This window comes from Bidens hawaiensis, unplaced genomic scaffold (genome assembly GCF_021521415.1).
Source record: "Bidens hawaiensis isolate Kalapana, Puna unplaced genomic scaffold, B.hawaiensis_p1.1 tig00016457_1, whole genome shotgun sequence".
Lineage (NCBI taxonomy): Eukaryota > Viridiplantae > Streptophyta > Magnoliopsida > Asterales > Asteraceae > Bidens > Bidens hawaiensis.
In genome coordinates, this window is record NW_027492506.1 from 352,602 (window position 1) to 407,537 (window position 54,936).

A 54,936-nucleotide genomic window follows, 5' to 3' on the forward strand; every position below is an offset into this window, starting at 1 on the left:
TTCGAACCTTTTATTTTGAAATGAAACCGGGTTCGCTCGCTGAAATATAATGGGTTCGCTCGTTAATTCGATACTATAGGTTATATGTAAAACCGAAAATGACCGGGTTCGGTCGAACCCGGTGGTCAACATGTGGCTCCGCCACTGGGGCCACCCACTTTCTCCCTCTCACATGCATATATACATATTATATATATATATATATATATATACACACATTTATAATAAATTTTAATAAGGTTTGTTTTATAAAAAGTTAGGGGTTTTGAGAAAATTTTAGAATATGATGTGACTATTATGTGACGTTTATGGATGTTTGTTGTTGTGGGTGCTCTTACTACAAACAATGTCTTAATAGCAACATAAAAGTACTAATGGGTTTGACCCTAATTGTCTAGTGATCGTCTACAAAGATCACAAATTGCTTTAACAATTATGTTTTTATTCAAATTAGATTAAGCCATCACGGTAGTCTCATATTTGACCAAGGTGGGATTTGATGAAGTGGGCATCGGGTGGGGGAAGACGGCATATGGAGGGGCTGCAAAAGGCGGAGTAGTAGGCATTATCCCGGGTGTTTGCAGTTTCTACATGCCTTACACAAACAATAAAGGAGTCTAAAGAAAGAACAATGAAGCTCTCATGGACAACAAGTCACCCGCTCATCCGAAACTATAATTTCGCTCTATCGATTACGTAAGATGCTTTAATGGTTGTTCTTTTATTACGTGTGGTACGTACGGTTCTAATCGAGTTGTATTGTAATCTGTATGGTTTTGTTCTAATGAATAAGTCAAAATGTTCTCTCTCGAGAGTTACTTAAAAAATTTGTAAACTAAACCATGTACTCTAGGCTAATTAGTCTACAAACTCCTAAGAGAGAATGTGAAAATGGTTTGTGTTTCTGTTAATAATTTAATACAACTCATCACTTGTTTATATTTGTTAATATAGTGATGCGTACTAAAGGATCTTTAGCTTAGCGGTACAAGGATCTTAGTTAGGCCTTTGTCTTTCAAAGGGGTGAGAGTTCATGTCCTTCCTGTAATCGTAAAAAAAATTATGCCACATCCACGTCTAGTGAGGCATGCACTCCTAGGATTAGCCATGTAGGAGGAAATAGGTCATGCGGTTATGTTGTTGACACGTAGCTAGTAGTGTGTTAGCTTCTTTAAGTCATTGGTTAAAGTAGTGGTTTAAGTAGTTTTAGTGGTTGGTTATGTATTTGTCTTGTAAGACTATAAAAATTCAACAAAGATTTCAATAATAGGAATGAATAAGAATTAAGTCTATAAATCCCATGCATCTCTCTTCATCTTCTAGTTTTCAAAATTAGTACAAGAGCCACTTAATCTACGGACAGTTTGATGAAATTGACGTCGGGTTCCGCCAGGGTTGTACAAAACCTTATCGAGACACAAGACCCATTTCAGTTAATACGCTCCTAATTTTAAACCATACTGACCAAGCTTGAGCTCAGATTTTTTTTTTTTTTGGCTTAACTGAAATTTTTAGGGGCAATCGGGATTTTGGGTGCAATAACTCTAAATTTTTTTTAAGGGGATAGGTTCGCCTCGTAATGCTAGCACTACTATCACCTAAACATACTTAATGTGGAATTCTCCTTTCATCATCACCTAATAGAGCATCTAATTTCACTACATTTTCTCTTATAGACACTTTTATCCCAATCATCCATACCTTAAACCTTAGTCCTTAGCTATATGTTCCAACTCGTTTATCTATCGGTTGATATTTGCGTCCTTATTAAGTTTAATGATGGGCCCGGTTAGGGGTTACCTCCTCAAACCCTTAGCCCAATGGGCCTAATTAGTAGACAATAATAATAATGTAATAAGCATAATACGTTATGTAATATATATAAAAGGTCGTACTGGGTTTGACGTACCCTACGCCTACATTTTTCAAACATGACAAATCATACCACACTACTAGCTAGAAAACTGAACAACTGTGACCGCCTTTTTTGTCGCAAAAGGCGATTTGCAGCCAATTTACAACAGGATATGCAATTGCAAAGACCTTCGTCACTAATTCTAGTTTGCAACTGCATTTGCGACCGGTGTTAATCTACAACCATTTGCTACAAAATATAGTGTCGCAGAATATGCATTGGTCAAAAAGGGTTGTGTTCATAGTAGGTACGGATTAATGGTTCGCGATCAAAATAGGTACGGTTATGATCAAAATTGGTTCGGGTTAAATTATATGAAAACGTTAAATATAGTATATCGTGAAAATATTATGCAGCCAAAGATAAACGAGTTGTGGAGAAAAATTTATACGAAGCTTGACCATGAGATTCGAGTATATAGAAATTGTTAAGAGAGGATTCAAATGATCTCTCAACATTCTCTTTGGAAAACCTACTTGGAAATTCGTAAATTTACGAATGAAGCAATTTGATGACTCTCAATATGAACAAGCATTTCAGTTTACAGTCAATGGGTCAGGAATATTACTACTAAAACAATGAATCTGGAAGCATAAGAATGAACAAACTGTTAGAATATTCTAGAAAACACAATCAAGGCAAGAGATCACGTAATTAAAGGGCAATGTCTTCTATATTTAGTATTTCCTTGTTTAGATTATATTTCTATTATTTAAACAATCTCTTGTATGAATTATTTTAATATAGAAAAAATAACAATCTTCCTCCTATCTCTGATTACCTTGTATCATGGTATCAGACCAAAATCCTGAAAATTCATAAACTCTAGCCAACCTCTATTGAAATCTGCAACCAAACATGGCAGATGAAAACACCATTCTGACCAAAATACCCGATGAATTAACCTTGCAAATCGCTGCGCTACTAAGAAACGGTCTTGGTGGACAACCAACAACAACCAATTCCGAGAATCTCTCTCTCGGAATCAAACTCGAAGGCGATAATTATGCATTATGGGCTACCCTAATGAAGAAGGCTATTGGAGGTAGGGGGAGAAGCCCTCACATTACCGGAGAACCATCACCTCCCTCAAAGGATGATACAGCGTTTGCAAAGTGGGAACAGGATGACCAATGTGTTTTTACATGGTTGATCCAGAATATTGATGCGAGTCTGGTGAATAATGTCTCGCAATATCCGACTGCAAAGACTCTTTGGGATGGTCTTGCAGTTACATATGGTTCGGAAACTGATTCCCTTCAGGTGTTTGACCTGCACAAAAGGGCTAATTCATTGAGGCAAGGAGGAGACACTCTAGAAGATTGCTGGAACAAACTGCAAAAAATCTGGATGACCATAGACAGAAGAGACCCGAACCCGATGAAATACGCAGAAGATATTCAAATATACAATAATAAAATTCAAGAACAGAGACTCTATCAATTGTTAACAACCATCGATGACAAGCTGGAACCAATCAAGCGAGACATCCTAAAAAAGGATCCCCTCCCTTCGGTTGAAGCCGCATATGCGACGATACGGCGAGAAGTAGCGAGACTCAATATTCTAAAACCTGCCACCACTGAAATCAACAGGCCATCTGAGATCGGCCTGGGTTTGGTCGGACAGGAATCAACCGGAAAACCGAAAACTCGTTACGAGCCACAGCGAGGTAAAGATAAAGAAGATAAATCAAAGTTATATTGTACCCATTGCAATATGAAGAGACATGCCAAGGAGAATTGCTTCAAGATCGTCAGTTATCCAGAATGGTGGGAGAAGCCAGGGCAGCAAAGCAAGGCGGCTGCTGTCATCGGAAGCCGCAACTCCAACGGCGCATCCGACAGATCGCCGGCGTCGGAACAAGAGGGCGGTGCTTCAGGATTTGGCGGCGTGACTCTGGCGAACGAACAAACAGATGCAGGTAAAGGGTTTTGGAGAAGTTACACTCCAGACCCTTCAATTATTAACCCCAAGTAATTTAGTCACAATTGTTTTGATTATGACAAGCAGGCTCCTAGCAATTTTAATCTAAAATCTAAGGTAAATCAAACTAGTGTCTCATCAAATACTAGTTCAAAACAATTAAATTCATGGATTTTTGATTGTGGGGCTACGGATACTATGACATATGATCATAGAGATATTTTAAACATGTCTCCGTCATCTAAAACTTATATCGAAACCGCTAGTGGAGAACGAGTTAAGGTCGAAGGAGGAGGTTCGATTGAATTTTCTAAGAAAATGAAGCTAAACAAGTGTCTCTACATTCCAAAATTATCCTCAAAACTATTGTCTGTGAGCCATGTGACAAAAGAACTAAATTGCGTGGTACTAATGTATCTAACATTTTGCATTTTGCAGGACATTCTTACGAAGGAGATAATTGGGCGTGGTACTGAGAGAGGAGGTCTTTACTATGTTGATGAGGTGACTCACAAGGGACATGACATGCTTGCTCACGGAACGGCTGATAGACAGCTGTGGTTATGGCATCGTCGTCTTGGCCATCCGTCATTTGGGTATCTTAAGTCGTTATTTCCGAGTCTTTTTTTGAATAAATCCACTGATATGAAGTGTGAAACTTGTATTCTTGCTAAAAATCATCGAGTCTCTTTTGAACAAAGTAATACTCGGGTTAAGTCTGTGTTCTCTTTGATACATTCTGATGTTTGGGGTCCAGCTCCAATTTCTAATAAAAATCGATTTAAGTATTTTGTATTGTTTGTTGATGATTTTTCTCGAATGACTTGGGTATATTTTATGAAACATAAATCAGAGGTCCCTGAGAAATTCTTTATGTTTTATAAAATGATTCAAACCCAATTCAACAAAAAAATACAAATCCTTCTCTCTGATAATGGTGGAGAATTTGTAAATCAGTCGATGAAATTTTTTTTCAAGAAAATGGCCTTATTCATCAAACCATGTGTCCCAACACACCTCAACAAAATGGTGTTGCTGAACGAAAAAATCGAGTTTTACTTGAAAAATGTCGTGCTATGATAATTGAATCTCAAACCCCTAAGTATTTCTGGCCTGAAGCAATAGCAACATCTGTATATCTCCTTAATCGTCTTCCAACGCAAATTCTAAACCATAAAACTCCTTTACAAACACTAGCAAGTCAAGTTCCTATTCCTTCATTCTTAACCTTATTACCTCGTGTCTTTGGGTGTACCGTGTTTGTACATATTCCCAAGTCTGATAGGAATAAACTTGAACCTTGCGCAGAAAAGTGTGTGTTTGTAGGATATGCCACTCATCAAAAGGGATATCGATGTTATAATCCAGTCACTCGTCGCATCTGTGTTACTATGGATTGTGACTTCCTAGAGTCCGAATTCTATTTCTCCGACCAATCTAGCGTTTAGGGGGAGAGAGTGAGTGAATCACTAGATTGGCTAAATACTCTGAGTTGTTCCGATGATGTTCCAACAGAGCAGGTAGATGGAGCCACCGAGTCCCTCACAACTAACATAGAAAGGGCTGACGAACCAATATACACAACCAATGAATCTACTTCGGATAATGTCCAACAAGAGGTAAATATTTCATTTGACGATTCAAATCCTATTAATAGCCATGATGCCAGCCCAGTTCCAGAAACTGAACCAGAAGAACCACAGTCTCGTGTGCTACCTCCAAGGAAAAATAGAGGTGTGCCAGCAGATCGATACTCACTAGAACATGTATCTCGATCCTCGAGGTACCCGGTAAATATAGACAGGGGGAGAGTTTCTGATGTTGCGAAAGCTTTCTCGGCTTCACTTTTTTTGGAAAATATTCCAAAAACAGCTCAAGAAGCAAGCAAGAAGAACGAATGGCAAGAGGCTATGAATACAGAATGAAAGCTCTTATAAAAAATGACACGTGGGAGAAGTGCGTGTTACCTGCAGGAAAGAAACCGGTTGGGTGCAGGTGGGTGTTTACAGTCAAGTATAAAGCTGATGGCACAATTGAACGATATAAAGCAAGGTTGGTCGCTAAAGGATATACCCAAACATACGGCATCGACTACTCTGAAACTTTTTCTCTGGTTGCCAAAATTGATACTATCAAGGTGCTATTTTCAGTTGCAGCAAACAAAGATTGGCCACTTCATCAATTCGATGTTAAAAATGCTTTTCTACATGGAAATCTAGAAGAAGAGGTATATATGGAAGCACCGCCCGGGTTTTCTGATGGGTTTGGAAAAAATGAGGTGTGTAAACTAAAAAAGGCGTTATATGGGCTTAAACAATCTCCACGAGCGTGGTTTGGGAGATTTACTATGGCTATGAAACGATATGGGTACAAACAAAGTAATGCTGATCATACCCTATTCTTAAAGAGAAGGGGAGATCTAGTTACATGCCTGATAATTTATGTTGACGACATAATCATAACAGGAAGTGATGAAGAAGAAATTATTTTACTTCGAAAGAATCTTTTTAAAGAATTTGAAATGAAAGACCTTGGAGGGCTAAAGTATTTTCTAGGGATTGAGGTCCTTCGGTCAAAAGAAGGAATTTTTATTTCTCAACGAAAATATATACTTGACCTGTTAACAGAAACAGGTATGGTGGATTGCAAACCAAGTGACACTCCAATGATAGTAAATCATAAACTCAAGATTACTGAAGGAGCTGAGCTAGCAGATCGTGAAAGGTACCAAAGACTGGTAGGAAAGTTAATTTACTTGGCTCATACCAGACCTGACATTGCCTATGTTGTTGGAGTGGTAAGTCAATTCATGCACCAGCCTCAATCAGAGCACATGGAAGCAGTTATGAGAATTATAAGATACCTTAAGAGAACTCCAGGAAGAGGTATAGTATTCAAGAACAATGGACATCTGGATGTTAAAACTTTTACTGATGCGGATTGGGCTAGAAATCCGAATGATAGAAGATCTATTGCAGGATTTTTTACCTTAGTTGGAGGAAACTTAGTCACTTGGAGAAGCAAGAAACAGAAGGTTGTGTCTCTATCAAGTGCAGAATCAGAATTCAGGGGTATCGTTAAAGGGATCACAGAAATTCTTTGGCTTAAAAAACTAATGAACGAAATTGGCTTTCCTCTAAGGTTTCCAACTCAATTAATGTGTGATAACATGGCTGCAATTAAAATTTCAGAAAATCCTGTCCAGCATGATAGAACGAAACATGTTGAAATAGATACACTTTGTAAAAGAGAAAATTGAAGATGGCACCGTGGAACTTCCTTTCATAAGGTCAGAAGAGCAGTTAGCTGATATTCTTACAAAAGCAGTTGCAGCAAAAGGGTTTGAAGCAGTTTTATGCAAGTTGGGTATTGGAGATCCCACTACACAACTTGAGGAGGAGTGTTAGAATATTATAGAAAACACAATCAAGGCAAGAGATCACGTAATTAAAGGGTAATGTCTTCCATATTTAGTATTTCCTTGTTTAGATTATATTTCTATTATTTAAACAATCTTTTGTATGAATTATTTTAATATAGAAAAAATAACAATCTTCCTCCTATCTCTGATTACCTTGTATCACAAACAATATGTTTTAAAAGGAAGGCGGAGAGGAACATCACTCTCACAATGAGTACAATGTTATCATTGTCATAAAAGAAAGGACTTCTTTCATCCATAAAGAAGATGAGGAAGACTCGACAATTATGGCGTTTAACACGTGCGTAAGAAGTCATTTTAGTCTAAAAATGGTATATATAGTTGTTGAACTAACCACGTAATACTTTGACCATTTGTAGTGGGGCGCCATTCCCACCTATAACGCGCGTTGGAGTTTTTGGAGGTGGGGGAGCTTCCCCACAACGGTTGTGTTGAAGGTTCGTGATTGTATACGTTAGATCATAAAATTGGCCATTTGGCGGATCAGTTCTTGTATACGTCGAATTCAAAGGAAAAATACAAGTATTTTGAGAATTTGTTGAAAGCTGTAGTTATTTTTGGACAGTGATGGTCAAAATTGGCCATTTGAAGAAAATTTTATTTATAGTATTAAAAGCATGATAAGACTACAAGTAATTAATCAACCCCACGCAACTAGCTCTTTTCTTTTGACTCCAAAAATGTGTTCTTAAATTTAGACGTTTTACTCTACTATAAATTTACCGCCATACCAAATTTAAGAACCATCAAAATAACAATTTAATTAACTAGACATGGCAAAATGTGGCACCCCCTTGACCTTCACTGTCCGGAGACTTGCACAGGAGCTCATCGTTCCGGCAAAACCCACACCTCGAGAACTAAAGCCTCTCTCCGACATTGATGATCAAGAAATTATTCGGAGGCAGACGCCGTTCATAATGGTTTATCATAGGCATCCAAATAAGAGAAATGGCAACCCGGCGAGTGTGATAAGGGAAGCTCTTGCTAAACTTCTGGTGTTCTACTATCCGTTTGCTGGCCGGCTAAAGGAAGGACCAGCGGGGAAGCTGATGGTGGACTGCTCGGGCGAGGGTGTGTTGTTTATCGAGGCCGAGGCAGATGTTTCACTGAATCAACTTGGAAATGAACTTCAACCACAGTTCCCGTGTATGGATGACCTCCTTTATGACGTTCCTGGCTCTAGTGGCATCATAAATTCACCATTGCTACTGATTCAGGCAATTAACTAATCATTACAAAGTCATAAAAATGAACATTACTGTATTTTTTAATACATATATATATACTTTCTAATTATTTAAGAAAATAAATCTTTTATGAAAAACATCGAATGTGCACAAAAAAACAGCTACTTTCATTTGTTATATTTGATTTTGTATAAAGATTGCCACAACTACTTAAACTGACACATGTGACATGTTCACTAATTTTGATTAATAGGTGACACGAATGTTATGCGGGGGTTTCATCTTTGCCATACGACTCAACCACATCATGAGTGACGCAACAGGACTCATACAATTCCTGTCAGGATTAGGTGAAATAGCACGAGGTGCGGCATCACCCTCAACATTGCCCGTGTGGCAAAGAGAGTTGCTTCATTTAACTGACGGATCGCCCACGACCTTAACTCATCGCAAGTATGGTCAAGTGGTAGATACCAAGGGTAAAATCATCCCACTAGATGACATGGTACAAGAGTCATTATTCTTTACTACCACCGATATTTTAGCTTTTCGTAGGCTTGTTCCAATACACTTACGAAGTTGTTCCACCTTTGAGTTGCTAACAACTTGCCTCTGGCGTTGTCGTACCATCGCTCTCCAACCAGATCCACAAGAGGTAATGCCGGTCATATGGCCCATAAATGCACGTAACATGATCAAGCCTCCCCTCCCGGTTGGATACTATGGAAATGTTTTGGCCTACTCTCGAGATCTATGTAACAAACCATTAGGTAACGTGTTGGAGCTCGTGATGAAAGCCAAATATGATGTCAGTAATATTAGATCTGTTTCCGACCTAATCTCATTCAAACGACCTCCTCAATTAACAACTATTCGAGATTTCGGTGTCTCAGATCATAGACGTGTGGGATTTGATGTGGTGGACTTTGGGTGGGGTAAGCCGGCATATGGAGGGGCTCCTAAAGGCGGAATAAACTTTATCCGAGGTCTCACTTGCTTCTATGTTCTTGATACAAACAGGAAAGGAGAGTCTGGAATCATGATACTCATAGCTTTGCCGAGTGGATCGATGGACAGATTTGTCAAAGAGATTAATAGCATGTTAGCACAAGGAAAGAACGAGTTGCTTCTCACTCTTTTAAAACTATAATTTCTATGTTGGTCATGACTATGCAAAATGCTTTAAGGCTTGCTCGTTTAGTAGGATTTTTAATATATACGTTTATATGCTTAATTAATTAAGTGGATTATAATTATTACTTCTTAATTTGTTATCCATATTATCGATAAATTATTGCAAATTAGTTTCTCTCTACATGTACTGATCGATATGGGCGATTTCATCGTACACATTTGCGATTTCTTTTTACTGAATTGTAATTTCTTCCTACTTGTCTTCTAATCACCTGCACAGCTCATATTCAGGACACAAGATGTTTTATATAAGCTAGAATGGTGAAAATATATATTTACTTAAAACATGATGTTGTAGCATACACATGTACACGAGACATACAACAAAACATACATACATACATACACGAGACCAACAAAACTCTCTAAATGTATATGATTCGTTATATTACAACCCTAACCACCTTAAATATGCGTGATGTATTCAATGACTAACACATGTGTTCTGGCATCAACAATTGCATATAACCTACATATGCATGTAGCATCAACAAAGTATATACGACCAACGCTAAAAACACATAACCTAAACATGCGTTTTAACATCAACAAGTGTGTGTATGGATTAAAAAGAGTTGATCGATGCCTATGCTTCAAAAATGCTTGAAGAGCTTCACGCCTCCTCGTTTAAATATTTTAATTAGAATATTGTGCTAAAATACTTTAATTTGATTTATTATATCACAATTATCTAAATTATATATGAGTTATTAGCTTTGTATTTTCGAACCCTTTTTTCTACACGTCCCAAGCCCTGGATTTTTTTTGTTTTTCAATTATCGGTGATTATATAAGTGACAGAACCCACATAAAATGTTTATACCCATTACGATAACCCAAACAAATGCACTCATGAATAGTTTTTTCTTATGCAATTATGATGAAGTAGCCTTTCAGTTGTTTCTTATGCAATTCCCTTAGCTCACGAAACCTTAATATTTACATACGCTCACGAAACCTATTACGAGATGTATACATATGTGCGCTCACATGATCCAATGTCTCACCGTGAACACACCGCAGATTGTGCACTGACTACAAAGTATTTAGAGAGCATTGCTAACAAACCACCAACAATGATCTGATAGCTCTTCCGACAAATCACGCGCAAATAACAATATACCGAATTTGTAATAGAAGAAAGTTGTCATATTTAGGGTTGAATTGAAATCCCCGACGGTTATCGTGAGCGTCTCTCATGCTTCCTTTGTTAAATCATTCTCTACTCAATTGTTAGCTAAAGAAGTGAGCTGGAGTATTAAGAGAACCAAATCGGGAAATTATGAATTGTGTTGTTCAACCCTAAGCCGAAACAATCAAACAAACTCGCTAATAATAATCATGATTACAAAAATAAACACTCCTCTTGACAACTTCAATTCTTTAAATACATCACTTTTGAAGAATCATCTCTAATCTCTACTTATACATCATATAATGAGAAATGTACACTCCATTCCAAGTAGTATCCACTTGATTATCAATCCTAAAAGAGCAACGGTAACAAAAACAAACCTACACAAACTAACCTAAGGGCTAAGAACTTCAAGATTGCCCATAATTCGTCCCGAAGAAACAACAGAATCAATGAGTAACTCACTATTGCTTTCACCAGCTGAAAAGACCGCGTCTTTTTTCATTCTTTACCAAATATCCATCGGTAGAATCTGACCCACTGGCATCATCATGTGACCCGCTATCAGGAAGAAGTTTGATTCTATTGGCGTTCTTGATCATCCAATCCGTGAATTCAGGCGAAGCTGCCAACTCGGCAACTGATTCTCGGGTCGATTCCTCGGTGAATTCCTCCCAGTCTTTCTTTGAAAACTTCTTACTGTTTGGGGTCTTGTGAAACGTCGAGTAAAAGTCGTGTTGACTTCCTGCTGACCCGCTATCCCCATATGTGTTCACCATCCCTACACCAATCAAAACGAAAATTATCCACTTTAACAATGTGATGATAACTTTAGCCAATTTTAAAAACAGATTCATTTTTGTAGAGAATAAATAAAAACCGTTTTTCATGGGATGGATTGAGAAAATCATTTGATGTCACCAACTCTTTGTGATGATAAAAAATTAACAAAGTGATTTCTGGTGTAAAGATGTTATAGTAACAATCTTGCAGCCCATAATTAGTATCATATATTTTTTGTAATGGGTCAACTTGAATTATGTTTAACCTCTAAAAGCCAAAGAGTAAAGTTAGAAGAAAAAATAAAATAGGACAAAAATCACGTTTTCTTTTTAATTTGCAAAACCTCTTATATAATTTATTTAAAGAATATTAAATTATTACTGAAAACCTAGAACTAAGGTAACAATACTTGACACGCTAATTGTTCACATAAAAAAATTCAACTGTCTTGGGTCAACTCAACTGACCCAACCCGTACAAAACCACTATTTTGACCCATGACCCAACCCAACCCAACCCAACCCAACCCATTTTGCCACTGAGACTGCTGCATAATGACAATACAAGTAGATTTAATTTAACAAGCTGTGCGGAAATAAAAAGTTGCAATTTTTTAACCGGAATGTACCTTTGACAGGTGAGTCAGACGAGGGGAATGAATTTCTTGGGCCATTCCACAGGCTTCCCATTTTTTTGGGGCGGCTAAGGAATTCAGCCCGCCCAGCCTTTGGTGTTCTTTGACCATTGAATTGCCACTTGTTTGACTTCTTAGAATACGATCGAGACCTACATAATATCATACCAAATTATTGGTCAAATAATAAAATCTTGAAATCCAGAATAATGAAATAATCAACTACCAACAAACATTTCAATGATCATTAGTATCTTCAGAACAATTTAATCCGGTAACGGGTCAAAATCGTTTCAGTCAAACGAAAAGCTTTTAGTGCAGAACGGTCCTCAAAAAACTTCTTTACTTTTTTACCCTTTCAGTTATTAATAATTGTTATATTGAATGTGATTACAAAACAATATAGAACTTACCGATAATCACGCCACTTGATGGAAGTAATCATGTAATATAAGACTAAACTTGAACCAACTGCTGCCATTGATAAAGGAGTGTCGTTCGAGCTCTGAAAAATAACATGAAAATTGAAAAGTTGAAAATATTATAGTTTTATGACGTATGCATATCGAAATTCGAAAAGGAATCAGAAAAAATGTGACAAGTTAAATAATTATTGACCATAACTTACCAGAAAAATGCATGTAAATGCAATAACGCGCATGGACCATTTAATAAATTGGGCTACACCAACATCGACATCTCCATCTTCTGTAATTACATATTTTCGCACCAGCCAATATCCAAGACCCGCTCCTAGTAGAATTATTGTAAGTAGCACAAATACTGAAACCTGCAAAATTAGATGGCACAGTTAGGCCCCAAATGTTCAGTGAACCGTTCGGCGGGAAGTTAATGTATTACATAAATGAACGGGCATGAACAACATTTTCTGTCATCTAGTTAAACGAGCAAACATGAACGCTCGTTTACTCAAATTAGATTAAGTTTGTTCATTACTTCATTTACGTTTGTTTATGTCCGTTAGTTTACGGTTGTTTTAAGTTCGTTCAATTAACTATTCATCTTAATTTTTAGGGTCCTTACACCTTATTCTGGTTTTCTGAAAATAAAATATCACGCATTAGAATTTAGCCTCGTTTTATTAAATACTTAGACAAAACTTTCACGTTTACTTAGAATTATTGTCCGTTTAATTATTTCCGCTTATGTTTGTTCATCTATTTTCAGTTATGTTTGTTCAATTTGTTTGTTTGCATTCATGAGCCGTTCACTTATACTTCAACAGCGAACATAAACGAACACACTAATTTTCTTAACGAATGGACACGAACAAGAAAGCTCCGTTCGTTTAACTTCTCGTGTTAGATCGTTTGTTTGGTTAAAGTTAAACAAACAAACATGAGCATGCCCCCGTTCATGTTCGTTCGGTTGGTTCACATGCCTAGGCACAGTTACTATCACCAAAACGTAGACCTTCCAGTATATTAAGAGTTTATTTCTTATCTGGTTATATCACGATGTGATTTGTTTAATAGATAACTCAATACAAATTTGATAAGGCCGTTTTGTTTCCAAGTAAGATATTAATATTAAAAGAGAGGGACAGAATAAAGTTGGCAAAAAAGGTGAGTCGGGCAAGTTTGTTAACGAGTCAAGATGGTAACTTTTTGTACGGATCAAAATGGGTTGGGTCGACCCAAAACACTTTTTGTCCAAAATTTGAGCATTTTGTCAAGAAAGTACTTACCGGGTTCTGCATTTCTTGACTGAATCCAAAATTTGAGAGGATTGAGTTGACAAACACAGCAACATAATGAACCAGAAAAGATCCTGCACCAACCTGTAAAATACAAAAAATAAAAGTTAAAACAAACAAAAATGTAACAGAAACTATGCTATTAATGATTAATCATATTACATATTCAAGATGTTTTATATCATTAAAAAAAGCATGTTCTAACACTTACCAGTGATGTATACACACTGAAATAAAAGGCACTTTTCCTGCCAGTAGGTAATAACTTCATCCCCTGTTCAATAGCAAATACAGTTAGAAATACAATATTTAAATAAGTCAACAACAGGTCAAAAGAAAGATGAGCACATACCTGATAAAGCAGTATGAGGATAACAGCTAACACTCCAATAGCCATAGAACTGGTATAGTAAAACGGGACCCACTCGCTAACAGCGGGTGCCAAGAATAATAAAGCAATTCCCACCAAAAGCAAGACATACCGCCATCCCTGTGACACTGCACGTCAAAAATTCATAAAAACGTGTCAAAAAATACAGAAAGTACATAAAAACAACAAAAATACGACTTCTTGAAACAATACTCGATTCTTTCACAATAAAGCAACAAGTTTCTTGTGAAATTTCCAAAACAAAAGAAAAACAGGAATTGCACAAAAATAAATACAAATGTCAACAAAAAATGAACAAACGTCTAACCTTCATCAAGAGTGACGGTTACAGAACCCGGCAGCCCGCCAACAAACTTGACATCGACAAATCTTTGCTCATAAGGTGACATGGTGGAACTCCATAGCCCTTTATGAACAGATCCCCAATCATCCTTTTCACACTGGCATAACCTCAGTGAAGCGTTCCTGCAAGCGGGTCAAATATGGGTTACAGTGTGAAAAATAAAGATACACAAGACAACTACTAAAGTTCAAAGGTAGCACTTTCAACCATGTACTTCTAAACAGGTCAAGAAACAAAAATTAACAAAAGGAGATAACGGCGTACGGGTGTGCATGAAACCGAAAGAATCGGACCCAAACAAAAACCGATGGTTTGGTTTTATCTTCTGGTAGAAACCAAACTTTTGGTTAGCTTTTCCTTTTGCGTGTAATAAAAACTGAAAACCAAAACTGAACCAAGTTTATGGATTTTCATTTTGAATTTTAATAAAATTATAAGAATTTTATATACATTGTTAGTTGTTACCCAAGTGTATGACAATCAATTAATTATTAATTAACAAATAGATTAAGTCTCAAAGTTTTAGACCAACATTCATTAATTTTTGCCAAAAAAAAATCCGGCCCAAGTATTTCAAGCCCAAATTATACAAATCGAAGCCGAACGATTTTGAAAAACTCAAATCCAAATTTTCGGTTTGTGGTTCGGTTAAAGCCAAAAACCGACCCAAACCTGAACATGCACATCCCTGGATAACAGGTTCAATCTGGTTACAAGTTGCCCGTAGTGCATTTTTCAAAGCATACGCACTCTTAGATCACCTATTACAAAATGTATCTTATTATTGTTATAATATAGTCTTTGTAGTCATAATTAACATTTAGATTTAAAAAAACACGGGCAAAGAAAGCGTGTCCAGGTCAACCCAACTGACCCACCAATTTTGACCTGTTACACAACCGCCCAACCTGCCTATGTTGCCACCTAACAACTACCTACAAAATCATAAATACGGAACCTAAAATCATCTTAACTTACTGGTGAAAACAAACTTGAATCTTGTTATGCCATTTATCAGGGATCACCACTGACGGGACCAGCAAAACCTTATATGCCTTGGCATAACTCTGAATTTTCATTCTTGAAACGCCATGTATGGGAACACGTGCACAAGATTGAACATCTTTAGATCCTTGAGAAGAGCTGTGTGTGGGAGTGGGGGTGACATCTATAGTTGGATGCCCCAAATCAATGCCTGTGTTAAATCACATAATAAGAACAATCAGTATTTGAATACTTTCAAAGTTCAAATCTAGGTGCCAAGCTATAAAATTACCCAATACAATACCAAATTCTAATTTCAAGTTATAGGAAGCTAAGTGGCAGATGTAATCAAGTAACTAACCAAATCAGAACCCAGATATGGTTAGATCAATACAGCCCTAAAGTTGGCATCTTTATATGAAAGTAGTACTTAAATCAAAGTTTAGTCAGATCACAAGCAACTCAAGGCATAATAAAATAATCAATACATGTTTACATCTACAAACACTATATTTAACAACCGTTTGAGGCTGATAGAACCCGGAAATCTGAAGTACTGAAATTAAGATAAGTAGCCGCATTCGAGATAGGCTTGATCTCCAAACAAATGTAACAAACCCTAATTTTGAAAAATAAACATTCGACATCTGAATATACAATAAACGATCTACTAATACTACTTCTAGTTGACAGTTATTGGCTTAACTTCCCACTACACGTTATTCTCGTTAATATTTGGGTGCGTATCAGAGGTCAAGTAACCAATAAAAACTCATGTTCCCAAGCTAAACTTAATGTTCACTTCTTGCAAATTGTTCCGTTTTGAAAGGGCGAATCAAAGTTTTTAAAAAGAGTAACACATAGAAAGAGTTAACTGGTTTATCAATTTTAAAAGCCACCAAGAAACCCTAAACCCTAAAACCTTTATAATCAAATTAACTACTTTCATCAAACTTTAATCAACCAATCACTAAAATTAACACGTTCCTGCAAATTCGCTAAAGTGAGGATAACCTAGAACTAAATCAAAATGAAATTTTACCATCAAAAAACTAACTTACCGAAACAAAATTACAAAATACCAACAATAAACAACACCTACACCTAGTTCCCAAATAAAAACCCTAATTCAACAACGTTACAAGCAAAATCACTTACAAAATCAACCAATCACATGCCACAGGTAATACCTATCTCACTCCTTTTAACCAAAGTACAACACTTTATGCAAATTTGATCATCTAAACCTAAATTAAACAGCATACGAGTTCTCAAATTTGCGTAAATAATAAGTTAAACAAGGATATGAAGTGCGTACCTTGAAGTGAAGTATGTATGTGATCGGAGCAAACTGAAACAGCAAAGAGTCCGTAGAGGATTAATAATAATAATATGAGTAGTGTAGAAGCGAATCTAGTCGCCATAATCGTTTTTCCCCGGAGAAAATAAGGGGAGCCAAATGGTTCTTTGAATTCGCCCAAATTTATTATTATTATGCATCGTGTGTGTGTGTGTGTTTTTCTTTATTATTTAATTTAAGTCCTCATTTAACATAACTTATAAATAACGCTAATATAAAATAATGAATTTGAACTTACCTGTATTTATTAAACTAGTATTGAGAAAGCTAGTATATAACCGTATTCATAATTTAGGTCAATTAGAAAGTAACCTACTAGTTAAATAAGACAAGCATCGTTTATAAAGCCAAGCAGGCATTTAGCCCACCTAAATAAAAATTTGGTGTTATAGGCTTAAAGGCAACAGACTCAGGTTTGATCCCAACATATGCGAAAGTCCCGATTTAAACAATAAATAATTTAACATCCATCCCCAAATACCTGTAAAAGGGAATAGAAAGTTGATTTTGAAACGAACCTAAAAGCAATCGACTAATGTGTATATATAAAGCATTTTTAGTTTGTGATGAAAATTAAAGAAAAAAAAATGTACAAACTAGTAACAAAGTTTTATAAAGAAATGAATTCTTAGTAAAAACACATATGATAGCTATTTGACAAGATCATTATTTGGTATATATTATTGTGGTTTTAGAACCATGTGAGTTCTTTTATGTTTTATTTGAATGACTATATAATTTTGTTCAAATCCTTTAATTACGCTTAACGTTTAGACTTTAGCTTGAGATTTTACGCTTAACGTTTAGACTTTAGCTTGAGATTTGACATCCTCGAATGTCAAAAAATGAGACTATAAGAAAGTGACACTATATAAATTAGTATCCCAAGCAAAAAGGTTTTAAAGGTGACTAATTTGAAGGACCAGTGCGTTACACTGGGTTAATAAAAGTCTAATAATTGCATGACTTTGAAGAGTAATTGAATAATATCTAATTTTTATGACATATGAATATAACACGTATTTAAAAATTACAAACATAAAATTGCTTGTACTTTGAATTAGTATGTTGCAAAAAATCAAAAAGTTGCTAGTAACTTATTATTACTTTAAGAAGAAAAAAAATAAAATAAAATATGATACAAACAAAATGACATATGTACATATGGTACAAATGAAACAATTACAAAACCAACATAATAGAATATTGACTTTGTGAGGCAAAGTACTTTTTCAGAATTAGTATATGCTAAGTTGTTAAACCTTATACATACAAACATAATTGGTACTTGGTAGATGAGATCACAAGAATATAGAGTTATGAAATCTTAGTTACTAAGTAAAGTATTGAGAGACTAAACCTACATAACCTTATACATTAAGGGTCAAACCGGTAACTTCATAAAAAACAAGATATAAACATAAAACCAGATTCAACAAACCCGACCCGACCCATTACACATCCACCAACTTCATCTAGGGTTTCAGCTGCCACGTTTCCTGTTATAAACAATAAACAGCCAAATTGAAACCCTAAAACCAATGGACACCAACGTGAAGAAGCAAACCCACATTATTCTTATCATCCAACCAATTATCCACCGCCACCGTACACATCCTCCCACACCTCCACCCCACCGACCTCGCCGCCGTCGCATTAACCTGCAAAACCCTTCACCTCGCCGTCAAATCCATCACCGACGCCAGATCATCCGACGCTTCAAGAAACCACGAAAAAAACCCAATTCCATTCATAAACAACGTAGACAATCATCCATACGCCTACTTTAGCTACACACCAACCCAATTCATACCTGGCCGACGACCCGACCCGGACCCGGATTTGGTTCAGTCTCGGACGAGTGAAGATGGGTTTGAATGTGATTGTGAAAGTGTGAAGCTTTCTGGGGTGATTTGGGAATGCGGGTCGGGTTGTCGGAACCGGGTGGGTTATCCGGGTGTGAATGTTGGGTTGAAGATTGTTAGGAGTTCAAAGAAAGGTTGGGGTTTGCACGCTGATGAGTTTGTTTGTGAGTATGCAGGTAAGGTGTTTGATGAAATGGCTGTGTGGAATTAAGTGTTTTAGATTGTCCTAATTCTTGGCAGGATGTTTTAAGTGTTTGATCCTTGCTGTAAATATGGACAGATAGTGATTACATGTTGGCTTTAGGTGGGCATTTTGTGAAGGAAATGATGTCCACAAAGAACCAACATACATCATATGTTTATACATTTGTATATAGGTGTGTGACTGTGTGTGTGCATGGGATATAGGGGTTGGTTTTGGGGTCAAACTGAACAAGAAACTGAATTTTAGAAGTTCTAAGAAGTTCTGGGTGTTCAAAAAAGTTTAGTAGTTCTGATAAAGTTTAGAAGTTCTTTTTTGAGTTTTTGATAAGTTTGGTTTCGGTTTTCACACTGAGTTTGGTTTTTCAAGTTTGATGCAAAAGGCTTGAATGTTTCAAAAGAAAATAATGACTTAAAATAATGAATTTGAGCATAACTTTTTACTTTTTAATTAGTTATTAGTTGATTGTTAGTTACAGATTTAGGTAAAAAAGTTTTGGTATGCACCATTTATTAGTTTTGTATAAATTGCTTAACATTCAAGAATAAAAATTATAGTTTGTAAATTCAATAATAAATGTCGGTTTTTTGAGTTTTATGGTGAGGTCTGTTATGAATGCCGGTTTGGTTTTTTCAGTACAAACGAACCAAAACCTAACCAGAACTTCGATTTTGTGTTCGGTTTGGTTAATTCGGTTTGATTATGTTGATCTTGACTGTCCTAATTCTTGGCAGGCCACTTAAGTATGTGCTGCTTGCTGTAAATATGGACAAACATAAAAATAATATGTTGGCTTTAGGTGGACATTTTATTAAGGAATAGATGTCCATAAAGGATCAACACACATTATCCATTATACATTCTATAAAATCCATTATAATAATACTTCATAATACTTCTTTTTTGATCATCTTGATTCACTTTGCATTGACAGGTGAACTCTTAACGACGAAAGAAGCAAGAAAATGCCAGTTAACATATGATAAACTCGCATCTAGTGGCAAACATACATCTGCGCTTCTAGTTGTGAGGGAGCATCTTCCATCTGGTAATGCATGTTTGAGGATTAACATTGATGCAACTAAATATGGGAATGTTGCAAGATTTATTAATCATTCGTGTGATGGTGGGAATCTTGAAACGGTTTTGGTAAGAAAGTCGGGTGCTTTGATTCCTCGAGTATGCTTTTTTGCTTCCCGGGATATATTAAAAGATGAAGAGCTTACTTTTAGTTATGGTGATGTTGGTTTGAATCTAACGGGTTCCAAGTGTTTTTGTGGTAGCAGTTGTTGCTCTGGAATCATGCCTTCTGAACAAACATGATTGCAGATTTGCAGGTTGTATTTTATTTCAATAGAGTCAAAATGAAAATTGTACGTAGACATTTAGAAGAGGAAATGTAAAATGGGTGGAAAGTCGTATTTTATTTCAATCGAGTCAAAATGAAAATTGTACGTAGACATTTAGAAGAGGAAATGTAAAATGGGTGGAAAGTCACACAATCATTTACGTCTAATATGGGAAAAGTGAATATGGGGTTGCGAGACATCTAACCTTCAATGCTTGATTGGTTCATTATATGGACTAGTATTTACATGTTAATTATATTTATTAATGCATTAATTTTATAATAAATCATGGCACTATACGTTTGTTTTAATGTTCTCTATGTCTTTATATATAATAATATGTTAAATATTATAATTGAGTTCGGTAGTTAATGCGATCACAATAGTAAAAAGACAATTTTATGAGAAAATACTAATCATGCTAGCTTACGTATTGTGATTGAATTTATCCATTAATTTTAAAGTGACATTTTTAAAGTGATGTCTCAACCACAATGCGTAAGTTAGCATGTTTAGCCTTTTCTCATAATGATTCTTTTTATTTTTGTGATTGCATTTATTATTTAACTTAATAATAATGCTTACATTTTATTATATATAAAAACGTGCAGAACAATAAAACAAATATAAAGTGCCATAATTTGTTATAGGATTAATGCATTATTATAAAGATAAGTGGCATGTAAATACAAGTACATAAAATGAACCGAACAATGCCTAACATATTCATACTCGCTTTCCTCATCTGCAATTATGATTGTTATTGTTTTTACTATTATTATTTGATTCATTATTTAAAGAAATCAAATTAGGGGTGTTCCTTTTTTGGTTGAAAATTGAATATACCGATTTCGATGAGTAAAACCGGTTCCAACTGAATAAATTTGTTGGTGGTCAATATGAAGTGGTTCCAACTAAGCATAATAATCATTTTTCAAAAGCTTAAAGCTAGGCTAGAAGCTAAATATGAAGTGGTGAGCTTCATTAAAATGAAGCAAATCATCAATGAGTAAGTCTAACTTGTAAGCATAGACGTATGAATCATTTTTTAAACTTTTAAAGAAATCAAGCAGTGAAAAGTGTCACTCTAATATTCATGCGAAAGTGAATGATCAAATCTAACAAATTTGTTATTTGTTGCCCATGCATTTACATGGAAATTAGAATGTTTGCTAGCATTGCTTGATTTTTGTAAGCTTTTAAGAAATGATTCATACACACACTTAAATTGATTCATAGTCGATATGTTGCTTTGTTTAATATGATGTCTACTTGTTTAGCATCTAGCTTTTTTCGATTTATACGACTGAGAAATGATTCCTATGTTTGGAGTGTTGAATGCTTTTGTGCACTTAAGGTTTCATATTTAGTTTGATGAAACATAAAAACTTATAATCGGTCTAGTTCTATTCAATGTTTTTAAGTAAAGATGCCAAAATATACAAGTTGAATTGGTCAAACACCACTTTTAACATAGCTTTGGACAAGTTGAGTTGGTGTTTATTTTTAATATTAATATCTTTTTCACAATTTTAAACAGTTATGGCTATAATATTGTTGAATACTGCATTAAAATACAGATTCATGTTGATAATATATTAGCGATTTAATTCAATTTCTTATATATGTGAATGTTAAAGTCATAAGTAATTCTTCAAGTATTTTATAGAAACAAGTTATCTGGATTGAAGCATTTGATTGGCAAAAGCCAAGGGGTCCCCGCTTTCTTCCTCGTCATCGTCCTCTTCATCATGACACGGTTGACATAGTTGCAGAGGATTAAAGCTCTGCTGTGAAAGAGTGGCAGCACTATGATGGTCATCTGCAAGATTATTCAAACCGGAATCAAAGCTGTTGATGTTAAGAATGTTGTTATTTGAAGCAGATGAAGCATTTGAGTAAGCCGGCTGCAGTAGTGACAGGTGGTGCACCGGTTCCGGCTGCTGTTGTGAACCCTGGAGCGCATTTGCCACTAGGAGCCTGTTGTTTATCAGCTGGTTCTGGACCATGGCTAGCTCCGTTTGCAATGATGCTACCTGTTATAAGACATGATCGTGAGTTTTTTAATTGTAACGTCCAGCTCAAATGACGTCTTACTGTTGAAAGTTAAATTTTGATGTATTGCCTGTTAAGAAGTTTACTCGTTGGTCTGAGTAAAGGTCAAGCACGTTTTATGTAGAGGCTCACAAGTCTAGTTCTTGGCCCAAACTAATTCGGGTTGAGTCAACAAAAGTCAAAGCTGGATTCTGGCTAAACTGGGCTGGGATGGAACTGGTTTTTGAGAGAAAAGGTTTGGGTTTGACCAGTTTGAGACTGGGTTTTAATCGGTTTGGGTTGGGTCAACATAAGTCAAATTCAGGTTTTGGCTGGTCTAGACCGGTTTGAAACCATGTTTTAACTGCTTAGGTTAGGTCATCAAAATAAACCGGGTGCCCTCTAAATCGGTATGGGTTGGAACCGGTTTCTTAGAGGGAAAGGATGGGTTTTAAAGAAGTGGGTTTTAACTGGCTCGGGTCAGGTTTGACCTGGATCAAACCAGTTTCAGTTTATAAGGTTGGAACCCGATTCTTTCAGACGGTTCTCGCAAAACTCCGTTTCTGGTTTATAAACCATCTCTGGTTCTGGTTTATATCATTTATGTTTACTTTTAATACATAGAGGCTCTTTAAGTGTTTATTAAATAGTTAAATTTGTGTATAAATTATTATTATGCATGGGTGAGCATGACAATATGACATTCTGTTATATACTTTATTTTGCCACTTCGAGCATGAACATCAACCAATCTTGTACCTGTTGCTGCAAAGCCAAGACAGTTGAAACACACCCATAAACTGGATCAGACAACCGAGCCTGGGCTTCATAAGATATGGTCACAACAGCATGTTGTCGTCGATTAACAGGTATATGCATTAACAGTTTCGACACATTGCTAGCTCCAAACACTTTGTGCACCGCAGCAAACCGGGCTGCACCCTGGTCAGACCCAAAGTAAGGTGCAAAGATGCAACCAGTTACACACTTTCTTCTTAAGAACTTGCACGCCCCACATGGCGAGTTAGGAACCGAGCCTGGTTCTGATGTTGGTGCCTCAAATGATGACCCATTGGCCCTCTTTCCGAGCCCTGTACCCTTCCGACGGGTGTCTGATGACTCGGCCATGCAAAGTGTAATGAGGTTTAGAGACACTTAAGGAGAGATTAAGGGGTGTAGTTATATGAGTGATGGGAAGATAGGGAGCACATAAATCTTGTGAAAAGGTTGGGTAGAGTTTTTGGTGTGAGAAGCTACAAAAGAGTGTTTTTTTATTATGTTAATTCCATACTAAACTTCTATTAAATTATTCTAGGCAGTTAATATTTTCCAGTACATAAATTTGGTTTTGTTTATATCTGGCCTATTAAAAAAATTGTTGGAAAACTGTAAAATGATAAATAAAAAGGCCTTTTAATAACTATAAAAAACGTAGTATAATTTGAAATGAGATCCTTGTAAGGGCATCTCGACATCTTAAAATGCTTCTGGTTGATATTAATTTAAAAATAATTCGATTTTGGAGTAAAGAATAGGTAACTGGTTATACAATTGTCTTATGTATACATTTAAAGTAAAAATGTAATTTTACGACCCTATAAAAACGATAAATAATTTGTTTTTGGAGTTGTGTTGTTCCTAGACATGCTTGATGGTTGTCCCAGATGAGATGACACAAGATTTATGCTGCCCCTGGGATGTGGGAATGCTACCAAACACACCTACTTTTGAAACCGAGTCAGTCATGAATGTAGCACAACAAATCTCAAGAGGTTAAAACGTACACTCGTTTAACATTCCACACTGAACTCATGAATACTAGTCTGTTTCATGGAATATATATTTTATAAATGTATTAGAAAGACTTGAATTTTATTCATGACCGCTGTTTCACTTGAAAGGCTATGAGTTTACTACACCTTGAAGGCCGTCTGTCTATTCGTGTGGGCGTTTTCATTATTTCATCTCGAGCATATGAAACGTGGCAAATAAATTCTTTTGTAAAAGTAATAATATAAAGTTTTTGGTACATTTCAATTTGAAAAATCAACAAATAAGAACAACATTAGGATATACATGAGAATAACCAATAAGTATATGGGTATACATGAGAACATGCAAATAACAAACTTATATACATGAAAACATATAACAAGTTATCAAAAATCCACTCGGCTACAATGGATAGCCTATGAGCTGCTCGCTGAACTTATAAGGACTTGTTTTTAAATCACAAATGAGCTTGTGAATAGTTTTTTCAAACTTCAGCTCAAACTCGAGCTCGACTGCGTAGCATTTTATTTATTAATTATAGTATATTTTTTATTTATAACAAAAAAAAAATTATTTAACATAGACATTTATTACTTAATTATATTATTAAATTTTTATATATAATAGTTATGTAAATATATATTTTAGTAATAAATAGAAACCAGTAAATAAACTCACACTCATTTAGACTAGTCTACTCAAGCTCGGTAAATGAAGCTTGAACTCGCTTATCAAAAAAGACATGTCCAAACTCGTTCTAATTTGACTCAACCTTTTAACAAACCAATACCAATCTCAAATAGTTCATTAGTACGAGCGGCATGGTTCATTTACGCTCTAGACGGGAATAAAGTCATAAACCTGTTTTTAACTGCCGCCTCTCTTTTTCAAATTCGACACACTTTCAGCAACTTTTTTTAACCTTAATAATAAACTAACAAAACAAACAAAATCTTTCAGAGATTATTACACCAACATCTATACACCCACAACATCAAAATGCTCAAAGAAAACCTAACACCTATGATTAACTAACTCATTTCGATTATTCGTGGTCCCATATACTCGATTCCATCCATTTCTGATTCTTTCGGCGTCTCAATTTCTTCTAACCACCAGTATCGCTCCCTCTCGCCTTCACTCTTAACCGCTCGTTCACCTGAAAATCATAATAATCGACATTTCAGTCACCACACAATCGTAATCATAAAAGTATAAACACGCTAAGTTTTTAACGGTTATATAAACGAGTAGAGATATTTGCTTACATGGCAACGTGTCATATGGAATGTCTCTATAGTACGAGCAGTCCCGACCATCTTTTTTAGAATATGGAGGTCCCATCACATCAAGGATTGCACAGGGTGTTATCGCTTTAAACGCGTGTATGTTACCACCTGAAGTCGGATACAGAACTGAAGTATCACACGGCGCCGTATACACACCATCAGCTATTAAGCTGGCTAATTTGCCTGCACAAAAACAGTGGCATTCAAGTTAATATTTCAAATAAAACTTGCATGTATAGAGAATATATATAGAGATTGAGAACTCACGTTGCGAGGGGGATACCGAGTCATCCTGGTCAATTAAAGTAACTAAATCATATGCTTTAATATGCACCTTCCCAATCAAAAGCTTGTTGAAAACCGTCATCTCGGGATGATTATGAAGAGGTATGACAGCATTTGCAGGGAGAAAGAAAATACATAACTGCAATATTGAACAGATAATAGTTTTAGATGACATCCGAAAAAGATTTTTGTGTCAAAAAATGCGAAAAAAATAAAATAGTTACCGAGAATTTTTCAGACTGGTATATGGCTGTGCATGCTACTTTCGGAGTTACTCCTGGTATAGCAGGAGCCTTGAAGAATTGTAAGTTGCTACTTAATCCAACATCTTCTGCCTTCATTCCATCTATAAAAAAGATACAAATCTGGTTAACAAAACGAATAAATATACGAATCATAAAATTCGATCATTATTCAACAAACATATATTTAACAAACAAAAGATTCGATATTGCCATGTAAAATTGGTGTATGCCACCATTGGGTGTCCCCCACCGACCGGTCCCGTCCCACGGCCAACGTGTGGGAGGTACCGTGGGACCAACGTGTGGGAGGTACCGTTGGGCTACAAGCCCTTATGTTGATAAACTACCTCCCTATCAATTAGGTTCAAACTCATTTAGTTTGCGCGTTGCGTTTTTGTACCACATAGTGTCACATTCAGCCTAAAGTTTAACTGCATGCTCAGATCTCTCATAATTCTAACAATAAAAGAAATGTGTGGAAGACTCATGAAAAATAATGAAAAGATTCAAAGAAACACTTGCAATTACCAAAACTTTTTTACTTTTGTATATATTTCTTGCATGCATTATAGAATTCGGCCATATAAATCAATGTAATGTCTAATGCTCTAATTTCACAAACCACCTAAATAACACTTAAGTTCTTCTGTAGAGTGTTGTCAAGCAACACAAATCTCTGCACATATAATCTTGCTTTTTGTTAAAAGTCATTCCAAATGATCACTAGAAACTATAGAGGTGAGAAAAAAGTAAAACCGAAAATCACCCAAAAACCGAACCGTCGGTTCGGGTTGGTTATCGATTTCATGGATCTTGGTTATTCGAATAACCAAACCAAATTCAATCGATTAATCAAGTAGCAACCACCAAATAACCAGTTTAATTTGGTTTGGGTAGGAACATTTCTAATTCTGATTAGTTAGGTTTTCGAATATGCCAAAAAAGTGTTGAAAACCAAATAAACAGATATCCGATCAGATGAACACTCCTACTAGAAACATATATTCGGATTGCATGTAATCAAATTAAAGTTGTTTAGGAGTATTTAATATGATGCTCTTATCAAACAACTATCCAAACAGAGTCTTACCAATTATAGCAATTACACTTTTTCACATCTAATTATTATATCCATATCCAAAATAGTATCCAACACTTTTGGCAATTATCTTTTGAATTATAATAATTTTAATATTTTATAATCTAATTAAAAACAAACAAACCATAATAAATAAAACTCGAAATCACAAATCGCTCACCGAGAATACCGCAAACTTTCTGCACGTCAGCAGGAGACGGAACGGTTCCGACTCCTTTGAACACGTCTAGACAAGACATATACAGCCTCTGCAAAGGAAACGAGATCGCCTTCGCTGTCGGAGTCGGTTTCCTTTTACTGCTAGTTTTACGAGAGCATTTCTTTTTCCTTGTAACCTTGGTTACGTCAGTTAACCCTACCTCAATCGTCATGGATCGATCACAACACAAACAAAGATCCGATCACAAATTGATGTATAAAGGCGGTTAGATTGTATATGTAACAGATGGTGTGTGTGGAAGTGGTGGTGGAAAAGTGTGAGGTTATAAACAGGAGGTGGAGGTGGTGGGATTGGAAAACCGGGGGCGGCCATCGATAGGATTTGGTGTTTTTTTAGAGAGAGAAAGAAAGTTGTTTCATCTAGTGACCACTGTTTCAAATGTTGAATCACAATTACATTTATGCCATTACGTTAGATATTTTGTTTCCTTGATAAGATAGCATTTTCATGGTTAGATTCTTTTTTTTCGAAAACAGTGATAGTATTATGTTTTTGAGAGCCGTATTATCTTACTTTGGTCAGATTATGTTGTATTATATTGGCTTTAGAGCTTGACTTGACTTGACAGTCGTTATGCCACTACAAGTGCAGAGCTCTCTGGCATAACACATTGTGAGACTAAAACTCGGTTAGACTCAGGATCCGAACTGACAACCCCACAAGGACTAGCTTAAATCTTTTATTGGCAATGCCACCAAAAGTGTCACAAATGAAAGATGGTTAGAATTTATTTAAGGAATACTATTCTATTTCTAAATACCCTATAAATCTCTTTTAGGATTTATATATTGTTTGGCAACCTCTACACCAATAAATACTGAACTAGTAAGAGATCTTAATGGTTAATAGACTTTGAACTTGAGTAAGTACTCAGTGTTATATACACTGATGTGGTGGTGGTGGGTCGAGGAGGTGGCGTGTAAGTGTCAAAATGATTGTTATAAACACATGTGAAAGGATAAAAGAGTAAAACTTTCATTCAATATCATTTTAAAACTTAATGGGTAAGAGATTTGTTGATCGATTCAGGGTATCCTTCTAATGAATCAAACAAACTTAATGCTGACGGATTAATATGTGATCTCTTAACGAAATCATTAAGAGGTTACCAAACATGCCCTTAAACTCTCTGCTCTAAACTGGAGGGGGATACAACTTACCATCACTCCTTATCCCTTAAGGACATAATATGATAAGATGTATCACGCATCTTAGGTCATGCGTTATACATATCAGTCTCCATTCACCGCCTCACCATTTTCTTCATTCATCTCCACCACTCAACATACATTATACACACAATTTTCCGTTCCTCGTTTTTTATATTGTCGAGAGAGAAAGATATATTGTAGATAGCATGGTTGCAAAAGTCGCTAGGCGCTTAAAGGGTGGTTGATTGGAGAGTTGCGAGTACTCGATCTAGGCGGAGAGTTGCGAGTGGTACTCAGACGTGGTAAATTATAAAGAAACTACTTTTTGAGAACTTATAAGTATGTCAAGTATCATGAATCTACTAATATTTACAATAAAATACGTGGATATCAATATAAATTAAAAAGGATACATCTTAAAATACTAAAATATCTAAAATTTGAAAATAATTAATTAAAAAATTGACAATTGTTCTTTAATGTTATAAAAATGTGAATTATGTTTAAACTTTTAAAGTCAAAACCGGTTCAAGTTGACCGACTAGATCCAATTGTGGCGGAGTTAGACAACTTTTGATCGATTCCGAGTAACTAGGCAGAGTTAAAGAAAGTCGTTTCGGCACCATACCTTGTAGCGATTATTCGACGAGTACTTGACTCCTAGTCGAGATTTTTACAACCATGGTAGAGAGAGGGAGGAGGGAGGCAAAGGTGAGAATGGTCTCCTTAGACTAGATCGTTTTCACAACGCAACTAGTTGAATGGAGATGGGGCCCGATGTTCCCCGCGACCACTCTAGTGGTCTAGTGCCAGGTTGGATCACTAGTGGTCATTTGGTGACCGTACCGCATGGCCTTATAATATGTGCCCATGCTAGGAAACATATAATATAAAAATAAATTTTTTGTAGGTGTGTAAACGAGCTACGCCTCTCATAAATGACTTGAGATCGGCTCATTAAAAATCGAATCATGTTAAGTTTAAAAGAGCTTGAGCCTCAAATAAGCTTGCTTAATGCGCGAGCCTGAGCTTCATTATTGAGCTCAAACCTGCTCGTAATTTCTAGTCGGTCAAAGTTCCTACCAACGTTATCAAAATTCAAAACATTTGAGGTGATTAAAAGAAATTTTCTACGGGGATCGTTGAACAATAAACAAATAATTAGTTGGGTCGTATAAGATAAAATAATTGCTTCTAAAGTCATTCACGAGCGCGTTTGAGCTGGAGTACGCACAATAAACTTTGATCTTAGGTATGTTTAATGATGAAAATACTACACGTCTACATTTACGCCATTATCTTTAGACCATATACATACATAGTAAAAAGAACACTATCTTGTTAAATGGGCTCTAGATAAATTCAAGATGTCCTTTTAAACTCTTAGAAAACGGAAGCGTACAAATCATATCTTCATATTTTTCAAACACCTAACAATTAGTTTAAGTATCGTGAGTTTTCTTCTAAAATCAAAATTGAACGTTAATTACTTATTCAATATAAGTACTATATGCATGAATGTTAATTATAATATAAACACGATATGTCATCACCACTTGAAAAAACACTAATGGACCCCGGGCAGATTACGGATAATCTGGGGGTTAAATAGATGTTTCCCACGAGGGGTTAGATCCGGCAAAGATGGTTCTTCTGATAACCTGCAAAACAGACACCGTGAGCTCGTCACTGAGAAGGGGGGGTACCTCCTTGTGACCACCCTCCGGCGTGAGAATCAGACTAGATTGCTCTTGAATATAAGTGTATATTAAGAGATTGCTAGAGCAGATATCAGGTATAAGATGTAAGATACAAGATAAGATGAGATGATCATACCATTTTGGGTGTTTATAGCCGAAGGTAGGTTTCCAAGAGGGTATAGCCGGCTGAATAGTATTCCTGTTCTACCAACTGTGGCCTACGCACGTTCCATGCTGGTAGTTGGTGGGTAGGCAGCGGCTGACAGTGACCAGGCCTGCTGTGTACTATTCCTTTTCCACCAACTGCAGGCTATGCACGTGGTATGACAGGAGTTGGTGAGTAGGCAGCGGCTAATAGTGACATACAGTACAAGAGCATGCTGCTCGCCATACTGTTGTCAATGAGCTGTCGTATCTCTGGTCAGATCTTTTGCCCATACCACGTCAGGTACAGTACAAAAGATCCTCCAGTATCGTACGGACTGGCTCATTTGGGCGGGAGTATTCCCCCTCCCGCCTTTGTGCGGGATTGTTCCCGGCTTTGTTCATTCCTTCAGGTGACTACTGAATTATTTTGAGAGCTAAGTGCCTTGTGCGTGTAGCCTTGCTGCGCGGGTGGCCTTCCCTGATGGCTTGTATCCGCAGCTGCGGGAACAGGCAGAGTACTTCGCCATTGGGAGGCATTTCCTGCGGGAACAGCTTGCGTACTGCGCGTAAGGACGTCACGTCTCTGAGCATGGTGGGTCCTGCGGATCCAGTTGGTTTCTGCGCAGACGTCTCTCTTCAAGGTGAGTCCTGCGGGTCCAACTGGGCTCTGCTGGGACCTACCTCTTCAAGTCCCCCCAGTCCAATGTTCTTCTCATGAATGTTTAATAAGTGAGGTGAACTTTTGGACTTAAGCAAAGGGTTTTTGAAAAGGGTTTAGTTTTAAGGTTTTCCATGGGGATTCTTCCCACGGAAGTCCTAATGTCACTTGCAGAAATTCCCGACTTTCCTGCTTGATCTTTGGGTATGATGCGGGTAGGTCTGTAACCTCCTCGCAAGTCGGGAGCGTTGAGTCCCACTTGTGTGGATTCTCCATGAGGTTTTGGTAGTTTTGAATATAGTGATCAATTATGTTAAAACCACCAATTCCATCTTGGAGTTTCAAACAATATAGTTCTCGACGTTCCCGCTATGCGGGGATGTTATTCCCGTTTCCGCAAGCATGGCCCAGAAGATCCTTCTTGGTTTCAATTCCCTGCGGAGCGCTAGGTATGTGAAGGGTTTTGCCTTGACACTGTACCCGCACTCGTCTTACGGTTACTTTACTTCCAAGGTATTCCTGGCGTCAATTCCCTGCGGGTGCTAAGTATGTGAAGGGTTTTGCTTTAACACTGTACCCGCACCCGTCTTATAGTTACTTGGTCGCCGAGGTATTCTTGGCTTCAATTCCCTGCAGGTGCTAAGTATGTGAAGGGTTTTGCCTTAACACTGTACTCGCACCTGTCTTATAGTTACTTGGTTGCCAAGGTAAGGGGTATTTTCCCGCTTACTTTTGAATCTTTTTGAAATTTTGAAATTCGAAGAGTTGGTGAAAGGATAAGAACAGTCCAAACTGTTGAAACGTCGTCCGACGGTTTCCTCTGACAGTGTCAGGACGTGCAGGAAGTTATGGCGACGTGACAGTATATGGTCATTCCAGGCGCTTTTTCAGGCGCGTAAGCGCGATTTTTCGGGCGCGTGGCCGCGAAGTTAATGGCACGCGTCCTTTCAACAGCTGTTGCCAGCTTGCTCATTGCCACGTGTCATAGTTTCATTGCACCTGCGATTTCTCTCTCTTCCGCATTAAATTCATCGCATTAATTGCGATGAGTATATAAAGGGGGAGAGGGTCTTTTGTAATTCACACTCACTCTTCTCTTCTTGTAAACGATTTCCGGCAAATACTTTCTGCCAAGCATTCTCCTAAAATCACTCTTCTTTACCTCCAAACCATGTCTTCTACTCACGATTTTGAAGCTGTTGCCGAAGAATCTGACGTGCACGCCGAGATCCCGACGTCTACGTCTGATAAAGACGATAAGAGCACTGCTGGCGAATGCCAGTGTGCTCTTCCGGCCGACCTCTATCGGTACGTCGTCCGGAAGTTCATGCTCGAGTCGTTCGAGCCTGAGTTTCCGGAGCCACACCAGACGGTGTACGATGCCCCCAAGGGCAAGATAGGGGTGTACGCTGCATTCTTCGTTTATGGGAATCTCATGTTTCCATTGACGAAGTTTGTATACCGTGTCTTGGAGAGGCACGGCGTGCATCTGACGGAGGTACACCCGATGGCGATCGCCAAGATCCGCCACTTTGAGTGGGTGTGCCTCATTCTGGGCGTGGAGCCCCACGTAGATCGGTTGATGACCTTCTACTCCTGGAGGTGCATCCAGGGGTGGTACACCTTGGTCAATCGGATCAAGGGGTTGAAGATCTGCGCTACCGAGCGCAATCTTCGGTCGTGGAAGCGTGAGTTTTTTTATATCTCCGCTCGCGTCGTCCCCCTTGCGATGACCTTTAAGAATGGACGAGCACTCCCCGCCCTTCACGCCCTCAACTACCAGGAGGCGGAGTGGTTCGCCAAGATCTCCCGGGTCCAGACTCCGGTATACCGCTTTGCGGAGTCTGGGATGGTGATGCTTGGGATGAGCCGGGTGTGGAAGGAGGCGTCGCAGGTTCCCATCGTCCTCGAATACGGTTTGAACTCTGTCCCTTACGGTATGCTCTGTCTTCTTTGTTGATATAGGTTTTTCTTCTAACTGTTTATTTTTTTTTTATTTCAGAGGGGAATGACTTGCAGTCGCTCCTGCATCCGCGGGAGGCTGATGGTCCCGCTCGGATGGGTACTCGTGCTCTAGATGAGAATGAGTTGCCCATCCTTGAACAGACGGCGGATCGGTTCGTGGAGGTCTACCCGCCAGGCCACGAGATCCTGAGCGCCAGGCGGCCAGGTAAGGAGTTATTCAATCCTCGACCTCTCAATGCTGAAACCTCTGCTGGAATTCCTCTAATCTTGTGTTCTGATGAGGAATCCGCAGATGGTCCTTCGTTGGTGCGGAAAAAGAAGGCTGCCGGCGGGAAGGGGAAGGCGAAGGTTGCCTCCACTGCCGATCCGGTGCATCGGTCTGATTCAGAGACCGAAAGCGAGGAGGTGGCGGGGAACCCTGGTGGTGATAAGACCACTGCTCCGGAGGCTGAGACGACCGTCACCTCCGAGCAGCCCAGGACAACGACGGTGAGCGGCGTGAAGAGGCCGGCTCCATCGGGTTCGTCCCCGCCTGTTCGCACTTTTAGGCTCAAGAAAACCCGTAAGTACAAACTTTACCTTTTAACTTCATATCTTTCCGCCATTATACTTATATCTTCTTTGTGCAGGCGTGGATGCTACCGCATTCCAGGGTGGAGCGGGGAGGAGCACCTCCGGACCCATGACGGTAGGCTTGGTCAACCTACCTGAGGCGATGACCCAGGCGGCTGCGCCTGCTTCAGTTGGTTCAGTTGCTCACCCAGTTGAGCCAACTGTTCCAACTGTGATGACATCTCCGCCGGCTGTCAGTGCCATATTTACTGAATCTTTCACTGAGCCGGCGGTGACTATTTATGCGGGTACTTCCGCAGCGGCGACCACGGTTGTGAGTTCACCTCGGTTGGTTTCTACCGCGGCGGCCTCCATGCCTCCGACGTCGGCAGCTACAGCCGATCCTTCAGGTATGCTTGGGGCTTCTCGCCAACCTCTGCTTCCTTCCCATCTGCCTGACCTCTTGGATGGATTTCCCTTGGGTTCAGGTGATGGGTTTGGCGGCTATCGGCCTGTTGTCGACCCTACAGGTGCGTAGGGTTCTTTTGGCCTTTTTTTTTTATATATATCATCTTTTCCTAACTGCTTTTTGTTTTTTGCAGTGTCGGATTCCAATGAAGTGTATGTTCAACGATGGAACATCCGCCGAGGAACAACCCTTCGCACGCCTGTGGAGTGCGTGGAGTGGGCTCGTCACGCAGCTCCCAGTGGTGCGTTGGGGGAAGCAATGGCTAGCTACCAGGAGGGTAGGCTAACCAACGAGCTTCGGATTCTCCTAACCCGGATGCAGCCGCGCGTCGAGCTGCTCTGTCGTGAAAACAACAAGTTAAAAGCAGCTCGTATTCAAGAAGTAGCTCAGGCGCGGGCTGTCCGGGAGGAGAACAAGAGGCTTGCCGCAGTGGCTGCGGAAAAGGAGAAGGCCTTCAAGGCCCTCGAGGTTGAAGTTCATGCCCGGCTCGAGGCCCGTTCCAAGGCTGCCCAAGCTGTTAACGAACAGCTTCGGCTGGCTAAGGAAACTGCACGGAACGCAACCGAGAGGGCCACCAAGGCTGAAGCTGTTGCTGAGCCTCTACGCCTCGAGAATGAGGAACTTAAAGCCAAACTAGAGGCGCTCCAACAGGCTCATGATGCCTTGGCGATGGAAGACGCCAAGAAGCTCCAAGAGATCTTGGACCAGAGGGGGGTGCTTGACCATACTGAGCGGAAGCTAAAGGGCGTTGAAGAGGCTGCGGCTAAAGAAGTGTTGCTTGCCAACCTCAACAAAAGTGAAGCCGAACGCGCCCGTAACCAAGCTCAAGCTGCCTTCCAGGAGGCTCTGGTTACCAAGGAATGGCTTCTTCGAGAAGCGTTGTCGCAGGTAAGCTTAGCTTCCTAATGTCTTCACGCTTTTCTTTGTAAATAGAAAAGGTTTTGATACTTGTATTTTTTCTTGTAGGTTGTGCATCGAGTCTTCACGGACACATCATACGACGATGCCATGAGCGCAGCCCTCAACGCTTCTCACGAGGATGGGGAAAAGGCCGGCTTCCTGCTTGGTCTAGGGTTCGTTGAGAAATGCATCCCGCCTTCCAACTTCCCTTTATATGATGTTGATACTGAAGCTGTATATGACCAAGCAGTGAATCAGTATGCCGCCTTCCCGCATCCGGTGGTGGAGAAGGTGAACGAAGTTGCTGCTTCTGATGATGGGCTAGCTATCCTTAAAGCTTTCCTTGAACCGCCACGCTCTACTGATGGTGCTGGTCCAAGTGGAAGTGGTCCTGAAGCTTGATCCTGAAGATCCCTTTCCACCATTAGAGTAGATTTTTATTTTTGTATAGCTTCTTTTGTATGCGGGTATGTACCCAGCAATCTTTGTAATATATGAATTTCGATTGAATAAAGATTATTTGCCAATCCCTTGCCTTGTTTATTTCACGCATATTCTGATTTAACTTAGCAATTTCTTTTGTACTTAGATAAGTTAACTTTTCAACGTGGTAGATAATAAGTTAAAGTTTTGCGTCCTCTTTCATGATTGTGCGGATAAGACCGTCACTTGCACTTAGTAGGATGGCTAAACTTTACCTATATCTGACCTGCGTGGAAGTTTTCCTCATCTTTTCATTTGAAATTTTCTAAGTGTTTAGAATAAGTTAACCTTTGAACGTGGTAGATAATAGGTTGAAGTTTTGCTTCCTCGTTCGTGATTGTGCGGGTAAGACCGTCACTTGCACTTAGTAGGATGGCTAAACTTTGCCTACATCTGACCTGCGTGGAGGTTTTCCTCATCCTTCTGTTAGAAATTTTATAAGTATTTTGAATAAGTTAACCGTTCGACGCGCGGTTGTCTATAGGTTAGTTCGGTTTCCTATATCATGATTTGTGCGGTTAGGACTGGCACTTTCATTTAGTGGGATGACCAAAGTTTACCTATGCCTGACCTGCGCGAAGGTTTGCCATTTTTTGGGTTTATGCGGGTTTTGCCGCCTTCCCCACGCAACGACTTTCCACGTAATTATGCGGTGAATACCGGCATATCAATGTTGAATAAATTAACCGTTCGACGCGCGGTTGTTAATAGGTTAGTGTTCAGTTTCCTCTTTCATGATTCGTGCGGATAGACCGGCACTTTCATTTAGTGGGATGACTGAACTTTACCTTTAACTGACCAGCGTGAAGGTTTGCCGTTTTTTGGGTTTATGCGGGTTTTGCCGCCTTCCCCACGCAACGGCTTTCTTTCACACTTATGTATGCGGTGAAGACCGGCATATCCGTGTGGAAAGTTCATAAGTATAAATGTAAAATCATCAGCATCGATGTTCTAAGGAGAATCATTTCCATTAGAAGTGGCTCTGGGCCTTTTCTTTACAAATTTGGATTTGATCTACATGCAAACTGTGTAATTGAGCTCCCTTCCATGTTGTTGGGATGGGAGTGCCATCGAGCCGATATGCACCTGGTTCGGGATCTCGTTGTTTAGGCAGTATGTAGTCTCCAACATTGAAGCTGCAAATTTATTCGTGTTTTCCCCAACTGGGGTTCTACACGCATCAGCCTGCTCAGCGTTCGTTACGCCACGAGGTGTGCGAGCGTCCCATCTCTGACAAATGCTTCGACGATGTCCTTTACGTCTGTGCATTCTTCAGTGTTGTGGCCTTTTGTCCTGTGAAAGTCACAGTATTTGCTCCGATCAGCATTGTGACGATGTCGGATTATTGGAGCCTTTGGCCATGGGAGCTCCTCAGTGGCGAATATCTCGGTGACGCTTTTGGTGAGTGGCGTCCATCTGGAGTTCTGGTTCGACTGTACGTTATCCCTTCCGCCTAACCGATGTTGCAAGCCGGATGAGGTGTCAAAGTTTACCCTTGACTGCCAAATGCCTAGCTTCCGCTTTTTGTTTAGTCGGGCGGTAAGGACGTTGTCTTCTCTTGTTTTCTGGGTGTAGAGGTTTGTGCTCTGGGGGAGATCTCTACCCAGTTGCTTCTCCGTTTTCGCAAAGCGTTTAGCTGCTGTCATGATGGCATCCCATGTGGATGGCATGCCATCTTTACCTGTTAAGGTGCGGATGAGCTCTGGGTCGTTCGCGCCCTGGATAAAAGCAGCACGAACAAGATCTTCGCTAATATTACCCAGACTTAGCTTCTTTGAGTTGAAGCGAGTGATGAAGTCTGGCAAAGATTCATCTTCCTCTCGAATGCATTTGAGGATTGTCCATTGCTCTACGGTATACTTTCTTTGTTGGCTGAAGTGTTGGCTAAATTTCTGCTGGAAGTCTTCCCAATCGTAGATGTGGTGGACCGGTAGACGATCGAACCACGCTCTAGCTGCCCCAACAAGCGTCATTTGGAACATGTAACACCACGTAGGTTCCGTCCAACTACTGACGGTTGCCCCCGCTATGAACCTGTTCAAATGATCGTCTGGATCAGATATACCATCGTAAGTGCCGATGTTGGACATCTGTTTGGCACTTTTCGGGACGATTGCTTCCGCAATGTCCCTTGCAAATTTGGACGTTCCCGCCTTTGCAGCAGTTGGTGTAAATGTTTTGGAGAAGTCACGTGGGTTTCCACCTGCGTTTTTTGGTTTGAAGGTTTCTCCAAAACGCCTTCTCGGTTGGGAGTCCGTTTTCTTACGCTTCCCTTTCGCCCTATGACGAGGGTTTGCGTCACTATCGGATTCCTTCGAATCATCGTCAAAGTACTCTACGAATTCATCAGCCTGTTGGAGTAAACGTAAGCGTTCATCCAACTCAGCTTGGAATTCTTTTTGACGTGCTTCCGCCCACGCTTTAACTTCATCGAGTGTTTGGCGGGGGAGCCTCGTTCGTTGTCTCTCTAACTGGGTATCGGTGAATCCAGTGAGCGATTATTTACTGCACTTGCCCCAGCTTGGGTAACTGGGGTAGTGTTCGTAAAATTTACTGCACTTGCCCCGGCTTGGGTAACCGGGGTAGTGTTCATAAAAACTGTGTAGTCGCCGGTATTCCCCCCAGTAGCTGGGGTTGTGGTTACCGGAGTTTCTTTAACCATCTTTCCAGAAGTTTGAAAAAACTGAAAAGAAATGAAGTTCTAGCTTTTATGCACGGATGACGCCAATGAAGAAACTAATGGACCCCGGGCAGATTACAGATAATCTGGGGGTTAAATAGATGTTTCCCACGAGGGGTTAGATCCGGCAAAGATGGTTCTTCTGATAACCTGCAAAACAGACACCGTGAGCTCGTCACTGAGAAGGGGGGGGGGTACCTCCTTGTGACCACCCTCCGGCGTGAGAATCAGACTAGATTGCTCTTGAATATAAGTGTATATTAAGAGATTGCTAGAGCAGATATCAGGTATAAGATGTAAGATACAAGATAAGATGAGATGATCATACCATTTGGGGTGTTTATAGCCGAAGGTAGGTTTCCAAGAGGGTATAGCCGGCTGAATAGTATTCCTGTTCTACCAACTGTGGCCTACGCACGTGCCATGCTGGTAGTTGGTGGGTAGGCAGCGGCTGACAGTGACCAGGCCTGCTGTGTACTATTCCTTTTCCACCAACTGCAGGCTATGCACGTGGTATGACAGGAGTTGGTGAGTAGGCAGCGGCTAATAGTGACATACAGTACAAGAGCATGCTGCTCGCCATACTGTTGTCAATGAGCTGTCGTATCTCTGGTCAGATCTTTTGCCCATACCTCGTCAGGTACAGTACAAAAGATCCTCCAGTATCGTACGGACTGGCTCATTTGGGCGGGAGTATTCCCCCTCCCGCCTTTGTGCGGGATTGTTCCCGGCTTTGCTCATTCCTTCAGGTGACTACTGAATTATTTTGAGAGCTAAGTGCCTTGTGCGTGTAGCCTTGCTGCGCGGGTGGCCTTCCCTGATGGCTTGTATCCGCAGCTGCGGGAACAGGCGGAGTACTTCGCCATTGGGAGGCATTTCCTGCGGGAACAGCTTGCGTACTGCGCGTAAGGACGTCACGTCTCTGAGCATGGTGGGTCATGCGGATCCAGTTGGTTTCTGCGCAGACGTCTCTCTTCAAGGTGAGTCCTGCGGGTCCAACTGGGCTCTGCTGGGACCTACCTCTTCACCACTTTAGTGAGATGTTCAAGAGATTTTTCTTAGGGTTTCCTTCAAAGAAAACGCATCTTAGTATAATAATGACCCGATATCCGTCACATTTTTATCAGACGATTATAACCGACACTATAAAATTTATTAAACCCAAGCATATATACCAACATATTTCTTCAATCTTGTTCCTCCACATGAATATATAAAGAAACTTGCAGTATAATTAACTTGACCTTAAAAGTCTTATTTAAACCTGAATTTAAATGAACGAAAACAATGAGGTTTTAGTTCACCACCTTAATATTTTATTATTAATTAAATACAACTAAAGTACAATCAACACTTATTGTAGCTTCGCAACACTTGGCTTTCATGCAATTGAACAAATTCAATGGATCTAAAGGTACATGAACAACACGAAAGTGGAGTTCTTAAATAGATGGTCCACATAAATTATACAAACATACATATTAATGCATATAAATAAAAGTTTTTTATTAGGTTGTTGTTGTGGAGGGGCTTTAAGTTAATTTGTTGTTATTGTCATGTAAATAATGAGGCTTTAAGTAACATATTCCTTTTACCAATGTATTGTGATTTAAAGTTCTTTTATCACGTTAAAGTCCCACTATTTCCTTATTAACGCATGTAGATCCCACCCTTTTCTCCTTTGCTGCCCTATTAGGCCATTAATATGTTGAAGCCCACCCTTTACCGCATGGGCTTTAACACCCAATGCGGTGTTCCGGGCGTTATAGCGGGCCACGTGGTTTTGCCGCCCCGTTTACAACTCCATAACAACGAGTCTTACTAAAATGTATATTTAACAGTTTTATAAACATCAATGGTTATAAGGTCTAGTTTCTATATACATTAATGGTTATGTAATTATATTATTTGTATGCTAAATCATATATGTTACTATTAGAATATAATTTTTATTTTAGTAACTCGTGGATGTATTTAATAATTATGTTGTTTTTGACTAATGTTGCTCATACGTGGACCAAGTTGGAATTGGGATGTACACTTGGCATCATCATACACACATAGTATGCGTACTTCGTATATGTTCCTTCCCTGGTTTCGTAGGTACCTTTTGGATACTGTGTTCTGAGTTCACAAAATATTGTGTAATATCTATATTAATTGAATTATCTAAAATTAGATTTGTTAGAAAATGTGAAAAACTACGTAATATTTTAATTATTTAAATTGATTTGATAAGTGTTATTATCATACCGTTTTATGCTAAGACCATATAGTAGCCTAGTAGCTTTCACAATTCACATTGTCATTTCTTTATTAGTAATTTTATGATAAAATTTCATGAAACATTATTATTTTTTTTAACAACCAACTAAGTAACGTCGGGTTTTAATTTGCTTCTTTTCAAATAACCTGTTATCGTTAGTCATTAGTAAAAAAAACGAATTACACATTTGTATATTTTTTTCTCTGAACATTCTAATATATATATTTAAACTAATATGTTGTTTAAAAACATATTCTGGTCTTGTAAATAGTTTTGACACATGTTTAGATCGACATCTCTTAGTTAATTTTTTAAAAATAATAAAATGCATTAAAAAGTTACAAGATAGATCATTCACCCTCATCTTTCACTAAACTTACAACTTACATGGCACATTTTACTAAATCTATATGGTTATTGCAGTATCCAAGTTATCTATTGTTTTGAGACAAAGTGCCTGCCTAGAGATTTTTAAGAGGTCCCTGTCGTTGCCCTTTTGAGCTTGGTTTTCAAGATTCACGGCATTTGCTTGGTAACCACGGTTTTGGACCTTCCTGTGACAACATAGTCTTGAGATCCATATCATCGCTTGTCAATGCCTTGGTAACCACGGTTTTGGACCTTCCTGTGACAACATAGTCTTGAGATCCGTATCATCGCTTGTCAATGCCTTGGTAACCACGGTTTTGGACCTTCCTGTGACAACATAGTCTTGAGATCCGTATCATCGCTTGTCAATGCCTTGGTAACCACGGTTTTGGACCTTCCTGTGACAACATAGTCTTGAGATCCGTATCATCGCTTGTCTTTAGTATTTTCTTATCACCCATGTTCTTTGGTTTCCACTGGTACGTAACCGATGTAGATGGGCCTCAACCTACCCTTGTCAAACCAAATGCCTGGTAACCACGGTTTTGGACCTTCCTGTGACAACATAGTCTTGAGATCCGTATCATCGCTTGTCAATGCCTTGGTAACCACGGTTTTGGACCTTCCTGTGACAACATAGTCTTGAGATCCGTATCATCGCTTGTCAATGCCTTGGTAACCACGGTTTTGGACCTTCCTGTGACAACATAGTCTTGAGATCCGTATCATCGCTTGTCAATGCCTTGGTAACCACGGTTTTGGACCTTCCTGTGACAACATAGTCTTGAGATCCGTATCATCGCTTGTCTTTAGTATTTTCTTATCACCCATGTTCTTTGGTTTCCACTGGTACATAACCGATGTAGATGGGCCTCAACCTACCCTTGTCAAACCCTAGTCGCAATGCCACTTGATCGCAACCTGTTCCCGACGCAAGCCTTGATCGATCACCATTCTCTTTAATTTTGGTTTGGCTATGATATACCGATTCAAGAACAAAATTGGTTTTTTAACATAATTGGTAATAAAAAACCATAAGCTATGATAAGTCGTTGTTTATAGACAAACGAACGAATACGAATCAACATTTTTATACATTTAACTATTAAGGTCCTTTCTCTTTAAAAGGAGAATAGGATTTACCACATTTCAAACAGACAATTTAATATACAATAGAAAGACAAAGTACGTAACACTTTACCGAAATTTGACCATTTTTTATAACTTTAACCGTTACTAGCTAGTCTGTTTTCTCCGCCTTCGGAATGTCTTCAACTTTGTCTACAATCTCAACAGGAATAACTGGAATCGAATCCCACCATCCCTGTAGTTTTCTCTTCCCCATGTCGTTCTTGTTCCTGTTAGCGCGCTTCGCTGGCTTTGATGTTGCCGCAAAAGCAGATACCACAAGGGCCATAATTATAAACTTAAGAGGAATAACTGCCAACATGATTGCAACTCCTGTCATCGCGGTAATTGCCATATCCGTGTGCTGCAACCAATGTAACCGCAAAACACTAAATGATGTAAACATGAAGATTTTTTATAACGAGTTATTAATGATGTAAACAAATTTGGCAAAACCGCCAAATTAAAAAAAGGAAAAATGACCGCAATGGCCAGTTTTGTAGTGGTTTAAAAGCATACCTTGGGGGCATTGGACAACAATATTGACCATATTTTCAGAATCGCAATGTTTGCCAACTGCATGATGTTGTACACGGTGTTGAGTCCATGTTGTGCTGAAACTATGCTCTCCATTGTTGTTTGATCAGAAGCAGTACACACGACAAATTTGGTTTTCTTCCCTACTCCATGTCTTCTTGCCCAAATCATCTTCGAAACGACCCACATTATGAACACTGCCATCGCCTTGCCAACCCACTCTCTGCAAGCACATTAACTTAGTTAAATATTTAGGTGTGTAGTATTTTAATAATCATTTACATCCAAAGCTTAATCAGATATTTAGATTTTGTAACACCTTACTTGTATACAACTAGTAAGGTTAAGCCGATCACTGTGAAGGTGGATGCTGGTCTTTCCCACTGGATAACCTCCTGAAACCATGGCATTGCACTTTTTAACGGTTTCACCAATTCCTGCACAACCATATTAATACGAGGAAGGTTATAACATTTTATACATGGCAAATCTACAAGGTCTGTTACTATTTCTTGCACCACACTTTATGTTTTTTTTGTGGATATTATACTTGTCAACAAAGGTTATTGGAGCAAGAGGTCTCAACAAAAGCAACCTCTCTCTATCTCTTGAGATAGATAAAATGTTTGCTCCCATCCTACCAATCGCTTGGTATGAGTGCGATTTTACATGGCACGTGTGTGTTTGTTTGTTCTTACTACATACATGGTTCTAGAGAAAATGGTATATTTTTGGTCACATTGTTCAAAGAAACATGTAGATTGGACATTATGTTCTTACATCATTTAGGACGAACGATGTAACTTTAATTGGTCACATTAATCAAACAAACAAATATGTTAAAGGAGATTGAGCATTTATAAATGCAAGAAATATACACTGTTATGATAGCATGCACGCTTATGATTGTAAAAAAAAGAACTTACAAGGGTACAAAAACCCGAACTTTGTAATGCAAATTTTTATATATTTTTTAATAATATTATGTTTTCCCACCATTATAACTTTAAGTGTAAAAAACGTGACAAATGTTTTTACACATTTATGTTATATAATTTTGTAAATTAATATAGAGACGTGTGCAAATCACATATTCATCATAAAGCTTGAATTTGTTAATGAAAGAATGTACCATCAATACAAGAGCACTATTGCCAATCCCTTCATCTTTCAATTCATCAGCCTTGGCTTTTGCAGTATTGATCTCTTTTGCTTCTTCTCTAACCTGTTCAACCGCTGTCTCCAATGACGACATATTTTCCGGTCTATTATTAGCAATTTCAGCATGCTCAGTCCCTACTTTCATTTCCAAGCGCCCACTAACAACTTGCGAGACGTTTAAGTTACGGAGTATAGAAGTAGCACTGCACGAGTGTGCAGTGTCAACTGTTTTCAAACTCTCAGCAAGCTCCTCTAACACGTTACTACCTGTAGGCAGCTCATCAAACAAGGCAAAAATTAAGAAACTTTTGGGTTCGGGTGGTGAAATTCTAAGCAATTCTCGGGCAGCATGAAGCCTTATAATTCCTAATATGGTCCTTGCATGCATCTCCCATGCTTGTAGAGGAGATTCTATTTTGAATTTTGTTAAAAACTTGTGGAGTAACATAATTTCCTTCACCAGAGCAAGCCAGTGGTCACGTCTTGTGCAGCTAGTCATTTCTGGGAACTCGATTTGGACATCTTCTTGCCTAAAGAACTCCAATGGAGATTTTTTTTAATAAGTGCGAAAGATATATAACATAAACCTACACTGCAATGAATGTGTGTATTTTGTTAAATTGGCCATACATATAAACTTGTAAAAGTTGTTTCCATATTTACACACGAGCCTATGCTTATATAAGGGATGGAAAACATGACATGAAAAAAAATTAGGTCTTTTGTTGTCATATTTAACCCCGTTTATATGCGAGTCATGATCAAGTTGATCACCTCTTTATTCCTTAACCCGTTTAATTAAGTGTGTTGACACATTAACCCGTTTGATTAAGCGGGTCGACCCAACCACCCATAACTAGTTTAATCCATTTATTAAAAGCATCCAACCATTTAGCACATATTACAACTTGAAAATGACCACCTGTGTAACCCATTTGAATCATTTGGATAAATGGGGTTAAGTAGTTGTGATCTTCTTACCCGATTTTAAGCATGTCTGGGTTGGTGTTTATGACTTTTACACAATAAAACATGGTACATGTTCCGTCGTTCAACCCGACAAGATTGACATCCCTACTGTACCATGTTCCGTCGTTCAACCCGACAAGATTGACATCCCTACTCACATTAACAGAAAAACAAATATAAACCTTAAAACCGAGCAAAAACATAGAATTTTTCTTACATTAGAAGTGTAAGCCAATCTTATGGTTGAAGTTTTTGACTTTTTATTTTCATACGTTCTAACAAATATGAACATGTTATACATGTTTACAAGTGTAAAAAACTTGAGATACTTTTTTTACACATGGTCCTAGGTAATGTGTTAACAACTTGCACGTCTATTGTAGTTATGACGAACTGGTAGATGAAAAAATAATCTTACAGCTCAGGGGACTCGTATATTATCGCCTTGTCAAAAAGAGGAGCACCCAAAGGACCTGTGGCTGCTGATTTTATAGAATGTTGGATGTCCTTTGAAAGATCAAGCTTAATTGCATCTTCATAAGAAACAATACCCGAGGCCTCAAAGTAGAGAGCATAGTTGGTTAATGTGAGCCTTCCTAAAGAACCAATATTAACAATGGTTTCCAAGTGAACATATGTAAGAAAAAAATCAAAACCAACCAGGCCAGCTTTGTCCTCCAATGTGGCGTATAACTCTCTGTGAACTTGCGGTTCCCTCAACATGAAGAATGAACTCATCATCAGCCATGACCACATTCTTCGGTGGTGCTAGCTTTTGCAAATGCTTTATGCATCTACAATAGAATCCACAACCAAATTTAAAAGAAAATATGCAATGCCATAGATGGTTTATATATATATACGATTAGTAAGATGTGTAGAAGATTATTATGTGTATATGTGTATATTAGTAACTAAAATGACACAATTATTTGCGTACAAAAATTTGAGGGACCAAAATGAAACATTGGTAAAAACTTGGTTTGTTATTTAGAGAAAAACATGACTATATATATATATATAGATATATATATATTGCGTGTAGAAAGTCAAAATAAAATAAGATTGAAATTTGTTACTTGTCAATTTCTTTAAGGAACCGGTCATAGGCAGGGAAATGTAGGCGGTTCATAGTGGTACTAGTTAGGGTCTCAAAAGTGAATCTCCCGTTCACAAAATCGGCCACTAAAGGAACTAATGATCCCAACCACACAAATGCATCATCTCCAACACTTGGCTCATCATCAACCTACCAACACAACATATCATAATACCAACTCATAAATGCAGAGATATAACATAAACATGTCAATTGCGACCTAAATACCTATGAATAAGAAACGAGCCGAATTAGGATACATTTTACAGTTTAATGAGTGGCATTGGGTTGCACCTTACGGTTATTAAGTAAATTTAAAACTTACCCAAATGGGAATAAGTCATATAGTTCAAAACGGTTTCAATGTGTGAAAATCATCACGGTGTCTATTTACAGATCGTGATGCATAAAAATTCGCATGAAGAGATTAAAACTATTACTATTTACTATATGGCAATAATGTTTACAAGTCATAAAGAGTAAAAACGCAGTCATTTATAGAAAAAGAAAAATCTTTGTGGGTCAATTCACAATTGGTCAACCAAGCCTTAGTAAAGCCCATTTTGACTAGTATAAAAAATGACTCATTTCAACCCGGCCTATAGGCCGTCATTTTTCTTCCCTCCAAAAAAACACATGGGGAGGAGTTACCCTAGAATTGTAGAAACAAGATAATTATCTACATCATATGAAAGAGATCATATGAAAGAAAGAGGTGGCTTACAAGGAGTGGCATGATATCCGAATAGAATAGAGGAATGTCATCTTGCTCACTAGCCGATTGGGTAGTTGAAGGTATCTCCTTTTCTTCTTTCTCCTTTGCCACATACTCCTAAAAATATAGGATACCCATTAAAATCAAAGGCCCCATTTTACTTCATTGGCTAATGAATATCCATCTATAGTAACGAATTATGTTAACTTGGCATATTTGTTAACTTGGATTGTGTTTAATTGTTTAATCCAAACAAGCCACGATTTTTTTTGGCCAACTCCTAATTAATATGTGCTACAATAAAAAGAGGCACTCTTGCTTATAATGTTGCATTATTTTGTTTTTCTTCTTTATCTTATTACGGATCAATTTCATTCCCAAATCAATAATTATAGAGAAAATCTAATCTAATCAAATCATAACAAATAAACTAACCTACTAATCAACCGCATCATCGCCATTCTATAATTTGCAAATTATATGCAATTCAAGTGCAAAAGTTATTCAAACAAAGCATATATACCTTACGAGACTCTTCATCAGCCGAGCTAGGCGTTTCCCAAGCAAGCATCGTATCGAAAGTAAACCGACTAAAAACTCCATTAGTAATCACTTCTTCAAGGTTCCTAGACATTTCGCTAAACACCTTGGCCGCACAATACTCCACCAACTTCCTCGAGTATCCTCCGGTATCCGCCTTCCATTCCATCTCAAACTCCTTCACTAATTCGCTCACGGACGTCCGTAATATCCTGAAAATTAATCCAACTCTATATGAGAATCAACTTCAGGTTGAATAAATAATTAAGTAACGTGTTGGTTACGTACATAGCACATCGTTGAAGAACGTTGTTAGCAATGGTGGATAGATGCTTCTTCTTCTCCATTAAATTTTGATGATGTTATTAATTTGTTGTTGATGAAAATGAAGGGTTTGATAATTATATATAGTTACTCGTTTCTATGTTGTTTTGGATGAGTATGTGTTGTGTGTGTGATCCGAATAGTCTACGGTGGGGATACGTGGCGGACATGCGTGAGCTCAACCGGTGCAAGGCGGCAATATGGGACGTGAATAAAACTATTGGATAACCAATTATAATAGTTTTAATTTATTTTACTATCACATGCATACCAAAATTATTTTTATATTACATTGCGGTATTGATCATTAGAGCTTCATTCATTATAAGTAAATAAAATGAAGGTAATGTGCTTATGGTGTTTATCGTCCGGTTTGACGTTATCAAACCATTGAAATTTAAACCGAATTTAACTAAATCGTTATCGAACCAAATTTTACCAACAATATTATTCCAATTTAATTTCATGGATGGGCTTTAGTAACCCAAACATATCAAAAGAAATAGTCCAAAACATGTATAAATTAAAACTATAACCTATATGTTTATAAATATTAATTTTTTTTACTAACAAACTTCATTCAAACCAACCTAAAACCCCTCCTACCGAGAAGCTAGCATGGGCCGGAAATAAACATCAAACAAACCAAATTACAACATAAAATCTTTTCATCTAGACCAATTTAAATCCAGACATTTTGATTCATTCTTTATCCCAAAAAGCTTAATGCTTGTTTAATTATAAAGATTTAATCTTTTAGATAAACTATTATGTAATTACATAAGATTAACATAAATTATAACAAGGGTAAAATCATGATTATATTATTAAACCTTGATAAATCAAAAAATTAGAAGAACTAGTGGTAACTTCAGCAAAGTTAAAGTTCAAAGTTTAAATTTCAGATTGGCGGACCGTCACCATTTTCCTTAACGGTCCACCAAGCTTGAACAAGGGTTGAGAACCGCCATCAGTTTCATAACAGTTCTTTTCTTAACGATGAACAATCAAACCGGGGTGACACATGGAAGATGGTGGTGTTTACATGTGTACGATGACTCAACACCGTGAAGGTATGTTATCGGCGCCTCAAACAGTTTGTCACGAAAAGATATTTTATGACATGTGTTAGATCCCGTCGCGTGTTGATGACACGGATTCATAATGTCTGCCAAGGTTTTTGGGATATGCTATAAATAAAGAACTCGAGATGTGTAAAAACCGGACTCGATTCCCGAAGTTTTCTCTATTTTCGTTCTCGATTCCAGTGGCAAAACCAGTATTTTTTCCAATGGGATAGATAAGTTGTTTGGATAATTTTCATTATATATTTTTTCTTTTAAAAGATTAAACTTAAATTAGTAGTGTTGTGAAACCCGGACCGACCGGTCGGACCATTTCGACCGAGACACGCTACTGAAACCGGTCCGTTTCGCTTATTATACCCATTTTTTATCAACCCAGCCGAGTTTAGCGGTTCACGACCGGTCCAACCAGAACCGGTCTAACCGGTAAAGCCTTGTTTGATTAAATAAAAAAACATTACTACTGCTCGGATTCAATCCGTGGTCAACAGCCAACTTAAGTGGCTACTTAATTCGTCACTAGCCACCCAACCAAACTATAACTATGTTAATCTAGATGTATTGTATATCATATTATAATCATTATACATGAACATGAAAATCAGTTATTATTTATTATTATTATATATATATATATATAGGGTTTGGATCAAATACAAATAAAATTAACGTGCTAAACATGAGAATCAAGTAGAATAATTATTTATACAAATAGAGTAATTATGTAATTACATTATAGAGTAATTACATAATTACTCTACTTGTATATATAATTACTCTACTTGATTCTCACATTTAACACGTTAATTTTCATTTGTATGTTAACATTTCCTCTCTCTCTCTCTCTCTCTATATATATATATATATATATATATGACGTCATCCGGGTCAATGTTCGGTCCAACCTTTGACCCGGTAAGACGCCTGGATCAATGTCCGAGTCGGGTCTGAAAACATTGTAAATTACGGGGTGTTTGAGATTGCTTATTTTTACCAACTTATAACTTATAAACTTTTTGAAAAGTAACAAAGTGTTTGGGATTGATTATATTGTAAAAGGAAAAGCACCATAAGTTACACTTTTGTAACTTATTAACTTAATGAAAAATTATAAGAAACTAAAATAAGAAATCCCAAACGCCCCCTTAATTTTCAGAGAGACGGAGACTCGAACCAAGACCCCCCGGTCCACATCCCCAAAAGACTTTTCGTTTCCTGTTACCTTTTGCATTTCCTACTTATATACTGTTTCCCGAGTTTATCTTCATCAGTTTCACTACGACCGTCTCATAGGGATGACGACGTACTCCGACGCATGTGTTCTTCTCGATATAGGTCATTTTATAAAACTATATTATATTATACTGCTTTTAAATTTACTTGTAATCCTCTGTCATTTGGCTCTGAATTGATCATGTATGTTTATATTGGTTGCTACATTCGATTATTTGTCATTAAGTTTTATATAATGCCAATTTTCACAATACAACATTGAGAAGGTAAGATCTGCAAGCTTGTTATTTTGTTCTTGTAGCAATTATTTTTCTAATTTGCACATTTTTACCTCGACATTTACCAATTAGCTAGTTTGACTGAAATATATAACGAAAGGAGCGTTTGACAATTTATATTTACCAAACAACTTGCACATGGCATGTGTGACGCGATAGATTTGTTGAAAGTTAATCTTAATATGGGTTTAAAGAAAAGTTCAATGGGTTAAGTGCATGTTTAGTTTAATTAATTAGTTCATTTGAGTTTGAATTAGAATATGTTTTAATAAAGGTTTGAGCAATAGTTGGATTTGATTAGATTTGGGTTACTTGTTTATCAAGTTTTTAATATTATAAATAGAAGGTTTAGAGTAGTTGTAATGTGTGGTTTTCGTTTTTACTTTTTAGTAATAGTACTGAAAGAGTTGTGATTAGTTACCATTAATATGTTGGTGTTGTTCGTGTTACTCGATCCAATTAAGTCAAACAAGATTTGAATCCGGCGTGACAGATTTTCAAATGTAGCCATTTTCTTAACTATCAAAAGAAAGTTAAATGATATTTACGTAAACAAAAAAGTCAAGGACTATTTCGTTAAAGACAATGATTAAAATATTATTTTTTATGCTTTACCTACTAACCTTTGTGAACCCATAGTCAATTTTTTTCCATTGTTAGTCAACTTAATTGATTTTTCTTTCCTAGTGAAGGTGTATGTTTAAAATGTCTAATCTTCATGGTGCTTTGCTGGTGGAGGCTGATCTTGATAATGCAGACTTATCTGGTAAATATATATTTTTTTACAGATATTTTAATTCATTTATTTATAAAGAAAAAATTAATATTTTTCTTTTAAAACTTGTATATCATCATATTTACAAAAATAAAACAAAAAATCTAATATATAGTTACAAGAGTTACTTTGGAATTGAAGGAGAAAGAGAAAGGTATATTTGATATTAATTTTTTATGGCTGTGTAAAATATAATATCATGTAATGTAAGTTTCCTGGTTTGTATAATGACAAGTTTCGAGATGCAATGTTAAGTTGCATATTTGCATCTGTTAAGAAGCTAATTCGGCTTATCTATATATATTTTGTTGAATAGTTGATTTTTAAAACATGCTAGTTATTTTTTTAAGAATTTCTATATGGTTGTGTGATAGGCTGTGATTTACGTGGTGCTGACTTGAGATCTGCAAATCTTAGGGTATGTTTAACTTGGATTAAATTACACTTGTTAATCTTATAATTCCGAAACTTTAGAAGCAGCCAATCTGGAAATTGTGTTTTTTGTTGATCTCTGTTTGTTATGCTTTCTTAGCATGCTAACTTGTGCAATGCGAAGTTGAACGGGGCAAATCTTGAAGGTGTTTGTTTTCATTATACTAGAATTCACAATGCAGTAAGTAACCTTGATATCAAATAGTTTATTACACACATCCCATGAGAGTTGAGTTAAATGCGGGTTCATTAGTCAAATGATTAAACCGCCCTTATTACTAAGTTATGTTTAGTTTAATCTTGTAGTGTTTTGAAGGTGCTAAGCTAGAGGGTGCAGATTTTTCTAACGCAGTTAGACGCTCAGTAAATTGGTGACAATCTTTTTTCTTTTATCATTTTCTGTTATTCTGTTCTACCTAATTTCAGTTTGTTTGAAACTCATCCGTGCTATACATTACGTTATTCTGAGTAAATTTGTGCTTTAAAACAAGCATATTGATCTTCTCTTATGGACATGCTGATTACATTCGGCTTTTGAGATATAAATTGTAGAAAAAAACCTTGCAAAAGAAAATACTCAAGAATTGAAATTAAATAATCAGTGATATTTAACGTAATACTTGATGGCTTGATGAATATGATGTATTGAGTCTCAATCGATATTCACAAATAGGGGTGCAAACGAGCCGAGCTGCTCGCGATCTACTCGGGATTGGCTCGTTAAAAAGCTTGAACGAGCCGAGCTTAATCGAGCCCGAGCCCGAGCCGAGCTTCACCTATCGAGCTCGAGCCGGCTAGCGAGCCTAAACGAGCCTGCCATTTATATAATTTTTTAAATTATATATTAATAATTATTAATTAATATATATATATATTGTTAATATATATTTTTATAAAAAATAAATAAAAATAACTAAATAATATATATATATATATATATATATATATATATATTTTATACAGAAAATTATAATAGAAAATAATATATAAAAATAATTATATTATTTAAAAAATAACAAATAAATGGTAAACGAGCCGAGCCCGAGCCGAGCTCGATCTTGAAAATCTACTCACGAGCCGAGCTCGAGCTTTGGAAATAGAGCTCGAAACGAGCCGAGCTCGAGCTCTGTGTAAGTTAAACGAGCCGAGCTCGAGCATGGTCGAGCTCGGGCTCAGCTCGGCTCGTTTGCACCCCTATTCACAAATTAGGCATTGAATCCCCTGTCAGCAACGACATCTGTGTTTTGTTAGCTATAATCACGGATTAACCGAATTGACATGGTCCATGATAGGATTTCGTGAAGATGTGGGATTAGGGTTAAGGATCTTTAAAGAAGTATATTATATTTCTTTGACGGACTTTGCTTGCTTCTGTTGTTGCAACGGGTTGTCACTTGACGCATGGTTTGCTTGCATCTCACTCTCCCCATACCCTATCAATTAGGGCTGTCTAAACCGTTTGTCGCTCAAACTCACTCGGAAGTTACTCAAAAAATGCTTGTTTTTTTTGCTCGACTGTAAACTAGCTGCTCAAAAAATGCTCCTTCGTGAAAGTCAAACGACTTCACATAACTCCTTGATACTCCCTTATGAAGTCTGATTTACTCACCTCCCACTTGCTATTTGTAATATTATAAAGTCGATCATAAGAATACATATGTATACCACATTAATTACTACACGGGTTATATGTAGTAACATGTACTACGCTTAAGTATTCTTATCCCCACTATTTAACATTGCAAATAAACAAGTTTTGATTAAATAAACATACTTTCTTATTATTCCCTTAAAATTTTTGTAATCTTAATATTCAATCTAGGTCGCTTTAATACATCTCATATATTTGCAAATCTTTAATATTTGTAATGCACACATACCTTTGCAATCTTGATCAAGTCTCGGATGGAACACACATCTAATATCGAGAGCACAAGGTTTAAGTTCAAGCATGTTCCACATGTTGATTAAGGCTTAAACCAGGGGCGAATCTTTATTGGGGCCAGGCCCCCCCTTCCCCCTGTTTTTTTGCGCAGTAGTGTAAATTTACTCGTTTTCGGTCGAAAAATTTTATATGTAGTGTAAGTTTAGCCTTTTTTGGCTGAAAATTTGAGTCCGGCCCCCTCGTTTGTGAAATTTTGTATACATTTTGAGCTCCCCCCCCGGTGCCTCAGTCCAAGCTTCGCCACTGTCTTAAACCAAGGCTCTGATACCAACTTGTTACAACCTAAATTTAGTAACCAGTTTTATAATATAATTCGGAGCGGAAAAAAATACGGTCCCAGAAAATTCTCTTTTCTTTCTAAATACATCACATATACCATTTACAACAACTTTTTATTTTATCTAAAGACAATAAATGCTTTAAAACTTATTTGTGATACTTTATCAAAACACAAAACTAGAACTTTAGGTGTGTATTGACGTCCAAGTCCAAGCACTTGATCTTCGACTTCCAGGAATTTTGGGCTTCTTCTGAGGCATTTAAACATACCAGTTAGTGTTTAACAACATATAAAACATATACATAAAATCTTTCTAAACGTGAGTTTGCAATTTGCTAAATTTCTGAACTCAACCTATGATCGACAAGGAAGCTAGCATAGCACATAAGTCCATCGGTGTAAACTATGCATGTCAGCGTAGCCTACGCCCAAACATATATGTTTGGCCCGTTTTGATGCTTTAGTTCACTTTCGGCAAATACATTAATGCATACCTTGATTTCGAGTCATAAATGAGATGCATTACAAGATGTTTAACTCGACGAGATTAGTGCCTTCAAATGCATACACTTAAAGGTTTAGTCCTTCTTAATTAATTGCAAATGGTTGAAGATCATCGTCTATTCTATACAATTGTACGGGTCAGAAATTCAAATTAAACGAACCTTTAAGTATAAATTAACGGTATAAATTCCACAAATAACATCATAATATTCAACATAGCACACTAACTAAACTAGCATGACTATATGCTCACCATCTTGACCCATTGTGATTTGGACAATCATGTATACACTTTTGCCATTTACAACATTATTAAACATATTGCCGAAAACAGTATTTAATTTATAAAATATCCACAAAACCGAATCAAATGATTTTAGAAAATTCTACATAAATTACATAAAATACTTCATGATGTTAACTAACTTCTTACCAAAAATTATGTCTAAATATAACAGTATAAGCCCCGAAACAACATCTGCAAACATGCCCTGACCTGTTGCTGAAAATCAGTATTCTATTAATAAAATATTTATAAAACCACGTTAAACAATCTCTGAAAAATCTATAATAATTACATAAAATCCATTATGGTGTAAATCAACTTCTGTCCAAAAATCATGTAAAAATAAAATGATTAAGACCCCGAAACGATACCTGCAAGCAGGATGACCTGCTTAGGACAGCAATTGAAATTCGGTGTTACAAATTTGTTTTGACCTCTTAGTTAAAGCCATTTGACTTGAGACCTCTCGTAGGACAAGACAAATGTGTCGAGAATGTTGAAACTAATTCGTGTGAAAATAAACCTATTTAACACCCGAAACAACCCCCGACCCGAAACTGTGCACTGTGGACAACAACATATCCTTAAACCAAAACTAATTGAAATCTTTAACAAATTAGTCACAACTACACTCATTTAATTATACTTATATTAAATAATTAGGTAAATAGTACAGGAGATATACTACTCACCTTAGCCCGTAGGATAGAACATACTTAGACTCTCCTCTCGGTCCGACAATTCGCAAGCCTTATATCGGGTAACTGATTTGCAAGTCAACATACCACATTAAAATTGTATTATGTAACATCATCTGTGGGTTTTCTTTTGTATGAGTGAGTTGGGTCACACGTTCTGTTCTTTTTCGAATGAAAATGTAATGTAATCTATTTGACAGGATGATCATTTTTTGTTTAAATCAATTTCTAA

At 37.6% G+C, this 54,936-nt stretch overlaps 5 protein-coding genes, 2 non-coding genes and 1 pseudogene across 8 annotated transcripts; 4 read left to right on the forward strand and 4 right to left on the reverse strand.

The window, feature by feature from the left end:
• The first annotated feature begins 8,011 nt into the window (after positions 1-8,011).
• On the forward strand, positions 8,012-9,641 carry LOC143551425 (benzyl alcohol O-benzoyltransferase-like). Its single transcript, XM_077041869.1, has 2 exons — positions 8,012-8,503; positions 8,727-9,641. The coding sequence occupies exons 1-2, from the start codon at positions 8,057-8,059 to the stop codon at positions 9,621-9,623; spliced, it is 1,344 nt and encodes a 447-aa protein (XP_076897984.1). The 5' UTR covers positions 8,012-8,056; the 3' UTR covers positions 9,624-9,641.
• Positions 9,642-10,956: 1,315 nt separating this feature from the next.
• LOC143551455 (uncharacterized) lies at positions 10,957-17,135 on the reverse strand. The gene is made up of 10 exons (XM_077041891.1): positions 16,973-17,135; positions 15,649-15,865; positions 14,635-14,792; positions 14,289-14,434; positions 14,148-14,210; positions 13,928-14,020; positions 12,848-13,009; positions 12,633-12,724; positions 12,214-12,371; positions 10,957-11,583 (listed from the first exon to the last, which is right to left on the reverse strand). The coding sequence occupies exons 1-10, from the start codon at positions 17,076-17,078 to the stop codon at positions 11,276-11,278; spliced, it is 1,503 nt and encodes a 500-aa protein (XP_076898006.1). The 5' UTR covers positions 17,079-17,135; the 3' UTR covers positions 10,957-11,275.
• Positions 17,136-18,170: 1,035 nt separating this feature from the next.
• On the forward strand, positions 18,171-20,475 carry LOC143551440 (histone-lysine N-methyltransferase SUVR3 pseudogene; annotated as a pseudogene). Its single transcript, XR_013138492.1, has 3 exons — positions 18,171-18,181; positions 18,577-19,055; positions 20,016-20,475. The product of XR_013138492.1 is annotated as a histone-lysine N-methyltransferase SUVR3 pseudogene (transcript).
• On the forward strand, positions 19,125-19,233 carry LOC143551461 (small nucleolar RNA snoR103). Its single transcript, XR_013138498.1, has one exon. It is a non-coding gene; the product is annotated as a small nucleolar RNA snoR103 (small nucleolar RNA).
• On the forward strand, positions 19,820-19,930 carry LOC143551462 (small nucleolar RNA snoR103). The gene has a single exon (XR_013138499.1). It is a non-coding gene; the product is annotated as a small nucleolar RNA snoR103 (small nucleolar RNA).
• Positions 20,476-22,106: 1,631 nt separating the features above from the next.
• Positions 22,107-23,592, reverse strand: LOC143551457 (LOB domain-containing protein 20-like). Its single transcript, XM_077041892.1, has 2 exons — positions 23,224-23,592; positions 22,107-22,466 (listed from the first exon to the last, which is right to left on the reverse strand). Exons 1-2 carry the CDS (start codon positions 23,590-23,592, stop codon positions 22,107-22,109), a joined length of 729 nt encoding a protein of 242 aa, XP_076898007.1.
• Positions 23,593-24,949: 1,357 nt separating this feature from the next.
• LOC143551426 (plant cysteine oxidase 2-like) lies at positions 24,950-27,559 on the reverse strand. Its single transcript, XM_077041870.1, has 5 exons — positions 27,316-27,559; positions 26,036-26,157; positions 25,794-25,950; positions 25,506-25,709; positions 24,950-25,396 (listed from the first exon to the last, which is right to left on the reverse strand). Exons 1-5 carry the CDS (start codon positions 27,524-27,526, stop codon positions 25,269-25,271), a joined length of 822 nt encoding a protein of 273 aa, XP_076897985.1. The 5' UTR covers positions 27,527-27,559; the 3' UTR covers positions 24,950-25,268.
• Positions 27,560-41,955: 14,396 nt separating this feature from the next.
• Positions 41,956-47,212, reverse strand: LOC143551441 (uncharacterized). The gene is made up of 10 exons (XM_077041880.1): positions 47,153-47,212; positions 46,848-47,076; positions 46,334-46,441; positions 45,590-45,759; positions 45,171-45,304; positions 44,929-45,106; positions 43,513-44,071; positions 42,705-42,817; positions 42,363-42,603; positions 41,956-42,207 (listed from the first exon to the last, which is right to left on the reverse strand). Exons 1-10 carry the CDS (start codon positions 47,209-47,211, stop codon positions 41,956-41,958), a joined length of 2,043 nt encoding a protein of 680 aa, XP_076897995.1. The 5' UTR covers position 47,212.
• Between the last annotated feature and the right edge of the window lie 7,724 nt (positions 47,213-54,936).

Bases quoted from the DNA above. Each gene is read 5' to 3' on its own strand.
- LOC143551425 (XM_077041869.1), top strand. From the start codon at position 8,057: ATGGCAAAATGTGGCACCCCCTTGACCTTCACTGTCCGGAGACTTGCA. The intron at 8,504-8,726 runs GCAATTAACTAA...TTTGATTAATAG, and splicing joins CACCATTGCTACTGATTCAG to GTGACACGAATGTTATGCGG.
- LOC143551455 (XM_077041891.1), bottom strand. From the start codon at position 17,078: ATGGCGACTAGATTCGCTTCTACACTACTCATATTATTATTATTAATC. The intron at 14,435-14,634 runs GTTAGACGTTTG...TTTGACGTGCAG, and splicing joins AACCGTCACTCTTGATGAAG to TGTCACAGGGATGGCGGTAT. The intron at 12,725-12,847 runs GTAAGTTATGGT...GTTATTTTTCAG, and splicing joins CATTTACATGCATTTTTCTG to AGCTCGAACGACACTCCTTT.
- LOC143551457 (XM_077041892.1), bottom strand. From the start codon at position 23,592: ATGGCCGAGTCATCAGACACCCGTCGGAAGGGTACAGGGCTCGGAAAG. The intron at 22,467-23,223 runs GTACAAGATTGG...GTCTTATAACAG, and splicing joins TCTTGGCTTTGCAGCAACAG to GTAGCATCATTGCAAACGGA.
- LOC143551426 (XM_077041870.1), bottom strand. From the start codon at position 27,526: ATGACGATTGAGGTAGGGTTAACTGACGTAACCAAGGTTACAAGGAAA. The intron at 26,158-27,315 runs GTGAGCGATTTG...TCTTTTTTATAG, and splicing joins GAAAGTTTGCGGTATTCTCG to ATGGAATGAAGGCAGAAGAT. The intron at 25,397-25,505 runs GTAAGCAAATAT...TATGATTTTCAG, and splicing joins TCCATATGACACGTTGCCAT to GTGAACGAGCGGTTAAGAGT.
- LOC143551441 (XM_077041880.1), bottom strand. From the start codon at position 47,211: ATGGAGAAGAAGAAGCATCTATCCACCATTGCTAACAACGTTCTTCAA. The intron at 45,305-45,589 runs GTAACAAATTTC...ATTCTATTGTAG, and splicing joins TTCCTTAAAGAAATTGACAA to ATGCATAAAGCATTTGCAAA. The intron at 42,604-42,704 runs GTAAGGTGTTAC...ATGTGCTTGCAG, and splicing joins ACCTTACTAGTTGTATACAA to AGAGTGGGTTGGCAAGGCGA.